The 60948-nt window shown below is 42.4% G+C and overlaps 1 protein-coding gene across 1 annotated transcript; it reads left to right on the top strand.

Moving 5' to 3' along the window:
- The first annotated feature begins 2880 nt into the window (after positions 1 to 2880).
- brip1 (BRCA1 interacting helicase 1) lies at positions 2881 to 45803 on the top strand. Its single transcript, XM_069676620.1, has 19 exons — positions 2881 to 2973; positions 4031 to 4142; positions 4288 to 4506; positions 4678 to 4823; positions 4901 to 5041; positions 10915 to 11187; positions 15012 to 15233; positions 15343 to 15542; positions 15636 to 15768; positions 15889 to 16043; positions 16141 to 16318; positions 16456 to 16596; positions 17805 to 17966; positions 29844 to 30003; positions 30114 to 30235; positions 40909 to 41021; positions 41104 to 41186; positions 41320 to 41640; positions 45047 to 45803. Exons 1-19 carry the CDS (start codon positions 2881 to 2883, stop codon positions 45730 to 45732), a joined length of 3660 nt encoding a protein of 1219 aa, XP_069532721.1. The 3' UTR covers positions 45733 to 45803.
- The last annotated feature ends 15145 nt before the right edge of the window (positions 45804 to 60948 follow it).

Raw genomic sequence — 60948 nt, 5'->3', positions numbered from 1 at the left:
AGGCATGATCATATTAGGATTTTCAAAGCAGGAAAAATGCAGTGTTTAAGAAGCTACTTTTAAAGCAAAGCAGCTAATACTGGAAGAAGTTGAGCTTAGCAAATCTCCCCTCAGCAGAAATCCAGTAAAGCTAGTCACAAAAAGTAGGTCAAGCTCCTTTGTTACAAAATATTTACTTGACATTGTACATGTGATTCAAATATAAAACTAAATAAAAAAACAAAAAACGTCACACACGGCAGCAAAAATACCACCAAATTGAGTTTAAAGCTTGTTCATTGTTCAAGTATCAACACTGTTATTCTGTCTTGTTTATCCATGGTGACGCTGTTGCAGTGTGAGCTTGCAGAAAAGCCCTTTTGCACAAGCGCTGCACAAAGGTCAAGTGTGTGTTGGCTGTAGAGATGTTTCGGTCCTGAACGATTCGTTCAAAAAGAACGAATCTTTTCAGTGAACGGAATGATCCGTTCACTTTCAAGCATCAAAGTCGTTCCTTTCGTTCACTTGGCTCCCCACTTCTTCTTTTAGGAAACCAGACTGATTGATGTTAGCACGAGCCAATTGCGTTTCAGAGGAGGGCTGTTTGTATCACATCTAATGTATCAAATCACCGTCATTGGTTAGGAGAACGACTGAACGTATCATCGTTCATGAACGAGTGACAGTGACTGAACGTATCGCTTGACCGAATGTCTCTCTCTCTCTCTCTCTCTCTCTCTCTCTCTCGTTCACTGAACGAAGCGACCTGATTAGGTGCATCTGTACATACAAGTCAATTCACAGACTCAGACTCTGATTAAATATATTACATCATCAGGCCCTGTGAATATATAAGGAGCCTCATTCACCTCCGTTAAACTTTAAAAACAACATATCATAAAAACGGTGATGCAGACTCGCAGCGCTGAGAGGGAGAGAGCATCTGCACAGAGGGAGGGGGGGAGCGGGTCATCGCGGACTGAAGTGATGACGAGATATAAAAGTTTGATCATAAAGCCTGATCATCTACAGCTCTGTGTAAAATATATGTAGTACACAGCGGACTGCAGTCTCTGTTGACAGACAGATCTGAACACAGGTCCACGTTATTAAACGTCTGTGTTCTCCCCGCGCTGCGTTATAAACTATGATGAACTGATCGCACAATGAAGTTGTAGTCTTCGTATTTTATTTTATGTATTGTGTTTTGTACAGATATGGACGTATGTGTCTGAAATAAAGAAATAAAGTAAAGTACAATACTAGAAACGATATTACAACGGCTCAAAAATAAACTGATACAACAACAAGATGAGATAACACATGAATGTTTATTTTTATATAAATATAATATTTTCTTTTTAATATAGTTGGGCCAAGTAACTGTTATTTTGTGATGATTGAACAAGAAGACCAGTAATGCAATGGGAGCCGTATTGTTCGTGAACGAGTGAGAGTGAGTTACGGGTAAACCGGAAATGTCACTGAACGACCTGGTGAACGAATGTAATGAACGAATCGTTCAGCTGAACGAGATCCGAAGATCCGGGTCACTGAAGTGAACGAGAGTTGACATCTCTAGTTGGCTGCATGATGAGCGCTTTGCCTGGGCATGTCTTCACAGTCATGATGAAAAAAAAAGGGGGCAGGGCTTGTCCAAGGGGTTAGTTACAGTTGAAAAGCAATGGCAGAATATAATAAAGAATTCCTTTATGGCCCAAAATTGTTTTAGATTTAGTATGTCAATACACAGATTAACTATTTTAATCACTTTGCAAATATAAATGTACCACTATCAACAAAACCTTCAACCAAAAAATTAAACACATTCCTACAATTACCTGGTCTACCAAAAAGTAAAAGTAATGGTTAGTTATTGATTGATATTTCCTCTCTTAAATTGAACAAATACAACCATGCGCTATGTTATTTTTGGAAATAAATACCATTTAATATACTTGTTCCTTTATTATCTTTACTTCTTCCCAAAAATGAAACATCTTGGTATAATTTGAACTAATCTGTGAAAACACTGGAAATAAGACCGGGATGTGTGCAATGTTTACCAACGTAACTTCCGGTTTCGTCAATATCAAGTTGCAACCATCAGGACGCACATAGCATTCAAAATAATAGCATACAAAAAACAGTTGTCAAAAGAAGTATTAACATAACGTACACAAAGTAAACTCGCAGATGTTGACTATATTGGCAAGATATAACCATATATATTACTATTATATAAGAGTTTTAGCAGGAAAATACGACATATTTGCTTTTACTCCAAACACATTTCATCATGTTTATAATTGAGGCTTTTATTTTGAAAGCAGTTATAGGAAACCCTACTATGTAATATGGCTAACTTCCTGTCTAGTGCTCAAACGTGATTTCTGTTAGAGCGGGAAGAGTTATGGGGATAGTAACGTGAACATTTACAGCTTGCGGTCACCAGATGTGTTAGTTATACTGTCTTATCGTGTTAACAGTTAAAATATGCAATAAGAACGTTGTATTAAATTAGTAACGGTTGTAAACTTAGCATTAGCGTTAGCTCTTGCTATGTGACTTTGTCAGTTACAGCTAACTAGTGACTCTCTGTAAAGTCGCAGGTAAGTTAAGTCAGTGACAACTTCAAACATGTTTTACACAGGCAGGAAATATTTTAAAAGTAACGTTAATTCATCTGTTGGGTTAATTAGCTAGTTGCATGTTACAGTCATAATAACGTCACATCCATAGTTATAGTACATTAGCTTATCCGTTAATAGTTGCTAACTTACAGGGGCTTTTCTCACATTAACTAAACTGAGCACGCGCCCGAATAAATGTACACATTAGTACAGTCAGACATATTTCTTGTTATTAATAAACATTTCCTTGAAACAGGGACACAGAAACATGGCTACATCCCCAGTGGAGTACACCATTGGAGGGGTGAAGATCAACTTCCCCTGCAAGGCTTACCCATCACAGCTGGCCATGATGAACTCAGTGAGTTACACCTTCATCACTTGATTAGCTAATCCTGTATAGCATGTGGCCCGATGTAATGTATAGGCAAGTATTGGACTGCCTGTCACACAATTAGTAATGAGATATTAAGACAATATTCTGTCTGAAAAAGAGCTATGAAGTACTGAAGTAAAGGGTTTGGATGTCTTGTACGGTGTATTTGCTAAAAGGCCCATTTGTTGTCATTTTAACCATAAACAAACCAGCCAATACTTATGTTGTCTATCAATCATTTTATCCACTATCTATCTATAATGGCTGGTCGCTCGAGTTGTGCCAGTTCCCTTCCTGGCCACTGTCGAGGTGCCCTTGAGCAAGGCACAGAACCCCCAACTGCTCGGGGCGCAATCCATGTGCATGTGCAGCTACCCTCACTCTCTCCAAAGGCCTTTTTCACAAAGACCTTTGAGCATATCACAGTAGGAAAAGAGCAGGTGTTTAAAGTAGCATTAATGATGGCTGTATTCCAGCTATATTATTAGCTGCTTCAATTTCATGGCCCTGCTTGTGTGCATGCTGACTGCCTGTCATGGCTTTCTCAGATACCTGAATAGAACAGAACCATTGTTAAAGTAATTATTAACACCTGTGCTTTTCCACCTGTTAGAAGTCAAAATGTCCGCTGTGGAGCATGTACATAGAGTCCTGTTTGTGTATGTGTGTGTATTTCAGGCCAATGTTTGTGTAGCATGTTTGAAGTAACAGAGTGAAAACATTGAAGTTCCCCTCAGGGATTAATAAAGTATATCTTCTACCTACTAATAATGTGCAAAGGTGTGTAGAGCGGGCTGCACCTGACCTGCATTGGGTCAGATGTGGGGTTAATCATAGGCAGGCCACCAGTCTATCACAGGGCAGAAAAACAAACAAACAAACAACTCAATACAACGAGTACTAGAAATGTAATACAATATATGGATTTGCTATTTCCTGACCGTGTAACCGTTCATAGTTAATGACATTGTTTTGTTTACTTTTGAGGTAACTACAAAGGCAGGTAGCTGACAGTGTAAATGTGTCTGTTATTTGTCCACAGATTGTCAGAGGGCTGAACTATGGGCAGCACTGTTTGCTGGAGAGTCCTACGGGAAGTGGAAAGAGCTTGGCCTTGCTCTGCTCGGCCGTTGGCTGGCAGCGTGCACAGATTGGTGAGTCGCTCTGACGCAGACCAACGAAACAGAGAATCCCCAAACCTTAGAACAGTAGTCATGATATAATATCTACCCAGTGTGTGTACCAACTGAGAGTTAATGTTGCTGATAGTTATTTCTGTGTTACCATGTGTGATTACAGCTAAACTGCAACAAGGAGGAACCCCTGCAAACGACAAGAGTCAGGCAGATAAAAGCTTTGGAGACTTTAAGAAGCCAGATGTCTCCCCCTGTCAGTGTGCGTGTCACAGCCAAGCCAAGAGGACCCCAGCTACACCTGCAGCCAAACCTCCTGTTGTGGACCTCACTGAGTCACCCTGCAAAAAGACGGCACAGCCAGCATCTCCAGCGCCTGGACAAAGTGAGTTTCTTTCTGTCTTTAATTTCATTTCTGGAAGCACAAAGAGACGTAAATATTAACCTGATCTGCACAAAATTAACAAGTAAATAAAGATGCATATAGTATTTCAAAAGTGGATTAATCTTCATTCTGTATTTCAAGTTAAGTTTGATCACACTTGATGTGTTTCAGGCTCGGCACCAGAGGATTCACAGCCCAGGAGACAGTCCTTATCCTCCCGCCTGTCAGAGAAGTTCCAGTCCTTCCTCAGCTCTGACCGCGAGAAAGACGACGACTTCCAGCCCGACAGGAAACGCATTCGGGCCGCCGAGCCAAAGGTAGTCATAGACCCTTTGTACATACTGCTGCACACACAGCTCAGTGATTCTGTAACTTTTCTGTGTTTGTTCCTCAGAGCCGTAAGAGGCAGCGTCTGGAGAAGGGAGTGATTTTCATAGATGATGATGAGCTGGAGCTGGAGAGCGAGCCGTCAGGTTATCAGAGCTGGATCACAGAGCCAAACAGCCAGGCAGCTGGTTTGTCCTCCTCGTGCTGTGTGAGTAGAGCCCTCCTTACTGTTATCAGTTCAATTTAAATTGTTTTGCAATGCAATGTTTGAACGTCTGTGGTGAAAAAGGTCTTTTAGTGTCATAAACAACCCACAGAAACACAGTGGTTTCTTATAGACTAGATAATAGCTCCACTGAATGGTTCACTATCACCACTAGGTGGCGATGTACTCCACCAAATAGACCCAGGCTGGGTTAAAGTTTTAAACATGGGTGGCTTAAAATAAGACGCATTTGAACATTGCAGATAAACTAGTCTTTACAAAATTGTGTGTTTATTTTAACAGTGTACTAAATAACATCCACACATGAAAGCAGACCACAGATGTTTGTGTGCCTTTTTTTTACCCACATAGGTGATCGTGTACCCACTTATTTTAAGGTTTTATAAAGGTAAGAACCCCATTGATGTCAGTGAGGGTTGACATGATATCAAAACACCTGTCAGTCAAACAAAATATAAAGATTATCAATTCACTCCTGAAAGGTTAAAGCAAGAATCAAAAACGGTTACCTCATGGGGACGAACTGAAGAACCTTTTATGGTTCTACTTAGCACTTAAAAAGCTTGGGAGCATTAAGATGACATTTTTTAAACTTATTATTTGAATTAAACTCACAAGAGTGTGAAAAAATATTGTTGTATTTATATATATATATAGTTTGTAGAGAGAGGTGTGTTAGAAGACGGGGAAGGCGGTGCCAGGGTGAGGTGCCCTGTCCGGGCCTCGCACTCACCCCCGCCGGACCGGGCTGTTCGCTCTACCTCCCCCTAAGGAAGGAAGGAAGGAAGATGCTCTATTAGGAAAAAAATGAAATTTTTGTCACTCAAATGTTGATTCTTTGGCAGCCAAGAACATTTATGATGAATCATTATTTTGCTGTTAGATGGAAGTTGAAGGTTTGGGGTCTTGTGTAGCATCTAGTTTGAACTCATTGTCTCAGTTAGATGCATACAAACCAGGTGCATCAAACATCTCCATGTTCTTAAAGGTATCTAGATGATCTCTGAGTTATCCATGTTCCTGAGTCCTCCCTCAAATTTCCCAAACACTAACGCGTTTGTCATAATCATTAGACATGCTCAGCCACAGAGTGCTTTTGTAGAGCTCACAGGAATGGTTGACCTCCCTAAAACTGCGTCTTAACCTGCCACAGGTGTGTGACTTGGATTTAGAGCTGCGGATGGTGGGAGGTGGAAAAAGAGGAGGAGGGAAAGTGAAGTCGAAAAAGCGCGTCGGGCTCTGGTTTCCCTGCAGCTACATGACCCGGGCTCTTTTGTCCCGCGAGCGCTGACTGACGGCCTGAATGGGCTCCTTTGAAGCAAGCTCCAGTTTTAATTAAGAGGGTTTGCCTCGCCTGGGCCGCTGATCTGTGAAAGCCACGGGGATAAATATTGAATGGGGTTCACCCGCTGGTTACTGCGCCCGAGGGATAAACAGGTGCTTCGGAGGGCAGATATTTGCCAGGACCTCTACCTGCACAGTGTGGTCATATCAGGAGGAGGGGGTGTTCGGTGTCATGTCTTCCCAGGTATTGGCTATTGAAGCCCACCCTTATTGGAGTGAATTCCAAGCCCTCCAAAGCTGTGGAATGAGGAGCAAATTGGCGTCCAGTGAGAGGCGCCAGTGATACCTAAGTGATCCGCTGCCTGCGGCCCCTCGCTGCCCTCCGACTGGCCCCCTGGAGTGTGAGATTTCCATCTCTCAGGTGTTGGCAGGGAGCAGAGCAACAGAAGCCTACCTGTGAATATTCTGAGGTGTTCAGTAACACCACTGACCTCTGTTCTGTCAATTCAAGAGAGCTTTAGCCGCTGCATACACTTACACCTTGGCAGTGTGGGTGTACAAAGGAAACTTGGTATACCTCTATGTCGTAAACTAATATACCTGAAGAAATTCAGTAAACCTTGAGAAACGTAATATACCTGTTTGAAGTTAACTTAATAAACCTAAAGAAAAGAAACTTATTTTCTATATTGAAGGATATTTGTCATGATATGATTTCAGTTCAAGGAGTCTCCTGATGATGAAAGAAGCTAGAAGAGGACGGTTCATTAGTTTAATTTAAGATTATAGTTTGTTAATGTGCTTAAGCTGTCGATCACGTTGTATGTTTTTTTTTTATATACTAATATTTAAAACAGACACAGGACGTCAGGAAGGGCTGCTACCTGAGCTGCCGCTAACAACGCTAGCTCAGTATTTATGTTAGGATTTTGTTCTGTTTAATCTATCGAGACACAAATACCCGCTGAAGTCTCCCCCTTTCCAAAACAAACAGACCCCACGATTAAAACCAGTCAAAAAAAAACCCATCAGTTTCACATTAAAAACAAGTGTTTTTTTTTTTACGCTCTTTGGCGACGCTACAGGGACTGAAAGCTGAGCTGCAGCTAACTAGCTCACTTGCTGACTTCTATACAGTTTAAATTGACAATCTAAAAAGACTTTACAGGAAGAAATACGATGGTTGAAAATGTTCAGCATTCGAGCAAAATGCTGCAGACTTTCTGGCTGTTGTTGGACCTTCTATCTGTCTATGATGCTGCCATATTGAGCTCAATTAATCAGCAAGCCTGACAAACTGAGGGCATTCTCATTGGTAACAGCACCCAAGTAGCAACACCAGAGGAATTGTTGTGCGCTGAAAGAACCGGTATGTTCTTGTTGCGAGCAGAGCTGGCGTCCCGTTTGCCCCTTTCGCCAGTTATCTACATTCCTTTCCAGGGGGTGTCTGCTCTGGGCTGAGGGGCCAGGCTTGAAACCTTGTTGTCCTGGCATCTCAGGGAGGCAGGCGCGTAAAAGGATACTCTTGTGTCAGCTGTTTCCTGCTGCAGCTTTTGACAAGGGCCTCTATTCATCAGCGAGCCCTTCTACACTGCCCCAGCCCACCCCCCTCCTCCCCCCACCTGCCAATGAATAAGTAATTATTGGCCATCTTGGGGCAGGATATTTGGATGGCTCTGTTTAATGTGGCAGCAGCAGGTAAGGTGATCGGGCTCAGGGCCCAGGCTGTGGAGCGTAACTGTTCCAGAGGAGAAAGGTAACCTGAACTGGTGTTGGGGCCCTGCAGCACCTCTGTTTGTTTTTCACATGGGCTCAGGGCTCGTTATCCCTCTTAACTCTGAGAGGCGGCTCTCTAAGGGCTCCCTTTGGCCTACACTCCATCACACATTGTAATATTTGATGGGCAAACATGCTCGGAAAATCTGAGCCCCCGGGAAACTCGAGCAGCTCGTCTGTCATCAGAAGTGCTACCTTCTGATCCCCATCATAGGTTGCCATGCGTGACAACACATACCACTCATTCCTACCTGGAGTCATGCAGGTAATTCGTTCAGGATTTAGAGTTAAGACATGTTTGTAAAGCGTCCGAGAAATGGTTATTCAAAATGGACACGTATATTATAATCTCTAGAAAACATGGCCAGATACTTTTGACAAAAGTCTAAAGATAACACGATGAAGTGGACGAGGTGTGCATGTCAATGTTGATACCATTCGCTGTTTAACAAGTGCCAGCATATATCTCTTTTAAGATGCAAATGTAATACTCACTTGGCGGAGGTCCATTTATTGGCCCTTTCTTGCCTTTATTGAGACAGAGGACAGCAGATAGGATCAGAAACAGGGGAAGAAAGAGTGGGGCATGACACGCGGCAAAGGGCCGAGGGTGGGAGTCGAACCCGGGGCCGCCGCCTTGAGCAGTCCCAAGATTCAACTTTTATAATAAACAATTAACACACACACACACACACACACACACACAGAGTCGATCAACGTAAAATAAGCTCTGATTTTAGCTGAAACATTTCTCAAACACTTATTCAATGGAATTTCTAAGGAAGCAGGCAGACGACTTTATGGCTGTATTTAAATGGCAACGAGGACAAAAGATATGAAAAACTCTCCCTGCTAATGAAGACACAGCACTCTGTGCCTTTTCGGGCTGGCCATCATCCAGCATAGCGCCTGAATGTTTTCTCTTCAGGTGCATCGCACTGGTATGCGTGCAAAACTTTGTACAGGGTACAAACCATCTTTTTGTTTTGTGATAATTTGAAGTACAAGTCTGAGGAAGAGCGTGTTGACTCGAAACGTCACTTTGTGCTGAATGAAACCCTCTCCGGGAGCTTCCTGGTGTGCGCATCTTTATATATTTTTTTGATATAATTTGTATCAAAGTACTCCCATACTTTCGAAGCCTTGGGCCTTTGGAAACTTTCACTCTGAACCGAGTCGGACACTGCGGCAACAACGGACGTCATGACGCAGAAGAAAAACCTTGAAAAACCTCACGTCTGTTTGAAATATTGATGTCGACGCATTTTTAGCATCAGCGTTATCGAGTACGCCGGCCACTCACGGCAGCCATAATTATAATGATTACAAATCTTGCTATCCGGATGGAAGTAAACCTCATTGCATCATCACGATTTTTAACTTTTTATTCAGTGAAAGCAAAAATGGTAATGCAAAAAGAACATTCAGCTAATCCTGAATATCGCTATCTGATGTTTTTTTTGCTATCTTGTGCAGACTTAACCAACACCTTTTTGCAACAAATTTTTAGGAGCTTCAAAAGTGATGATTAATTACATTCATTTAATGATTAGTGTCATAGCCTCAGCTTTACATGGGGTGCACGCTCTACCAGGTGAGCCACCAGGGCAAACCAAGGAGAAACAAAAACTTTTTAGCAGACATTGTTTTACTTAAATTTGAATTTTTATAATATCCAGCAAGGTCTGACAGCTTCCCTTTGATTTGTAAGTTGTGAACCTGTGCGCCCTCTCTCACTCTCTAGACGCACACTCGGACATAAAAACCTGTTAATTAGGTGACATCATTTCCGGTGCACAGAGAGTGCGATCAAGGCACACCCGAGCCTTTAATACACGTACCTCTAGTTTTATAATGAGGACATCAGATTGTTTTTTTAGACACAATTGAATTAAAAAACAAATATCTGTTATCTGTCAATATATATATGTTGCCTTTTACTTATTGATATATAGACAAGTATTAGAGTACCTCTAGACCTACGACTGCAACTACTACTATAAATATCAGTCCACTTCCAATACCGTATTTTTGAGCCTGTGATTGGTTGGTGTTTGTGAGCCATTGAATGGTCAAAGAGTCGACCACTTAAAAGAGCTCAACACATAAGCAGGATCAGTTTCATAAGCGTTGTCGGCTACACTTCACCTGTGAAGGTGGAGAAAGAAAGAATCCACCACGTCACCGGACGGCCAATTATGAAGCAGCTAGATTTTCTCAGCCGCCACAAAGGTGGCCGATCATCTTTCAGCCTCTAAAGGTCACCTGGTGCTGAGTGACAGGACACCTTATGTATGGATGCTAATTCTGTATGCTTCTCCAAAGAGCATACAAGACAGTGTGTCAGAGAGGCAGCAGATGATCATGATAAGTCGCTACCTTTTTGTATCGTACTACACTGAAGAGCTTAATGCTGTTTAACGTGATCTGTGTGTACCTGAGACGTGTTTATGGATTAAACATTAATGTGAGACTGTGAAACAGGCTCATAGAAATCCAGCATTAACATAAAAAGAAAGATAAAGTTTCAGAATATGCAGAATATAAGACATTTATTATCAGTTCAGCATGTAAGATCAAATTTTCAGCTCCACTAAAACCAACGTGACATTTTGTTTTGTATATTTATCTTAACAAGTGGACTTCGTAGTCGCCTGTGAAGGACTGTATCATCAGCATAAAGAGTATAGCTGCTGGTGTAATGCAATTTATGGAACAAGATCTGGGACTGAACGACAGACGTTCGCTGACATGTTGAACTTCCTCTCAGTATGTGTTTCTGTTTCTCCCTCCAGTCCCCTGAACCCTGCTCCCGCTGCTCCTGTGCTTCCACCAAAGACAAAGTGAAAGACAAAGACCAAGAAAGCAGGAAGAAGATTCGTAAGATCTTCTTTGGCACTCGCACACACAAACAGATAACCCAGATCGCCCACGAGCTGAAGCGCACCGTCTACTCCGGTACGCCCATGACCATCTTATCCAGCAGAGATCACACCTGTGTCAACCCGGAGGTGGCGCCTCACGCCAACCGTAATGAACGCTGCAAAGACCTGCTGGAGGCCAAAGATGTGAGGATGAACACTTACAAACACACATTCACATACTGAAGATAAAATTTGCATCAAGACAAAACCATAAAGAGGCAAATCTCGGTCACATCATTCTCACCATTCTGCTTTTATAACGGACAGCAAACTGAATTATTAATTTAACTCTTCAGCTAAATAATTTCTCTGTCTTAAACATGATAATGAAGTCTTTTTGTTTGTTTGTACATTTAATAAAAGCACAAAAGATGTTTGCTAAGTAAAGCTATGGCCTGGAGCGAGGGCAAATAAATTGGCTTAACTTTCCAGCTGTTAGGTCTGCGGCTGGCCCGAATGCTTGAAGCTTCCATCGTTGCCATGGTAATCGACCGCAAAGATCATTATTCGATTTTTTCTTTTCCTTTTTAACCCCTCCAAAATAATTGAAAATAATTAGCTTATTGAAATAATAACCCAACTTCAATCATTGTAGTGACTTCTAAACAAACTAATATATCTAAATAACGCACTGAGGTGTGGACGTGTGAACAAGTTTCGGACGTGTGTTTTGGGATTGAAATAAATCCATGTCCATTTCTTTGTCGACATTCAAACAAGTTCATCAAAGGCAGATTTCAATGTCCCTTATATATTGCATCGATGTTTCCATTCATCAAACATAAAGCAAGCTGAACCGACCAGGCACGACGCCCTGACGGTAACAGAAGACTCGGTCAAAAGCTGTTTGCCTCTGCATACACACACCTGCTCCTCATCAAGGAGGGATTACCTATTCGCACTCCTAACATGATGCTCCACCTGGTGTTCGGTATCGGAGCAGCATGATAACACACAGTCACCGTGTTAAACATAAAACAAACAAAAAACTACATCATGGCTCCAACAGAAGGAGACTGAAACTGACCAAGAGCGAGACATGGAGCTCCTCCTGTCCATGGATGAGGATGGAGACGCATCCGACGGAGAAGCGACTGTCACTACAAAGAGTGGTGGAGGCGAAATGTGGACCGTTATCTGCAGCTGGCAACTGTAGCCAAGCTCTTGCTCTGCATCTCTGCAACTCCAACCCCTTCGGAGCGCATTTTTTTCGCAAACCCCTTTAAATACAATCAATTTTCTGCTGCTGAAGCTTTGACACCCAAATCAGGGTATTTGGGACAGCCCGAATAAAGTCCATAATTTTCTTGATAAATTAATCAATTTTTTGATGAAAAAAAATGTCAGAAAATGGTGATATTTTATACCTGAAGCCTGAGATGACGTCCTCAAATTCTTGTTTGTCCACAGCCCAAATTGGAAAGTGTTGAAACCCCCCCCCCCACTGAAAATGGCTTGTATCAACAAATCTGACCTTTTCTTTCTGAGAAAATTATTCAAACCGATGAATTATTTACCAAAATGTTGGCGACTAATTTTGAAGTACACAAATATAAAAAGAATGAACCATTTTGACTCAAAATGAACTCTTCCTGACCTGAACTGGACTCCTTTGAACAGGATTCACCACCGTCCAGCGGTGACAAACCAAAACCTTCTGACACACACAGAAAACATTTATCCACAGATTACGCTAACGACAGAAAGAAATCATGAAACAGACCCAAACTTTTATCACAACTTTTTGATCCCAGTAAATTTAGCTTCCTTAAGTTTTTCAGTCACCCTGTGAAACAAACCCTAAACAGACGAGACAAAACTCCTTCGACAAAGTCGCCTCAGAGCAGCAATTATCCTGCTACAATATCCACAATTGGTCCAGCAGGCTCTTTTTGACACACTGAAATGTCAAGAGCCATTGAGGGAGCCTTTATTTAGAGACATGAGACATTTGCAACCCCCCATACTGTCCTCAAGTTGAGGCGCCTACTGTAATGAGGACAATTACGCTGTCATTGGAGGTGTTTGCCTCCCATGGCAATTGTCTCACTTTGTCATATGGCCGAGTCATAACCCCTCTTTGGAGTGGGTGTTACTGATGCTTTGTGTCTTCATCACCTTAGGGTCTAGTCTAGCCAGTGTCAGGTTACTGTGCTGTATGGACACAGTGATTTATGTAAAGAAAGGAACATCATTCAGTCTGAACCACAGACTGTATAGATTATGGACGTAGCCACCACGACGTCACCAATTGGTTTGCCTCTTTGAAGCCTCGAGTTCAGCAATGTCACCATCAGCATGTTGGTTTTCTGGAGCCAGAAGTGACCATATGAGGAGCTAGCAACGCCAACTTGCTACAGTCGATATAGCGTCTGATTTATTTGCTCGTGTTTCCCACAAAATAAGATTCTATTTATGACGATAGCTGACTGGTGGTGTGAATCTATCAGACTGAAGAAGCTGTAAACATGTTTATTTCTGCTGTAAAGTTTAACATGGGGCTCTATGGGGACCGACTCACTTTTGGAGCAAGCCTCAAGTGGACACTGGAGGAACTGCAGTTTTTGGCACCTCCACGTTGACTTTCCAGCCCTGGAGGTCGCTGCTTGGTCGAAACACCTGCTTCATTTAATCTGCGCTGTAACCTGTCCTTTCCTAACTGTGGCTGCACTGCTTTAATCCCCCCACCCCCATTTTCCCTGAGCAGACAGGGTTCAGTGTCTAAGTGTCTAAGCTTAGCATACCATTGTCTGGAGGTTACTGAGTCCACCCGTGTACAGTCTTCATGTGCGACAGTGTCACCTCCAGCTGTTGGACTCATAAAGAACAGGGTGGGTCATCTAAAGCAGACACCTGTTTGACAGAGTAATTGGGGCTCGGTACATGAGATGCTGCTTCGTGACACGTCTTTTACGTTCAGTGTATGAGTGTCAGGACATGTTAAACATTACAATAGCTGCAACACCTGATCACAGGCAGCCTCTGTAATACTGTATGTCTCCTCTGGTTCAACTGGAAACCAGAGTGAGGACAGTTAAACAGCCCAGTAATAGAAGAAAAATAGGTGATTCTGAACTTACTGTCAGTATTAATTTAGCCAAATAAATAGGAAGTAAGAACTAAGATTTTGAAGGCGGGTATTAAACCAAATCTGCTGTTAGTTTATAGATTTTATTGATTTTCAACGCGCTTTCGTACAATTTCTATATATATATGTATTTTTATTTTTCACGTTTTTGATTCCACAAACATTAACAAAGAATATAAAACATGTTGCGTTACCAAAAATTAACCCCCCTTTGCGACTCATTCCACGTGTGTGTTTTATCATCAGGACGGCGTGTCGCCTGCTGTACGTCTACCTTTGAATGTATCGACTCTGACGTCATTGCAGAGCCTCGTTTACGGCCCATAATCTGTAACTCTGCAGCCTGATAACAGGACTGACAGACGCAGTATAACCTTTACATTTCTTTATGATGCTAACAGTCTGACAGTGAACTGAGCAGAGGCAGACAGTATTAGGCACAGCTGTTTCCATGACAACAATACAACACAGGCTCTTAGTCCCACCAGTGTTGTGGAGCTGTGTTTAGCTCATTATATCCGCTACATGCATTTTGCAGCGACAAAATTTCTATGATGTGTCGTTGCAATTAAACAACTCTGCAGAGATGTGTGCTCCAAATGAACAGTCGTTCGCCCGCTCTCCTCGTTGAGGAAGAGCACTGAAACTGTGACAGGAGTCACAGGACATCAATCACACGTGAAGTCGTCACAGCTACTCCTTACAAAATTAAATTATTCCGGATTACCTTGTAACCTGTTTGTAATGTGGGTTGTCTGTTTTCCGGACATCAACTTTTAACTTTGTCACTTTGGGCTTTTTAAAAATGTAAGCAGCATTTTTACTATTTTCTGCATATATCAGCAGTGTTATTATTCTTTTAAAAATGTGTATATTTCAGGGCAGGTCATGCCGCTTCTACCACGGTGTGCAGAGGATGCGGGACCAGTCCATCCTACAGCGGGTCCACGGACTCCATCACGCCTGGGACATCGAGGACCTGGTCACACTGGGCAAACGGCTCCGCTCGTGCTCCTACTATGCTGCCCGTGAACTCATGGAGGACGCCTTAATCATCTTCTGCCCATATAACTACCTGCTGGACCCGATGATCAGACAGAGTGTGAGTCGAGTTTGGAGAAGAAGGTGGAGGAATTGTGGACGATTTCAGTCGAGTTTAAAGATTATTCTCCGCCTCTCCTCTTCCTCTCTTGCTTCTTCATTTTCACCAGATGGAAATCGACCTGGCCGGCCAGATCTTGGTGCTGGACGAGGCCCACAACATCGAGGACTGTGCGAGGGAGAGCGCCAGCTACACTTTAGACAACAAAAGTTTGCAGACGTCCAGGGACGAGCTGGACGGGATGGTCAGCAACAACATCAGACGCTCCAAACACGAGCCGCTCAGGAACTTCTGCTACAGCCTCATCAAGTAAGAGATTCAGTGACTTTATATTTGTTATCTGTTGTGCTCATAATGTGAGCAGATATGTACTCAGATAGCTTTTCTTTGTTTATGGTGAAGCTGGATCCAGGAGAGCCAAAGCCTGATGTCAGAACGGGGATATGAGAGCGCCTGTAAAGTCTGGAGTGGGAAGGATATAGTGGGAATCTTTCACAGCCTCGGCATCACTCCTGATACCTTCGACATTCTGAAGGTACAACAAATGTCTTTACAATCGTGTTGACTGAGAATCCCAGAGTTCTTGTGTGGTGATATTTAGACGTCCTGTAAGAGTCTGTTTCTCACATACAGTATGTTTGCTTCTGTGTGACAGCAAAACTTAGCTGCCGTGTTGGAGAAAGAGGAGCGTGTTGGTGTGATTAATGGTAAAGAGGATATGGTTCAAGTCCCAACCATCAGCTCAGCTACCTCCACCGTCCTCAAAAGCCTCTTTGTGGTGCTCGACTTCCTCTTCAGAGACAACTGCAGGTTAGAAATGCTACAAAGTCCTGCCACTTCTTCAGATCGACCATCGTACATTGTATGAAACTGACTGGCCACTGATTTGTTCCCTGTGTGTCTGCAGGTTTGCTGAAGATTACCGCGTGGCTCTGCAGAGGAGCTACGCCTGGACGAACCAGGTCGCGCCTGATGTCCCTGATGCGCAGGGCTTTTTCGTTCGGCCTCGCCAAAGACAACGGCAGAGCATGCGAGTGAAGGCAGAAGTCCTGACGCTCAGCTTCTGGTGCCTTAACCCCGCTGTGGTGAGAGGTTAGACGTGGCAGAGGCAGCCATGTAGGCCACACTGATCTACTGTATAACTAAAGTCTGAGACTCTGTCAAACCCCTTATATGAGATATTTTAATTAGATATTAATTATCCCTGTGTCTGTGTCTGCAGGCCTTCTCTGACCTGAGTGGGTCGGTGCACAGCATTGTGCTGACATCAGGCACTCTGTCACCCATGGGCTCCTTCTCCTCTGAACTGGGGGTTAAATTCTCCATCCAGCTGGAGGCAAACCACGTCATCAACAAGTCCCAGGTCAGTAGGTTTACCCAAGCAGCTGTTGCTCTTTCTGACATGTGCATTACTCTGCAGTTGGATTAATAGTGACATATGACACAAAGTTCCCATGAAATGTCCGGCAGAGTGCTGTTTGATTCCACATGTTGACATGTTTCCTTTCAAAACATAATGCTGGGGAGGAATTGCATGTAATTTTAAAATACACAATCACAAATAGAAGTATATATTTTAAATATTTGTACAGAGGATGTGCAGAATTTGAAATAACATCAGTGAGGCGAACAGTGTGGAGAGTGGGAGCATACTCAAAGGGGTTGGTGAGCATGGGATGCTAGCTCATTGGTCCTTTGCTTTGGTTGGTACAGGTAGAGTTTATCGCCACGGCAGAGGGACTTAAAAATGATAGGCACAGTTTTATTGGATGCAGAAAACACCGTAAGTGCGGAACTAGTTCTAAACATTTATGCATATACTTTAAGTTTTTCTGGAAATACCAAACTCTGAAACAGAATAAAATATACATACAAAACCATGTTTAGTCATTGTTGGGTCATATAGTGGCCTATAGGTGACTATCAATGGAACATATATGGGTCTCATTTCAACCCCAAAGTGTTCTGAAAGCTTCATCTCAGAAAAAGATGTATGATTATCGGCATCAGTCTTCAGAGGTTAATCTGTGTTGGGAAATCGAGCTGCTTCTGTGTCAGAGGGTAGAAGTCTGTTATCTATACTAAAGGTGAATCTTCTTCTGGAAATCTGAGACTGAATCTGTCTCAGTGCCACTTCTGTCCAGCAGATGTCACAGTCTGACCGTGTGATTGCAGTGAAACTCAGCTAAAGCAAATGTGGTGTTTTTACTTTGCTAGACTCAGAAGGGAAGTGAGGAGGGATACTAGAATAATTCAAAGGATTTATAATCTGGGTTTTACAGTCTCGGTACAGGAAATCTTTTGCAACAATCATGGTGGTAATATAACTTGAAATTATAATTTGTTAGAGATATAATTAAGAATGTTTCAGATTAGGTCACAGATTATATGAAGACTGTAGAAGCCGGACAAACAACCCTTCACAGTTTAGATTCTGAATTCATCCAGCAGAGCACATGAGAGCTAAATACTGGTTTTAAAATGCTCATGCTCATGGTTGGATCTTTGATGATTATATATTAAATTAATTATATTGTTGATATGCACTTACATGTCTTCTCCCTTCCTCAGGTTTGGGTGGGCACTATTGGTGCAGGACCCCAAGGCAGAAAACTCTGTGCCACTTTCCAACACGCTGAAACGTACGCCTTCCAGGACGAGGTGGGCGCCCTCCTGCTCCACGTCTGCCAGGTCGTGGCTAAAGGGGTGCTCTGCTTCCTGCCTTCTTACAAGGTAAATACATGACTACAGCATAGTCTACTGAAACATACAGAAGCCCTAACTGGACCCTGGACATGCATCCATACATTTTATTTACTTCAATTTTCCATGATAACAAGTAACTTCTGGTTGTTTTCTTGAGCTCTCGACTGATTTATCCCGTTATCTCGAGTTTTTCTTTTCCTATATTTAAGTGTGTGTTTTGCTGAGTGGAAGTGGCTACGGCGGCTCCACCTGCCGATCTCTAATGTGCAGCTCTGGCTCCAAAAGACATCACCAGTGCAAGATGGCAGTGCCCGTCACAGGGGCTATTTTGGCTTCAGTTTTGTACAATGAGTGTAGACGGAGACGCGTCGTCCATCTTTATATACAGTCACTGGTCTCTGCCTGCACGCCACATGCAAACTAAAAAGCTTGACCCAGGAGGAGCACAGAGAGAGACAATTATTGAAGATGAATTCAGTGTAAACATGTCCCATTAATGTTGATCTTTTACTTTTAAAGAAAGAATAACCGAGAGAGGATCGAGATGGAATAACAAAAATCATACGAGACACAGAATAAATAAAAATAAATGTAAGTGAGTCATTATGAAATAGAAACGTACATGATTAAACATGAAAAAGAAGTATCCCAAAATTAACATTTGAAGGTATAAAGTGGTAATATATATTGGAGGGGTTTTGTTCTGCACCACCTGAATAAGTAGTTTTATTAACTTTGGTGATTGCATCATGGATATAAAATAATTAGATGCTTAATTCTTGGTTTTGCATTTAAATTTAAACTTCAAACACTGAAGAGATGGTGGATTGTTTGTGGTCTGAACATTAACTTTTCACCACTTGGAGGCGCTGGACACCACAACATAAACTGGAGTCATGTCTTCGCTTTAGTTCTTTAAAGGTATTTCTTTAAACTTGTACTCTGCAAAACCGGTTTTCAAAGCTTCGTCTGGATTCCAGCAGATCGCACTGCTAAGAGGCAGCTGTCGGCGGTGTCGTATGTTACAATAGATCAGGACTAATCAATAGAGGTACTTGTCAAGTACTTGTTAAATGGCGTCATCCTCACAGAACTGTATCCTCTTTCAGTTAATGAGGGCGCCTCTGAGAGCGCACTCATAGACACTTTGTCCCCCTTTGTTTGTTATGCGTTTTTGTTCATGAATAATTAATGTCCACCGGAGCTCAGTTGTCACTTTAGCTTACTGAGGGTCAAGTGGATTTTCATTTATCATTGTGTGTTTGTCCACATTGCACATGTTACTTCAATTAGCAATTTTGGTCGGTGGACATACTTACTGTGGGAAAAGGAGCAGATGTAAGTTTAAATTAAAAAGCACTTTGTTTATTTACTAGTAGTGTTTAAAGAATCAAAGGAACACATACGTGTTATGGCAAACATAACAGTCCACGGAAAGCAAGAAAACATCCAACCTCACAAAATCTTACTGCCATGGAAGACCAGTTTTGCACGTGTAAAAATTGCATACCTTAAATTTAGTTTGAGCACTATCAATCAATTAATCAATGTTGTTTTTAATCTATATGACGCCAAATCAGAACAGAACTTATCTCATCATTTATGGAGCAAGTCTAAACCTTACTCTTTGTGATACTCCAATATAATGTGGTGGTTATAATGACTGTTGTTCACCACCTTCATCAGTTGCAATGTGCATGGATTTTGATTAAGATAGCTTTCAAAGGTCACATTTTCCTTTATTCACCGGAAAAAAGGGAAGAGAAATGTGTGAAAATGTTTTAATGGACCAGACATAGTGTTTTCTGCTTCCCAATATCATTTATAATCTCAGAACCCTTCAGATTAATCGTATGTCCTCTCTGGGGTCGTCTACATCCCATCATGTACACATCATAAACAGTAAAAAATTAGAATGTTACGTATTCTTTTCCCCAAATGGTCACCTTTACAGAGAAGATTGCTCCTCAAACATCCCATAATTGTCAGGCTGTAATCATGACTTTTTAACTTCTGAATCACCTCTCTGGCCGTTTCATTCAACTCTCTCCTGCTGTTTCAACTAGAAATATATAATGTCATGGAGGCCAGCAACCACTGACATACTGCGTCTTACTGCGATGAGTAATATCTTGTTAAGAGCACACATTGTATTCTTACAAACATTGGACATTCACGGTTGTGTTTTGCCCTTGGCAAATTTTGTTTTTGCCTTTGGGGTATTTACGTGGTTCGTGTTCAACTTGTATTTCAGCGTGTCACATGCAGTGATCATCGGTTTGATTCTATGCAGTCCTTGTTCGCTTGCTATCCAGTTGCCTCCTCAAGCAGCTGATGACACTGTGAGGAGAAGCTAAGACCCTGGGCCTCGTTGTTTTCTCATTTTACCTTCCTTTTTGTCAGCCTGCGCCGCCAGCCGAGGAGCGACTGTAAGCTGTGGGATGTTTTTTTATTATTGATAGCCATGTAGGAGTCTTCTATCTCTCTCTCTACGCTCAAGCATTAATATTTAATCTGCAGTCAGCTCTTAAAGATGAGGAGATGAGGGGATATGAAGGGCTGGGGTATTAATTGGAGCCCGTGGAGGCCTCGTTGGTGCCGCTGAGTCCCGTCTGCCCTGTGATGTGTGTGTGTTTGTGTGTGTGCGGGCAACACAGGGAGGATAGGTCATCTGCAGACGTCCCTGTTCACTGTGTCTAGTGATGACTATCAGCCCCTCATACAATTGGCTCTGTGATAAAGAGAGAGCAGTGAGGCAAACAGGTCTGCAGGTTCTAGGAGGTGTACCTCAAGGCTCTGTTTTCGGCCCACACATAAACACACACGGTTACGATTTTGGTTGTCAAAGGTTACTGTGAGAACAGTTTAACTCACTTAAATGTCTAATAGGATAGAAATGAAGAAGTACATTTTGCACCCAAAAGGTCAAAGGTCAACTTCACTTTCAAATCACAGTTTCCTGCTAAGACACATTTTCGACCTGTATTCCCATCCCATTCCTTTAAACGAGATATCTCAAGATCACCGGGAAGAAATATCTTGAAAATTGGCTCGAACATCCGCTTGGATTCACGGATGAACTGACAAGATTTTTGTGGTTAAATGTCATTGTCACCTCACATCAGGATGCGCATGCGCTGGCAACACCTGGCTGGAAATGTATTACATCAGGTTCATCTTTATTTAACTGATCGTGGATGGAGTCGATAATGGGCGCCATCCATGAAGGATTAGTGGACGTTCTCCCCTCACCTTGCGTACCTGTTCGTCCCGCTGCTGCGAGAAGGTTTGATTACTCTTTCAGTCGTAATCCGACGTGTCAAAATTAGCTCTGTATATTTCTATCACGAGGCTTTGATTTCCCAGCATTGCTTTGGTGCACTGCAGTTGAATGAGTGCAAACAAAACTGAAGAGCATGTTGGGCACCAGCACACCGCTCAATAAATGTCTTTTTTAAGATACACGGACACACAAAGCACGCCTGTAATCATGGTCTCACACACACATTTTCCCAGAGAGCCTCACTGTGGTTTTGTAGCACTTTAGCCTCAACAGCCCCCCAGTTAATGCCCATTAAAACCACAGAGGGCCCTGCCGTCTGGTCCCAGCTGCCAAAGAGAAGGACCAAAGCTGCAGTGAAGAGAGGGCGACTGATGGTTTATGAAAAAAAGGAGGGTTTTGCAGAGGTGAAAAGATGGCGGGGAATACAAGATGCTTTTAAAGGAGATTGAGATAAGGGCCATTAGGTGATGTCGCCTCGCTGTCTGTGTGAAGACACACCCAGCGCTGGCGCCTGTGCTCCGCAGAGCATGTGTCAAATCAAAGTCAAAGCGGACTGCAGGGTGAACACCCACCAGCACGCACCGTCCTCGGCTGCAGCTCAGGGGCATCTGAGGCACCAATCACACAGCTCCAGGACTGCTGGAGTGAGACTCTCTCTGTCTGTGTTTGGAAGAATATTACATTCATGGGTCAATTTGCCCAGTGTAGCATATCCCTCCCGATTATCTTAAGAGCTGAGGTGATGTTTTATATGAGCTTTTACAGTGGAAACTTCGGGGTTACTGCTGTTTCACTAAGCTGGGGCTTTTTTTGGGAGGCTTAGAGTTTCGGACTGAAGGAAAACAGGTCAGATGTAGCTGCAGCGTTCGGCTTGTTCTGTTTCAGTACACTGCAGCACCAATATGTGGCTGCTAGTGTGTTAGAAATACAATTAAACAAAAGCATATATTAAATCTAAAAACCTCCAGAGTCCAAAATGATTTCTTGATGATAGCTTTTTTGTCCGATCAGCACGAGTCCAAAGCCCAGTTTAGTAAACAATGACACAAAACAGAGATACATGTGATTTTGCCACCCTGTCTATCAGTCATCAGAACATTTCAGACACAATACAACCTTTTTTTTGTATTTGTCTTTTCATGAAATTTCTCGAAAATAAGAAAAATATAGTATCTGACCAGCAGTGTCCTTTAAACTCTTAGGTTTTTCCGATTTAGCGCTGACCAATAAATATTTTTTTCATACTAATAAAAACAAATATAATACACACTTTGCAAAAGACTTCCTGAAACTTGATGTGTAAGATAAATTATTTTATTTGTGCTGACCTTGCGTTTACACACAGCATGCAATAGGGGTGGGAACCACAGGGTAACTCACAATACGATTCGATACGCGATACGTGGCCCGCAATAACGATATCATGATACAGCAATTCTGTGATAATCGCTATATTGCAAGACAATCATATAATGATACAGCATGATATCTGATTAACTGAAGGCAAAGTGCAGGATTCATGTTTGTTTTTTTTACTGCAATTCGGCTCATACTGAGATGAAACAATGTTTTCAGTCTGTAAATTAAATTCACAGAACTATAGATCAAATTAGTATTGAGATTTGAAAGTGTCGTCTCTTAACCGCTGCCTGAAATTATCCCACTGTCGTCTTCTTCTTTTATCCTGCTGTCAATTTCTTCTTCTGCCAATTAATTTCCGTTCACATTAAGCCACCGCGAGGAGTCATGAAGTAGTGAAGCGGTGAGTCAGAATCGCAGGGAAAATCAGTTTAGAGCGCCGCATATGTGCAAATTAAAATATCGATATTTGGTGCAGACTATTGATAACTGTATTGCAGGAGTCAGGACGATGATATATTGCTGTATTTGGTCCCCTAGCATGCAAAACATTGACCTATCAGATGGATCACTGGATAAATGGACCATGCATTCACTACATTTTAACAATCAAATAAAGCCCCAGCAAGCTGTCGGCTAACAACAAATTAGTTGTGCCTGCGAGGTTAGCTGGCCGAGGAAGCAGAGAAGAGAAATTGAGGACAATTATTTTGGATTCAACAAAAACATTTGATTTTCTTATATCTTCTGTCCAACACTAACATCAACAGTTTAATGCATTTAATTCACATTTTATTGCATTTTGCCGAGAGATGTAACAATTATCACCCGCTATAATATCCGCTCTAGAGAAGTGATACTTGTATTCACACATACTGTATCTTTGCACATAGTGTAGAGAGTGAAATATTGTGATAAATAAATAATAATATTCTGATAGGTGTGAGATGTGTTAATGTCTCAAAGTATACATCTTACTGTGTATTTTAGTGAAAATTAGAAGAGTTGTATCAGTGGCCGTCTTCGTCTCTGGGCAGCAGCAGTGTTTCTGCAGCGCTCCGTTGTCACCGGCGGTGTGGCTGGGATGTGTAGAGCAGACGACAGGGGAAGGGTGGCAGGCCAGAGGTGGCAGGTGGCTTCTTGCCACCAGTCTTGGCGTGATGGTTGCTGTGATATTTTGGGGCTGAATAATTTACACCGCAACAACACGTCTCCCCTCGCCACTGCGAAATGTGGCTCCTGGCTGCATGTTTCATTAATGCCGTCGCCTCCAGACCCCTTCCATAATTCAGCAGGCACTAGAGAAGCTGCGATGTGTCGCCACACAGCTCACTGACACCGGGGACACGGGGAAGGAGATAGAGAGAGAGAGGCCGGATGCAGAGGAGGTGAAAGATGGGGAGATAGTACGGGGGAAAGAGAGGGGAAGTGTAAAAGTGCGAGAAAGACTACAGTTCACTGCTTCTAGCTACTTGTTTCACCACCCTGTCCCAATTGGCAGAAAGGCCTGGCCCACTTTACCGTGTTGCTGGCAGAGGCTGAACATTGCACCTACCATGCCTAGAAAGGGCAATAAATTATTCACACTTTGTTGTGCCCTCTTATGTGCTAAATACTGCTCATTCCCATTTATGATGCCCAGGATCCCTAACTGTGCTCCTTCAGGATGTCTTGTTAAAGTCTGAAAGTGGTGGGCAACAAATATATTTACTTTGACTTCACAACTTCCCTGTCTTTTGAGGACAAGTAGGATAATAGTTTAGAAGTACAAGGAAACCCTATAGCGTAAAGGTAACATTAAAGGAGAGGACAACTGGGCTTTGCTGCATGTGCCACAAATACAACAGCCTCAAACAGCGTAGGTTATAGTCTATATAGTCCTATTTAATCTATTGAAAGAAATAATGGACAAAATATAAGTAACATTTAAGAGTCTTAATACGTTGGTAATATAGATATATTTTAGATTAACAAAAATTAAACTTAAGTTTTAGCTGCAACTAACATTATTTCCATTTTCATTCCATCTGCCAATTATTTTTATGATTATTTAAGTTTCAGTATCATTAAACATTTTGTCTTTAAATTGACCATAAATGTTCATCACAAATTCCCAGACCTCAAAGTTGCATCTTCAAATTTCTTCTTTTGTCCAACATACCGTCCAAAACACAAAGACTTTTCATTTAGTAACATTTTTGACAAAGAAAAGCAGCAAATTCTCACATATAAGAAGCTGGAAACAACAAATGTTTGACATTGATGCTTGAAAATGACTGAAACGATTGATTATCAGAATTGTTGTTTAATTAATGCAGCTCTTTTTCTAACATGTAATTTGTTGTGCTTTAAGTATCTTGCATTAATAAAAACACGTACTTACTAATTGTAATGCTGTTCGTCATGCAGTGAAATAACTGCATTTTCTTGGCCTGTTTTCTGTGTTTTTTCCTTTAAATTATACAAACAGATGTGTGAATTGAGCCTTCAGATGGAAACTTCTTAGCCCGGCCCAGTCTGCCCACTAAACAGCAGGTCTCTGTCAGATGTTGTACCTAAATAATTCATGAAGGTGCTCATGTATGTAACATTTGTGTCTGTAATTTCTGTGCTGAGTGTCTAACACTCGCATGGCTGAAAGCCTTTGCTGAAGGTGCTAAAGATCCGTTTGACTGCACAGTGAAACGCTTCACACCTGCATCCTCGCCGTTTGAATCAGACCAGACCTGTGACTTACGTGGTCTACATCTACATCTACAACAGTCTGAAGCAATAAAAGTAACACCTGTAATGGGATGCAAATTACTATTACAGTTTACTCATGATTTGTTCCTGTGTTGTTGCTGGTGCACTTATACTACGCCCTCTGCCCATAAGTCTGTTGTTTAAGATTGTGGACTTCAGACAAATTATACTGTCTAAGGCTTTAAGTGGCCATGATGTGGAAAACCAGGAAGACCAGTGTGTGAACAATCAGTTGTCTGCACAGTGACAGACATTAATCCCACATCGGGGCTTCTGCTGAACAAAGCAAGTTACTTGATCGGAGTCTGTAACCTTCCTCCTACTCTCGGTTGAGGTCTCTAAATATGAATGTATGAATGGGTCTAATATAGAAGTGTTAGGCCAACTGATGATGCCATTGTCCAGCGCAGATTGCTGATAGGCATCAACTTAGTTTTACAATCAAACCTTGTGATTTCAAACCTGATAGGGCGTTAGGGTACAACTTCCTACCCTTTCAGCAATGTTGTGTTAGGTTACTTTTAAAAGTAACTCGTTAGTTTACTGCATTACCTCCTGAGAAAAGTAACGGGTTAGATTACTTTTGCGTGACCAAAAATGAAAGCCCCTTTGCGTCTCTTTCCACATGTGTGTTATATCTTCAGGACGGCGTGTCGCCTGCTGTACGTCTACCTTTGAATGTATCGACTCTTCGTCATTGCATCGCCTCGTTTACGGCCCATAATCTGTAACTCTGCAGCCTGATAACAGGACTGACAGACGCAGTATAACCTTTACAGCTCTTTATGATGCTAACAGTCTGACAGTGAACTGGGCAGAGACAGACAGTATTAGGCACAGCTGTTTCCATGACAACAATACAACACAGGCTCTCAGTCCCACCAGTGTTGTGGAGCTGTGTTTAGCTGCAGATGCTTCTTCACGTTTGAAGTCGAGCTCTTCACAGCTGACGAGCACTTCTCCTCCAGACACAGCTTACATTTCACCGTCATGTTGTTCTCGTCCCTTTCACCCAAACATTCAGAATAATGTGTCCACAAAGTAAACGCTGTCCTCTCTGACAGCTCGCTAGCTGAATTAGCTAGCTAAACCTGCGCACTGACACAGCTGTGTTTACCTTCTGCTGGTACGCAGACCTTCTTCTTGTGGCGACAAAAGGAAAAGAGAAATATGGTGATTTTTTTTCCAGTAATAGATTACATTTGAGAAAGTAACAAAACAGATTGCTTGACTTGCAGAACTAAAGCGTTACTCGTTACAGCAAGAAAAGTAATGCGAGTATATCCGAACGGATAACTTTGAAAAGCGTTCCCAACTCCGCCTGTAAGAGCCTAACTGATGCTTTGGTGTTGGAAATCTTTGCTTATCATGTTCTGCTCACAATGAAGACCCTCCAGGCCATCAAAGATGAAAAACTTGTGTCAGATTTGCAGCAGTAGGTTTCAGGTTGATAGACAGGTAGACCAATCATTTGATTAACAGGTGGTAACCAAGTTAACGCAAACATATAGCAAGGATGAACTGGCAACCTCTTGCAAGCGTCCAATTCTGCAGGTCCTCCAACTCCTTTCTGTGGAGGAGTTTTGCCTACTCGTCAGGCAGATAGTTGAGAGCGTAGATGGATATCTACAACGGATATAACACATACATCTTTAACACTGCTGCTGCTTTATGAGGCTGAATGATCTTTTGAATAAGTTAGTGTTGGGCACAAGACGATGGCTGACAGTCATCAGCAATCCTAACATGATTCGATAGCTGTAGCCGTCTGTGCACGGCTTTGCACCTTTTTTATTCAGTTCAGCGCCAAACAAAACTCCTATATCAGGCATACTGAGTCTTATAATTTACTTGACTCCTTTTTAATACCTTTGTTTGCCATTCGTGTTGTGAGAACATCCGATTTCCACACTGTCCATGTAAGAAACTGGGCGTCCTGCTCTCTTTAGGCTACCTAAAACACACAGCAAAAGAGATCTGTGGTTGGTTTGTGTAGTCTGCCTTTCTACTATACTGATGCAACCCTGTCTCAATTATTTTCGTCAGTGAGGGCATTTCGCTCCATAATCTTGTCCTCGTGGAATCGGCTCCTTTCCAAGTGCAGCCTGGCAGATAATGGCTGTTTTGTTTAGTGGTAGATCTGCCTAAAGTACATAACATGAATTATTCATCCTGCGCTAAGGATTGCACTGGAAAGCAATTGAAGGACAAACAGTTTTCTGAGTTGAAGATGCACGTAAGGGGGGTCCTTGTCGATGTAACACTGCATATTCAGTGAATGTGCCATGTTTTATTGATGCACGCGTCCTGCCCTCACTTGCTTTAGGAGGCAACGACCTGACGAAATCTTCCCCATGCTTCATTTCACCGCCGTCACACTGGCATGCAAGAAACTATCAACGCTCTCAAACTGTCTCAGTTCCCTGTCTGCTTTTGATGTTTTCCTCTGTTCTGCACAAAACCCGCTGAGAACGTTTCTGTTTGGGAAACTTGAGTTTGCTTTTCACGCAGGTGAGCAGAACCGGTGCACTATTAAGGACAAGATGTTGTTAAATACTACCCACCTTTCTCCATCTGGTGGCACCATCTGCGTTCGGCTCAGGCTTTACGAGTCGACACAATATCACCATGTTGGGAAGTTTTCTGCTGACTCCGAGAAGAACTTCTACTTGACCCTTCTAACACGTTTCCAATCCAGTGAAGCTGCTCTTTGATTGTGAAGCCATGCTTATTCAAGGATATAATCTGCACGGCACAGACAGTGGAGCCATGCTAGGATGAGGGCTTTTAGATCAATGTGCCTCCCCCGAGAGCTGCTGACTTTTTGCACCAACAATAGTGCAGGAACAGTGATTTTATTACAGAGGGGGTTTAAAGCCATCAGCTTTCTGCACAGTGCAAGTAAAGAAAAGAAATCCAAGCTGTTTCAGGACACGGGGGCAGACGTCGGGTAGCTAAATACTTCCTGTTCTTTGTTGTAAGCTTTGTGTTTCATACTGGCTCATAATGTGTTTCAATGCTGTTCCCCACAGTTACTTGGCATACAGTTTTTACACACAGCTACATCCTTGAACAGCATTTCCCTGGATGTATTGTTTTTTTCCTAAGGCCTGTTAGCATGTAATACTTGATTCACAATCCTCCCAAACATCACAGAAATCCATCACAGCAGCTTTCAATTGATACAAATTCAAAATAAGCAAGGACGGGAGCCAAATATGAAATAAAAAATACTCTCGGGTCCATCTAAACGTTTAGCACAGCGTTCTTGAGGCTAAGATGAAGTCTTTCCGAATATATTTGTATTTTAAAAACTGTAAAATGTTTCATGAAGTGGGTTTATAAATAAATGATCCATCCACACTTGTGACAACTTCTTAAGCCAACGGTTGAGTGCAACAGTAAATTTTAAAAATAGAAAGATTAAAGCTTTATTTATTTATTCATGGTAAATGACCTCTTGTGGTCCACCTGCATTACATTCAGGGCCCGCCAGAGGGTCACGGCACACACTGTGGTAACGAGTGGCTTTGGGTAATTAAGAAATGGTAAATAGAGCTGCAACATACGACTATTTCGATAGTCTATGGTCATCGATTATTGAAACGATCAGCTTTAAATGTAGTTGGAGGTTCTTTTAAGTGTGTTCTAACAAATAATAAAGATGATAAATATGAGTTCTTCATTCAAAAATATGTTTTTTAATAAACTTTGCTGCTGCTAGAGATACAAAAAAGAAAAATCCAACGTCAAGTTTTTGTCCGTTTAAAACCAACGACCAAGTGCTGAAAGACTAAATACATAAGTCCAACGTGTCTTCTCTCCAAGCGCTCGCACGACATGCTCCCATGATAAACAAGGTCCCCTTTACAGATCCTGCAAGCGATCCTTTTCTCTGCAGCGCTGAGGCTTTACAAGTTTTAGGACATGATGGTGTTGCATCGGACGCCGCCATTTTGCTACGTTTTGTTTACCTGTTGCTTCCTGGTCGCTGATTTGCATGTGCAGCTCTCAGCAGAGATGGTAAAGATGCGAGATGGCTCACCCCTCAGCAACTCAGCCAAACAGAACGAAGTTATGTCCGCGCAGCATGAAAAACATGCACGATGATGTAACCAGCTAATTATCAACAGTTAAATTCGTTTCAAATTTTTCCTCAATTTTTGCCAACAATGACGACTAATCTTTTCAGCCCCAACTGTTAATAATCTTTAATAAAGTTTGCTCTTAAAAGTTGCTACATTGCTTTGGACCCACTTCACATAAGTTGTTGATCAAAGTTCTCAGAAAGGAAAGCTTTAGTTTGAAGATGTTTTCATTTTAAACCTTCATTCAGCTCCTTTTGTAGCACCTTTGATGAGAGCCTTCTGTAATAGAGAACAATCCTATAGAAGCTGCTTTTTCTCCGCCATGTTGTAGAGTCACTCCCAGGACTCTGATTCTATGTGATCAACTGTTTCCAATAAAAACACAGCACACATCTGTATTTATCATGGTGCCTCCTGTGATCTGATCAGATGCTGGACAAGCTGCGGGACCGATGGATCAACACGGGTCTCTGGGACAAGCTGGAGCTGAAGAAAACTGTGATCACAGAGCCTCGCGGAGGAGCCAAGGGAGACTTTGACGAGCTGCTTCATACGTACTACGATGCCATCAAGTACTGTGAGGAAAGAGGTGAGACTGGTTAACCTTATATGATCTAGTCTAGCCCTTACCCATAGAGTGATGATGGTGCTCCTGCTTCTGGGTTAATATATATACTGCATGTGTTTGCTTTGTTGTAGATGGTGCACTGCTGATTGCTGTCTGCAGGGGTAAGGTCAGTGAAGGCCTAGACTTCACAGATGACAATGCCAGAGCCGTGATCACCATTGGAATTCCTTTCCCAAACATCAAAGATCTCCAGGTAAGTGAAATGTCTCCAGTCCATCCACACAGAGTGAACTAACCGCTGAGCTGCAGAGTCTGTAGCCGCTTTCCCACTGGTCAAAAAACCCACTAAGACCCACGAACATCCGGCTTTTTTGCTTAGTGGGAAAGGCAACAATCAGACCTGGGTAGGATGACTGCAGCAGACCCGGGTAATTATCGCTTCGGCTCCGATCGGCATTGATGAGAACACAAAACCCGTGTCGACACGCTAATCTTCGCCCCCTTTCCGGCGCGATGCTATGCTCCGTCGGTAACTTCTGCGACTCCTCGTCTTCTCAGCTACAAACTCCGCCCATCTCCGTCCGAGCAGCGCTCGAACATCGTTTCAAATTTGTCGGCGCCAAGTTTGATGACCAGACTGAATGAGTAATAGATAGAATAAAGACCTAACCACCATAACATCTTCACTGGTTACTAACCCTGTCTCCGGCGGGTTTGTGACGTCAGACGGTGATGCAGCAGAAGGAGAATGACAGGAGGATACTTCACTGGCAATGGGAAAAGAGACAACGGGCATCTATAAGCGGGTTGTCCAGGGTGGAAAGGGGTATGTGTGTCACCTGCCTCAGACTGTAAATAAACGCGACTGCTGCTGCTGCTGCTGCTGTCGCACACAATGTCAGCTGGATGATCAAGGCTTTCAGTTAAGTGAGGGGCTTTTCCGTGAGTGTAGTCCTGTTATCAGCGGCACTCCTCCCGGTGCTGCATAACGCTGTGGCCACATAAACAGACCGTTAACGGAGCAGTCTGCCGCGGGGTGTTTACTTTAAGCAGCTACATGTGCAGCGCACACACGCCGTGAGGTTGTGTGTGCCAACAGGAAGTAGGAGACGGTGAGTTACTGTTACTGCGCATGTCATGCTGATTAACACCGTTATTGATTATATGATATGATAGATGACACACCACATAAGTAACACAACTGCAGCCCACAAGTCTATTGTGGTGTTTATATTTTATTAAGAAACGTGTCGCTCCACCTGAACTCTTTTTCATGCGGGTGTCGCTGAAACAATTAAAGTGTTTTGCTGTTTTTAGATTCAAGCTGCTGCCTGTGAAAAAAAAAAGTTCCTTCATTACTTGAAACGCTTTCCTGTTGTTGATAAAAACTGGTATCATGCTAAAAATCATTGTCTGTGAAATGTCCATGTGTTCATTGTTTTTGGCCGAAAGCCAAATTGTGGATCCCATGAAAACAAAAATATACCTCACAGATATACTCCTGCACGCGCACACACACACACACACACACCCAAATAAGAGCGTCTCTTTTTGGTGATCCGTAAAAAAAAATCCCAGAGCGATGTTGCTGTGTCTGCCCCGTCCTTAGCAGATAAAGTTGACCTTTAAGTTTGACTCTCTCCCCGCCTCCCTCCTCTCCTCCCCTTTACTCCTCCACGTCCTGCTGTCAGGGCACGACGGAGCTTTCACTAACCTGATCTGTCAGTGTGGGCAGACGTGTGGGTGATTGAAGCTTCCCAGACCCTTTCACCTTAGCCGAAGCTGTCAGCTCTACCACTGTCAGCTCGCAGGACTTTGCTTCCTCTTCTCCATCAGATGTGTTCTTTCATTTTCTGCTTTGTTTCAGCACCGATGTTGTAGGATATGTTTGTTACCTTCTTTTAACATTTAGCTTCTGACAGCTTTAACGATCAAAGTGCGTTCACAGTCCACGTAAGATCGTGCCTATCTAATGGAATCCACCAGTATTCTCTGTGTTTAAGTGATGACTCTGAAAAACACTGGTCAGCTGTTCTGGGAAATAACTGAGACATGATTCATATGAGAGGTCTTCAAGCTCTGCATGTTTAGAGACAGAGCAACACGTATTTGTTTTGTTTTTTTATTGCGGGATATGCTTTCCAATTTCAGGTTCATTTTGTTTCAGTAAAATTCCCGGAGCACAAAAGTAATCCTGCCGCTGAAAGTAGTCCCAACACATGCACTGTTTGCTCCTGTTAGAGGTGCGTTTGTTGAGGGCAGCTGTTTTAGAAATTGAAAAACACATTGTTGGTTTGATTTATTGATTTTTTAACACTGCCTTTAATTAGTTTGTTGTTTTGGTTATAGCACTGGATAGCCTGGCATCGCTGGGCCAATTCTCAATGTTAATCATTCTTGGACCTCTCACTGCACTTTTGATTTCGGAGGGGCGTGAACTACAGATGCAAACTAAAATGCCTCTGGACTCTCCAACAGATCAGAGCGATGAAACATTTCACGTAGCTAGCATTAGGCTGCTAGGCTAGGTACAGATGCACAGATGTTTGGCATGTCATGTTTAAGTAGCCAATACTCAATACAATGTGTGCGTTATTTAAAATTTCATCCAGCTAGATTAATGCTGATGCAATAGCTGTTCCACATCAACGGTAGCCGGTGTTTACGTAAATGCATCAATGGTGCTGTCATTGGGTAGTCACTGCAGTATAGCTCATAACTGAGTCAAACTATAAAATCAAAATACACGTCAAATACATTTTTCTCAAACATGGTTTCTGTCATTATAGTTAGTTCTTATCATGCTGATTTATGTCCAAGTGTTCATTTTTCTCACAAGTTTACTTTTAATTAGTTATTTGATGCTACAAAAAGGGGGTGTGGCCTCTTGATTGACAGCTCCGTGGACAAATGGGGCTCCTGCAGCGTTCTGTTCCCGAGTAGCAGAGTAGAGGAGGAACGGCGAGAGGAGACGTAACTAACACTAACACTACAGTCATTGAACTTTCCATCAGCGTGAAGATCTGCTTCAGACCGACACAAGAAGCTGTTCTGCTGTTAAACACGTTGACGTGCCGGATCTTCGGTGTTTTTTTCGGTGTGTTAAATGTGTTTAGGTTTGTGGAAGTGGCTGCAGCGGCTCCACTCGCCGATCTCTACTGCGCAGCTCTGGCTCCAAAAGACGTCACCAGCGCAGGATGGCAGCGCCCCTCACAGGGGGTGTTTTTGCTAGTGTTTTGTATAAAGAGAGTAGACAGAGACACATCGTCCATTTTCATATACAGCTATTGGTCCAAATCATTCTGAATGGGTGACGTATCTGGAGCACCAAGCGTACCTGCAAGAGCTCCCAGATATTTCTGGTTCCCAGGTGAAGCACTGGGAATCTTATCCTTGGATTGAGTCATTTGATATGACGACCAGTCCTATGCTGGAGAAGATATTAAGGAAGAAGTTTATTCTTTTGTTAAGCTGCCAGGTTAATTAAACTGATGCAGCAGCTTACAGTGATAGTTTAACATTAAACGGTGCTATTTCATTCAACTGTTTGTGCTGCATACACGTGGTTCAAGACGGCAAACCGGATATAATTTCAGTAGTTGAGTTCACATAAGGAGAAAACACGGGCAGTCTAAGGAGAAGCCAATTACTTCTGTGATTCAACAACACATCTTACGTCTTACATAAAAGAAAACGATATGTATCCTAATTCCTCCAGTTAAACTCAGTATTCAGTGTCATGAAAGTGATTCTTGGTGTAACTCTGCTGCTTTAAACTTGTAAAATAATGTTCCTGATCTGGAATAAAACAGGAGGCGGGTGGATGGCGCGCAGCACCAGGGGGAGGATTGAGGGAGCCAAAGCTAGTTAGGGAGAAGGTGGAGCTGGCCGAGCGTGAAGAGACTGTGCATTTCTAATGACAGATTCTGAGCTCCACATCAACGGCCTTTGTTTGTTTGCTACAAGTGCTGAGCCCCTCAGAGAGCTCGCCGTCTCCTGCCACATCTTGTCATAATTGTGCAGCAGGATCAGGCGAGGCCGGTGGAGGCGACTGCTGACACTTTCACTTTGTACTTACCTTAAACAATTGTTAAGGTCCTGATTGCCTTAAAGGGCCAGTTCGACGATTTCCAACCTCAGTCCTCTCATGCTGTTATGGGGAGCTAATGCCATTATGGTAGGGACAAAATGCCAGACTGCATAAAACACGCATCAGGCAGAGGCCAGGGAGCTCGCTAAACTGCACCTCCTCAATCTAGGACGCCCGCCTCCGATGTCACGTCTCGTTCAGAATCGTCAGGTTTGAAATGTCGACTGCAGACCTGAAGAGTTTTAAACGATCCACCGGTATGTTCTCGTCGTATTTTGGATTCTGTCCCGCTCGGAGCCGTTGCCTGCAGCTAAACAGTAGTATTGTACTCCAGTAGTATTGTACTCCTGGGCCGTTCCTTTCAGAGGGAGGGGCGCAATGCATGCTGGGTGTTGTAGGAATGTAGAATGGGTGAAACCACGAGTTGTTTGTACAACTGTCTCCCCTATGGCGCCAATTTCAAATATTATTGGTTCTATCGATTATAGAAAAGACCAGCTTTGTCTGACAGCGGCTTTTTCCAGGGGCGAACTGCTCCTTTAAAATACCTGGATGTAACTGACCAACCACATCTAGTCTCCATTCTCTTTATTTTCCATTTTTCTCCCTTTTTTGCATCTTTACCCTCCGCTTTGCCGTTCCTGCTTCCTCTCTCCAGTTGTCTTTCCCTCCCCCTTTATCTCCTCTTCCAGTGGCAGAGGCAGTGTGGCCCCCAGAGAAGCCCTGGGGGCTGCAAAGGTCTTTGAGCTAACCCCATTACACTGCTGAGAGGAGGGGGACACTGACACTAATGACCGCCAAAGCCGTGCAGCTAGCCCTCGTAGCATGCTAAGCTAGTTACATATACTGCTGCAGCACTCCGTCACAGAGACGATCGGGGTCACACAAACACAAATGCACAGGCAATGGCTCATAGATTTTTGGTTCCACAGCTGTATAGTCAGTGCAGTGCAGATTTTAGGATTTAGTGTACCCTCTCTTTGTGTGATACATTATTATTGTGAGTCATGTAGCATTGGTCTAAATGGTTCTATTTCGAAAACATGGTAATCTTGACTTATTTTGTTCTAAATGTGCAGTTTCACCTCCTGGTGCAGCTGCAGAGTGTTGTTCAAATAGCTGCAAAGCAACTTTTTTTTGCAGCTCAATGCAGCTCGGCTCACCTACACTGTACGGTTATTGGAAGCTGGGCCTAGTGTTCAAAAGATCGGCCTTAATTATGCTGTTACGAGTCGTTACGATGCGTTAACCGCCTGCAGGCTCTGTTAAATGGTATTCAACTGTAGGGAAGGTTTGATTTGCATCCCCTAAAAATACATTCCTTGGGTACAGTGGAAGATTTTTGACTCGGTCATTCAGGTCATGGTAATTCGAAGATGAATCCAAAAGGCAGCTGGACTTGGTTCTTGAAGACGCTTCACCTCTCACCTGAAAGGCTTCTTCAGCTCTAAACAGACTGATAGACGGAGCTGGAAATTTCAGCCTCTGTCATCTCTGCCCAAAACAGCTGAAATCTCACTCAGGTTCATGTGAGCCTAACGATCCATCAACACCAGAGGGTACTAATGACGCTCGTTGCCAGCATGTCAACAGCCCAGGTTAATGACTCTCCCCTGATGTCACATCTATTAGCATACTAATGACTTACAGAGGCTTATATCTCAGTTTAGAGCTGAAGAAGCCTTTTGGATGAGAAGTGAACGTCATGTTCAAGAACTCGGATTAAGTTTAGAATTTCAGGATTTCCCTCATAAACATTAAGCTCACAAATCAACCCCATGATTGTTACAGAAGAAGCTCTTTGCTTCTTTGATTCGTCTTCCCCTAACAAGTAAAAACTCAAGTTTCATGCAGACATTGTTTTTTGTCACTTTCTTTCTGCAAAGCATTTTGATTTTGATGAATCAATGTTTATCATTTGCAGAGCTGAAGTAGAATCACAGTTTAATACATGGCTTGTATGAGAAAGAACTTTTTGTCTGCAGATTAAGGATGTATTTAGTTTTCATTTCTTCTGCTTGAAGCTCCTTTCTGTAATTTAAAGCACCAGTAGCTGCATTGCTTCTTATTATAATGGTGTTAATGTGTTGGGTTTATTTCTCCTTTAACACACTGTCACCTGCGTGAAGGCTCCACATTAACACCTGATCATATTTACTCCACATGTCTCACACTGAGGCCGGCTCCCTGGTTCCCACACAGGAGCACAAACACATGCGTGACATGTTCTTACATTGTCACTTCCATGCTCTACTGCTAACATGTGCACATTCTCTTAAGAGCACACATGGACCCAGACATATTAATTCATTCATTCTACGCCGCACTCACACGGCAGCACCCCATTGCTAGGATAAGAGGTGTAAGCCCAGCTTCTCTCCATTTAAACTGCTCCTGCACTTTAGATGCCTGCACGGCCTGCATTCCCAGACAGGCATAACTCTCCGACGCTGCAGCCTAAGCACATAGCATGGCATTTTACTGGCCTGTTGTGTTATTGTGACAAAGATCAAAGGTTGAACTTGAAAAGTCCTCTGCAGAGAAAGCCCTGCCAAAGGTGGAATTACATTCATGTTGAGTTTTTTCCAATGGCATGTTTTACAGTGAGCAGCCACGTCCTGCGTGAGCGAGTCAAACAATAAGCAGCTTTTACAAGCAATAAAAAGACACTTACAACTGATAAGGCATCTCTGTACGTTTAATGACAGGCTCAGCCAACCTCTGGCTGCTGCTCTTTATTAAAGACAACCACGAGAGGAGTTTAATTCAAAGGCCTGCGAGCATGTAAAACGGATGGATAAAGGGATTCTGGAGGAATGTTGGAGAGTTTATGGAAATCGTCAAGAGGGAATGATAGATGCTCCAGGCTCACTCAAGACACTGTACACATGGCTTTATCATCAGCCACTGGAGGAAGGCTGTAACACATGATCCCCACTTGTACTCTCCCTGTCAGCACCACGGGCAGCTTTAGAAAGACGTCTGAGTCGACATTCTTCTTTGTTGATGCTTGTTCAACCCTTCATTTACCCTTTTACGACGCAGGCATTTTCACACCATCCATTCCTGTGGTTTGATAATGTTTTAAACAGCTTTGGTGAAGATTTTAAATGCATATATCCCCCCAAAACATTTACTTCAGTAACTTATTTTTAGAGATTTAAACTAGATTTAAGCGACAAGTGAACAAAACATAGCAAAATGGCGGCGGCCGATGCAACACCGTCGCGTCCTAACACTTGTAAAGTCTGGGAGCATTTCAGCCTCAACGCTGCAGAGAAAAGGTTCGCCTGCAGGATTGTAAAGAGGACCTTGTTTATCACAGGAGCACGTCAGTAATGAGCGAGCATTTGAAGAGAAGACACGTTGGACTTGTGTTGATGTATTTTTTATTTCAGCACTTCAGTCTGTCGTAGGTTTGAAACGGACAAAAACATGTTGGGTGTTTTAATGATCTTTTGAATCAGTAGGAGTCAAATCAAAGTTTATTAAAAGACATTTTTGAATGAAGAACTCTTTGAATTTATCGTCTTAATTGTTAGCTAGCACATGCTTAGAACAACCTCCTACTACATTTTAAGCTGAGAGCTAAATAAGAGACCTTAAAGGGCCAGTTCGCCGATTTTCAACCTCAGTCCTCTCTCGTTCAAAATCGTCAGGTTTGAAATGTCGACTGCAGACCTGAAGAGTTTTTAGACGATCCACCGGTATATTCTCCTCATATTTCAGATTCTGTCCCGCTCTGAGCCGTTGCCTGCAGAGAAACGGTAGTATTTCACTCCAGCGTCTCTTTCTGGGCCGTTCCTTTCAGAGGGAGGGGCGCAATGCATGCTGGGTGTTGTAGGAATGTAGAATTGGTGAAACCACTAGCTGTTTGTACAACTGTCTGCACAGCTATGGCGCCAATTTCAAATATTATTGGTTCTATCGATTACAGAGAACTCCAGCTTTGACTGACAGCGGCTTTTTCCAGTGAATTTCTCCTTTAAGTAATTGTGCATTTCATTATCTGAGTAGTCGATTAATCGTTTCAATAATTGATGACTAGTCGACTATCAAAAAAGACGCAGCCCTAATGCCAAGACGAGAAAAAGGGCGACTTAAAGCAGCTCAGACTGAATTTTATGACGACCTTAAAGCAAATGATTGATGACAGAAACACGGCTCAACTCCAGCAAAACTTTCATGATTTCATTCTAACGTTGTTAAATAGTTTGCAACTGTGAAATCGTTTGAAACAAGCCTGAGATAACAGAAACGTTCTCTCGAGACAGACACCAGACTAAAGGAAGACTCAAGTTTTTGCAACATTAAGACTCAACTAAACTCTGGCAACTTAAATCTTTGTAATTAATAAACTTCAATCATTTGTGCAACTTTAGACGGCGATTTCAAAACAATAAGTTGTGTTCTGTGTGTAGTTTTGGTGTGAGCTGATCCATGAGCACGTTGGAAAGCAGTGTGATAGTCTGATGCGAGTGTGTGTGCCGCACACACATGGTCACTGTTTTCAAGACAAGCCACTCAGCTGTCAGCTCGGCCTTATGTGGCAGATGAGGCGCTCAGCAATCTCAGTGACAGGCACAAGATGTCCCGGACTGCCAGGGGCGTGCACACTGACACTGACGCGCGCACACACACACACACACACACACACACACACACACCCTGCGTAAAATGTAGCTCAAACAGATGCGCTCAGCTGCGAATCATGCCTACTGGTCAAATATATGTTTTTAGGGATGAACAGGTAGCTGTAGAGGACAAGGCCAAAGCAAGCGAGTGATCTCTTGACATTTTAACTAATCCCTTCTAGCTTGTGGTTTCTTGCACATTTGCGAGACTTGCTAGCAGCCAGAATTGGCTTTTTCACATATGCAACCTGTCATGTTAGATCGGAGGATGACATGGTACGGAGCGGGGACGTGATGGCTCGAACGCTGAAGTGGACTGTGATTGGATTTAGATGACACCGCCGGCTCGGGGCTACTGGCCTTTCTGTTCGAGCTGTGGCTTTAGAAGTAGATTCTTTAACTGCTCTGGTGTCTCATACGTTGGCACACATCTCACCAAGAGGCCAGCAGCGTTAATAAGACTTCCAGTGACATGGTTATATGAGCTGCTTCACACTGACAGCCTGCACGGTTATTGTATTAACGCAGATAAAACCTGCGATTAAACATCTCTCATATAAAGTCCTCCAGTGTCTGTGTGAAGGTTTTCTAAGGTGGCAGGTGTTGTTCGGTTGTTTTCCTGCTTCTTAGGTAAGGTGTTATTAGTCATAGTCCAACTTTGGGGCGACATTTAGGATTTCCTGTGACTCTGCTTGTTTGTTTATGCCCAGACAGGCCACAGTGGCATTGCGTGATGCGCGTGAGGGAGCAGGCTGTACCTGCCACGGCCCCCGTGTTTGGTGGCTCAGGGCGAACACACGGTACCTGTCAAAAGCAGTTAAAGCCCCGTTCAGCAGGCTGCCTTGCATGGCATCCCGTCAGACGCCAGCTGAACTTTTCACTTGTCAATTCTGAAAGGTTAGCGCTAAAATCAGCAGCGACAGATGCAAATGGTTGGATGCTTTCCTGGCATTTTTGTGCAGGGATGCTTCATGTCACCTAGACCACCTTGTCTGCCCCCTCCTACCCCCACCACGCCGCCATTGCCTCTCTTTAGCCCCTCTGTTCCCCCTTCAGAACGCATCCGTCTACAGGGGCGGTTAGATCCGAGCCCTTCAGGTCCTCAGTAGTATTTGTTTGGGGTTAACTTTGTCCTAGATCCGTCATCCTCTTAATTTTTTGAGATTAATCCAACTTGTTCATCATTATTAGACGTGCATGAAACCCTCTTTGTTTAGTAGCCGTTCTGTATCAAGTTATTTCCCATCTTGTGTGGTGCTTGTAAATAAATAGAAAAGTCCATCAAATAAAAGAGCAAAATTAAAATCAGCTTTATTGTCTTAAAGTTTAGTGTTGCCTTGCCCATCTCGGCGTGCTCCCGGTCCGCTAATCTCTAAAGATAATCCTGCTATTTAAATGTTTTCCTCGTATTCATGCTGACTTATGAATCGATGCACTAAAGAAACCTGAAACAAACACAGACGCCAACATCAAGAAGGCGAGATGACTGAAACGTTTGGTGTAACGGCGTTTATATTTATCCTCATACTGGAAGCTTTGGCTGATGCGATGTCACAGCTGCACTCAGATCCAGAGTCATTCATGCAGGCGTCAGCAAAGGACAATTCTCAGACACTTGAACTACTGTTGCAGCAGTTTAACAGACACGCTCCTGCAGAAACTGGCCTCATGTTCTGTTGGTATTTTGATGCTTTCAGGCTTTTAGACTTAACCCCGTCGGCTGACTCTGACCCCTTACACACGACCTGACGGGATCATGTTGTCACGTCAGATCGGAAAAACATACTTGCACATTATTACCATGTTTTTTCTATGTATTTTATAAAATGCACCTGCACATATGCTGCTCAACGTTTAGAAACAAATGTTTTTTTGCAGATATGACGGGTTCAGGAACAATAGTGGGAGAGATGGAGAGCTTGTATGAGGCTGAGGCATGGAGGGTTGTGACTGTGAGAGAATATATGCCCTACAATAAACTTGTGTTTTCAGTTTAATTAACAATAAAAGCCTTTTAAAATGTACTTTTACCACCAAATGTAGGGACTTGGTGATGAGTAGGGCTGGTTCTTGAAAATAGATCTATTACCGATGGTGCACTAGAGTGCAGTTGTGCAACATCTTAAATTGTGATAGATATTGCTGCATCTAAAAACTGCCCCTAAGGAAACTGGATCATATTTTACTGTCCTGTGGTTTCAGGTGGAGCTGAAGATGAAGTACAACGACCAGCACTGTAAGTCCAGAGGTCTCCTCCCAGGCAATCGCTGGTACGAGATTCAGGCCTACAGAGCTCTGAACCAGGCCCTGGGGAGGTAAATCTGTCCTCTGCAGTTAACCAAGTGTTAAGTGTGCTCTCTGTGTTTTATTCTTATAGGTTTAAACTTTATTTTACAGATGCATCCGCCACAGGAACGACTGGGGAGCCCTGATTCTGGTGGATGACCGTTACAGGAATAATCCCAATAAGTACATCACAGGTACTCCGTGATGTTTGTCTGGCTGCACAGCCGCTCAGCCTGAACACTAGATGGCAATAGTTGTCCACTGTTAGACTGTTGTCAGTGTTTGTCTCTGATGTGTGTGTGTCTCTGTGTCTCTGTGTGATGTCAGGTCTGTCTAAGTGGGTCCGCCAGCTCGTCCAGCATCACGACACCTTCAACAATGCCATGCAGTCTCTGGTTGCTTTCTCTCAGGTGCAGCAGAAGACGGAGGTGGCCCCTGCAAACAGTCAGACCCCCAGCTCTGCCGTCCCGCCATCTCCAAATGGTCACATGACTGAACCTGTGGAGGGACAAGGTTTAACCAAGGCCTCAGGACCTCAGACACCAAGCTCATGTGTGAAGCCGCCTGAAGCCCAGCAGGACACAAGCCCCCCTGCCCTCAGTTTTTTTTCTAACACACAGCTGAAAGCTGAACAAAAAGACAAACCAGGTGAGCTAAAGCAGAGTTTCAGTGTTGCAAGGTTAATTTATCTCTCAAGTCTGAACCAAGGCCCCTTGAAGCCGGTCTCTACCTTCCCTGTTACGGCCTATTTAATGACGTCACTGTTAAATTTTGGACGAGAGGTTTTAATTTGCAGCATTAACAATGTCGTATTACCCTGTACTCTTGGATATAACTCGAACAACTCCCTTAAAATGTAAAAACCAACAAAGCGTTATTCTTTCTCTCGATACTTTGACTTAGCTACCCGTCTTTTTCCTTCCTTTTCTGAAGACGTAGATATTGCAGACCTGGTCGTACATGTTTTGTGTCTTTTTTACAAAGTCTTAGTAGTTTCCTTAAAACAGCTGGGTGCTGTAACTTTGAAAAGTCTTTACTCAAACAGGAGAACTAGTGCATCAGTTGGGGACTATTTTCAGCCGCAGTATTTATTGATATTCATGCAGTAGGCGTTAATATACTCATTTTAGCCCTGACCAGGGTTTACGTAAGCCGGTATCACGTGTAATTGTTCGGCAGATAAACATGTAAACAGCCAAAATGTTCGGTGGAAAAATATGCCAAATAAATAAATAATAAAAAAATTTATAATGCTGCATTAAATAGGCTGTTGTGTTAATTAAAAGAATTGTTGCAAAGAGAACTTAAATATAAACTTATATTATACAACCGACTTGTTTTGCCTCCAATGTTTAAACATCAAGAGATGGACAGGCGGAGGCGGACAGCAGCACACTGCGACCCATCATTTACATCTCGGTACTCGGCGAGATGCAGTGCAGATGATGACAGCGCTGCGTGGCTACGGCGAATTCCACACGGCCTGTGAAACTCTTATTTCCGACTGGGCAAAGCTGGCAAAGATTACTAGCACAATTCCTGTGTCGAGTGTGGCTGCAGAGTGTAGATTCTCGCTGCAGAACTACAACTTTGTAAAAGCAGTGGAGCAGTTCTGTTCAATGAAGCTGCAAACTGCACATTTGGACCCTGTTTTTGGTGCCTATTTTTTGTTTCTTTTTTTTGACCTATATTGGCTTCTTCATGTTGCTTATTTTAAAGTTATTTTATTGAACGTTAATGGGATGCAAAGAAACATTTAGATTGACGTCTAATGAATTCATTCATGTCAAAAACATTAATTAATTAGGCATATATTGCTATCCAAAGCATATGTCCGATAGTTGTTCTATAAGGCCGGAATTCTGGAATATTAACGGCCAAACTGGGCATGAAAACAAAGTCTAGACTCTCCCTGACCATGATCTCTTCCTTAAGTGCACCAAGTGCTTTTGGTGCCTAAACATAAGCACACTCTCACAGTTCGGTGGGGTTTGGGTTTGGTTAGGTTCAGGAAGAGATCATGCTTTGGGCTGTAATAATACTTCAATATTGACCTTTGGTTTCACCCACCACCGAGCGGTTTGAAGTGTGAAAGAGAGAGAGCGCCTTCTGGCAGAAAGCCCTGGAGGCTAACTGCAACCCAGACAGTCGTGGAGCTCGTCGAGGCGTGCGGTGCTGCGTCCTGAAAAACTATCCCTGCCCCGGAGAAACAGCATGTTTTTAGGGAGTCTCCAAAAGTGAAAAACACCTTAAACTTGGTAAACAAAAAATGTTTTCTGTCTGCTTTTACACGGTTTTAACTCAAGCACATTCCTAAGGAGGGATAAAACTGCTCTAATATGCTGCTTTTAGTCTCTAATCCATGAAAGACGTGATAAAGATGTCTCTGTTACTCTGAATGAATGAAGCCTTCCAAGCATAACAACAAGATTTTAGCCAATAGGATAACACTGCTTCTTCTCTGTCTGGGACCTATATTCTCTTCTTTCATTAATCATGCCTTTTTTTAACCGCAGTGTTTTTTAAGACGGCGATCTAAAGCGTGCACGTCTTTTTTCTGATGCTGAAGAATGTATGAGGATGACATCACCACGAGGAAATATGCTGGGTGACGTGTTTGCACATCGCGGTGGCGAGCACTCATTGTCTTTGGGGTCACGACAAGGTTGAGCAGTTGAATTTGGTGGTGGAGCAGAGGCAGCACACCCCTTTGCGACCCCACCCCTCATAGTCGGGGGTGGGGGGTGGATGTTGGGGGTGGGGGCCATGGGATCAGTTGAGTGGCTTGCCTCATTACTGTAAGGTCTTTTGCGTGCCTGAGTGGCGTTGGAGCGAGCTGATGAGCAGATGTTGGACTGTTGCTTTTAATTAAATCCACTTGACCTTTGTTTGGGTTATATTGAGCGTAAGCTCGCATTTATATCTTTCTTTGTAAAACAGCCTTGGAAGCGATGCTGCTCTGCACACCAGCATCACTTCAGGATGAGCTTACTTGTGACTTTTAAAGCCTGGAAACCCAAAGACACACTCACCTTCTAACTATGTGATTAAAGGTCGTAGGTACATGATTGTAAGCATCTAGAAAATATTAAGTTTCAAAAGACATACAGACTAAAATAAGTTTCTAAAACAGAATAACACAAATGCACAGTGTTGTTTTTATTGCTCCCCATAAAAAGTCATGATGGCAGCTAAGGTGGGGCACACACTACAATTTATCAGGCACATTTTGGGCCCCTTCAGACAAAAGTAAGCAGAGTCCTGATGTTCTGATGGTTCTAAAGATGATCTCTCCAGATGTTCCTTTGTGTGAGGGATGTTCAGAGTGATTTTACTTCCCCCGATCTGTTCGGAAGAACATCCTAATCCTGTTCAATATTTACGATCTGATATCCTGTTGTGTGTGGGGGGAACCCTGAGGATAGCTGAGCACGCTCTCTGTGGATCGTCACATGTAACCAAACGATAACCAATCAGGAAGCACAACCGCAGCCATGGCAACAAAAGCAAACGTGCAGCATAAAGTAACATGACCAGCCTGTGTTCACGCCGTCTCCACCGCTTCATCCACAGTTCGTTCTTTTTTCTTCCTGAATTTTCACTAAAAAGTCCAAAAACTCTCATCACCAGTTCTTCCTGCCCGTCATCCGCCATGTTTGTTTACTCTAAGGTCTCGTTTGACCACGTGAGATTTAGTGAGATTTCCAGCAGTGAGAGTTGGACTCTGGTTGCTGGTGAATGAATGTGTTAGTGTGTGGTGTGCTGTTTGGGTCAGATCGCTGCTCTCCACACTACAGGAACAAAACTGATCAATCTATCAGTATCGGTCGTCATGTGAGGACTCTCTCACATTTCACACATCTGTTAAAATCTTTTAGTGCGGGCCAGGCTTAAGAGAAACGACTTGTAGCATTGCATTCATCTTGTTAGCATGAACAGGGACCTCACAGGGAACAAATCGTCATATCTCAATCAAAACTTCCTGAGGCTTTAATGTGTTTGCTCTGTTGTAGTCTTAAGCTCCTCTGTAAACTGTTTTGTTTTCTTCATGCAGAGTGTTTGCAGACGATACACAGCCCCGCAGCAGCGCCCACATCTCATCAAAAAAGCAAAGCCCAGCCTCTGTACAGTATTTTCACCTCCAGCCCCATCAGCACCCGCTTCAAGAAGCCGATCTTCAAAGACAAAACACCCAATAACTCCAACCAACACGTGGAAACATCAAATCATTGTGAGCACGGGGAGAAACAGCAGATCTCCGCTCCAGAGAAGCCGACTGAGGCGGCACCAAACTGCTCCAGTGAAATCAAAATCAGCCTCTCTGTCGAGACCCCTCCCAGCTGTGGGAGTGAGCCACACTCAGCAGAAGATGCAGATGAAGATGAGGAGGACCAGACTGCCTTCTTTACGCCTGAACTTTTCGAGGAAGAAGAGAACGAGGGCAGCCCACAGAGAGAGACTAAGTCACCCCCGAGGATGGAGAGCCCTGTGCTGCTGTCAGAGGAACTTTCTGCCTGTGAGCAGACCAAAGAGCGAGGACAGGCCTTGGTTTTTAATGGGCAGAGTGAAAGTTCAGTCAGTAAGGAGAGGGCAGAGCTGTCACAGGGACAGAAGGAAGAAGCAGAGAAGCGAGGTGAGGAGGAACAGAAGGTGGAAAATCAGAGCAGCCAGGCAGAGAGTAGGCTCCGCAGGCTGTCCAGGTCCAGGCAGAAAGCTCCCTCCACTCCTGCAGGTAACTAACGACAGAGACAAGATATAATGTGGACAAAGCAGAATGTCTTATGTGCAAATAAAGTGCAAACATGCAACAAATAAAGTGCAAACAACATGTTCAATGTATATTATGGTGGAAACATTCTTCACATCTTCATCTTTATTTTACATCTGTATTCAAACAGATCCCAGCACAGGCTAAACACTAAATTCAGTTCATAGAGCTACATCCACATTACTATGTTTGGATTTTAACTCAGTTTTTAAAACAAAATAATCTCTGCTGAAAACACACAAAACATGCAGCGGCTCTCTCACCTGGGACAGCACTTCTCCATTGAGGGCTGATTACGGCGCTCGACGTGGGAACCACTGGAATAACAGCTTTAGTAGCTTTATAAAACCTCTGCACATGAGAAGCTAGCATCCGCCACAAGGTCACAGCACCTGTAATTTGTTATGCATGTTGAGGTAGCCGCTGCAAGTCGAGGCTGATGTTTGTTATCTTTGGAAAAGGAACACGTCATGGCTGATAATACACAGAATTCTGGTCTCTGCATCATGGCAAAGCTTTCTCTTCCCAGGCCATCAAACACTGATGCTTTGTCACGGCCCTTTGGAGTCTCCTGACGCCCAAAGTAGTGTTGGTTGTGTGTCATACAGACATGCAACCAACCCTACTTCCTTCCTACTTCCTTCCTTCCTTCACACGTCAATCTGTATTTTGTTCAGGTTAAGGCAAATAAAGCTACATGGTTAAGGTTAGGGAAACCAACATGGGGTAGGTTTAAAAAAGATAAAACAATGTTGGTTGATTCCCTCTCTCCATCTCCCTTTTACTTTGCGGTTCTGCCACAGTGCTGTAACAAAGCTCCGACGCTACGCCGCCTTTGCCATTTTACATTGAACCAAGCAACGCCAGCGTAAGGTCGCCCCAGTGTGTGATCTTACACAGCGTTCCGATGTTGCAGAAGCAAAAGGCACACGCCATGTAAACAAAAAGTGCGAGTTTCACACTATAACACTCCGCTCTCTTGTTTACACTGACCCCGTTTGTCCTCGGTTACTACCTCCGATGTCAGCTCAGACGCAGAACGACTTCGTCCCACCATTCTGCCTCTGTGCGTTTTACATAAAAGTCGAGGCGTAACAGAGATGTAATAATCCCGCTTTAAACTGGCATTTTAAATGACTGAGGTCCTGTGTTGCTCAACCCATCCATCGCCCCCAACCTCCCCCTCAACAGACTTTGATGGTCTCTGTACTGTCGCTTACAGCTGTCTCTCTGAGGGTCTAATATTACAGAGGAAGGCTTTACGTTACTTTTGGTTTAAGCCCCATGCGTCTCTTTTGAATGCTGAAGGATGCCTTAAGTGTCTACATGAGAAGCAGAGAACAGAAACTGGATACTTGACTAAACTAAAACCAGGTCAGCAGTGTTTCCTGAAGTCTAAATTTTAGGGGCTCTAAAACGCAGCACCAGTGTGGACGCACTGTGTAAATGTAGCAACATCATGTCCTTTATAATGAAAATGTGTTCTCATGGACGTAGCCTGTTGTTGAATATCAGTGTATATTACAGCCGCCGCAGACTCTAAACCACGCACACAGATGATGATGAGGCTTCAGTCGTCTCAGCTCAGCTCCTGATGCAGAGTGACGGCTCCTCTCATTAAGGCCGCCCTCAGTTAAAAACACATAACGAACAAACAGTATTAATACTGCAGCGCTGATTGAACGTGCGTTTTAACAAGTCATTAAAATAAAAAGCCACAAACTCGTTTATTTTGTGCAGATGAACCTTTAGTTCTGTTTTAATGATGTGTTTGTAGATTGAGGGATCTGGATGTTTTAGACATGCCTGACTCCACCTTTCAGTTCCACTTGTGTAATTATGCTGCAAACATTAATGCTATTAGTGTGTAGATACACATTTAGTTTCACTACAAGGCTCCATATAAAGTCAAAATAAAGATAAATGTCAGCATTTAATTGATCATTTATTTTGCCCAGCAGTGTTTCATTTTCCTTCCGTCACATTGACATGTTTCTCATGAAGTGGTGGTTAAGATCATTTGACCTCCTTAATATTTGCTTTGTCAGATTAATAACAACTCTTCATGTTTTATAAACTGATGTATTATTTTTATCCGAGTAGAAGACGTAATAGTGTAAATAAATAATACAATAATTCCCTTTCAAATAGCATAAAATGAAATACCCGAGTGAAGTAGACACACCTGAAACTAAAACACAGCACGTGTGTGAAGGACTTCAGCTCAAAAGACAATAAAGACACAGTATTATGAAGGCAGATATTTATGTCTAACTTTTAATGCTTGCATCAACAAGAGTTCCTTTTTTAGCCCAATAAATCACTTTTAAGTTTAAATTGAACTTGCCTACAGTTACGGACAATAAATTAAAACCTGTCTTTACTGCGAACGGAGATAAAATTCAAGTCCGTGTCACCACAACTATAACTTTGAAAATGGCTGTTTTTTTTCAGCTCAGCAGTTAAATTGTGCGGCCCATAAACAGAGGCTACAGTCCTCGCTGCGGTGGGCTATCTACTGTACTCAGTTTAAAAAGAGTTTTTCTTCTTTTATTGATTATATTATTGTTTGTTGGTGAACGCAGCCTAAACATGTCATTAACATTTAGTCCTTTATTTATATCAGTGAGAGTAGACTAAATTATTACGTATAATCATAAGAATGAGAATAATAAGAATAAGTTAGACTTATATAGCGCTTTTACAGAGTAAATAACGAACAGACAACAGAACAAAACAAGCAAACAAATAAGGCTGTAAGAGGTAAATAAAACTAGCACTGAAAACAGGGAAGGGGGTGACTTATAGTCCACAGGCCGCGGTGAACAGACGGGTTTTGAGGGTGTTTTTGAAGATGTCCAGGGAGGCGGCGTTGCGGATCTTTGCAGGCAGAGTTCCAGAGGGTGGGGGCCGCAACACTGAAGGCTCGGTCCCCAACAGTTTGGAGGCGAGAGTGAGGGATGGAGAGCAGGCCTGCATCTGAGGACCGCAGACTCCGGGATGGGGTGAAGGGATGGAGGAGGTCCTTTAGGTACTGGGGGGCGAGGGAATGGAGAGACTCGTAGGCGAGGAGGAGGATTTTATACGTGATGTGGGACTTGACAGGGAGCCAGTGGAGGTGGATGAGAGTGTCAGTAGACCACAATATAATTGAATCTACAGCATCAAAATGAACAGACAGTGAACAAACACCTCCATAAAACAGCGTCAACACAAACTGAACATAATAATGACTATAATAATAACTTGAATTATTTAGCGTTTCCTGCAGGATCGTTGCAGTTTAAGCCAAGTAGACTTTATAAACTGACAGCTGAGGACATTTTCACTTTAAAAAGCTCCACCAGCACTGATATATTCTAACGTGTTCATTTTATTAAGTAACTAGTATATAATTTAATCTTAATGCATAAAACGAAGCCTGTGACGTCATGTTCAGTGTAGTTTTAATTCTTGTAGTCCTTAAATCTTCTTCCACTCGTGTATAATTCACTGACATTTACACCTTAACCTCTTCTTTTGTGTTTTATTCATGTTTGACAACAGGGATTATTTTTGCCCTACGTATGTGCAACACAGTACTTTGTGTAATCAGCAGTTTAATGGCCATATTTGACTGTTGCAGTCTGAGGGGCTGAGGTCATTTAATCAGGCCGATGCTAAATGCACAATCATCAAACAGGCCGAGCTGAGGGGAGACAGAGAAATGAGATTAAACGTGATTACAGCTGATGTGATTTGTCTCATTACAGCTCAAACTTCACCAATGTGTGATTTGCACAGACGAGCAGAGTAGACAAGTGTTCCATTAAAGCCTTTCTTTGCTCATCAGCTGCCTCCCCGAGACCCTTAATCGTGCACGACCACTCGTTAACATCATCAGAACACAGGGCGCGGAGAGGCCAGCCACTGTGTGTTAAAAGCACTTAATAGGGAGCCCACATTACTGAGAGACGCAGTAATGGCTGTGAATGACTGCTGTTCCCCATTAGACTAATCCATGCTTTCCGCCCAAACCCAAATCATTAAAGCTACACTAAGGCAACATTTCTATTCTGAAAAACACACAGAACATCGTCAAAAGTTTAAAAGCACCACATCCATATTTACTGAAATCCCAAATTAAATTCTGGTCTATTTAATTATTAACGGATTTAAAAGTTCGGGTGAAATGCAAACGTTTAACTCTTCTACAACATTTTCTCGACCTTTTGATCACAGTGAGGTAATAACAAGCTAATAGTTTGATAATAAAGAGGTAATAATTAAGTAATACTCTATTATAACCGAAGTTATAACAGGAAATACCTTGGTATTAGAAGTTTATTTGATAAATACTAGATTGACATTTATGTATGTAAATATAACAATTTTCCAGTAGTGTATTATTCTGTTAGCACCCCCTCTTATGCTCTCTTTGTTTTAATGTAATACCATCCAAATGATATATTTGATGCTGAGGCTTGTTACCTTGAACATTTGGTAACCTAGAATCACGGCTGCACAGTGCTAAGCTATCTGTCCTGTTTGATTTCATAGTAATATTAAATTAAACCAAACATCTTATGGCAAGGTTAAAGGTCAAAGAGAGCCGTATAAATCCAAGTTAACGAATTCTACTGGCCTCTTGATGTTTGGTTAAATCAAATATTACCGTTACGTTAATTAGAATTGGGTAGTTCATACATTTGGAGGTTTCCATTCGTTAAGTGTTGCCTCTGAAACAAAGGAGGGACGTTTGGAACTCGGAGGAAGAAGAGTTTCAGAATTATAAAAAGGTTTACGACAGTTAGTTCCGACAATTTTTAATCTGATTGGATAGGAGGCATTCCATGGGGCTGGGACTTTTCACTCTGTGTATCACTCCGCCTCAGCCAGGTGTTCTGAATACTGTTAACATGACAGCGGAGCGTGTATGTCCACATTAATCAAGCTGGTACCTCTGAATCACACAGCAGACTCTGATTTCACTGGTTGATGATAAATAAGACATACAGATAAATGTACATGATAAAGAAAACAGCTGATCTGTGGTCACCTGCAGACACAGTGCAGGAGAAAGTTTCAGTTGCTTGGCAACAAAACTCAATTCAAAGTTGAGGGACTAGTTCAGTTGGTGGAGCAAAAGTAATCTGTTGTTGATTGTTACTGTTTACGACTGTTTGCCGCTTGTATAACTGTTGTATAAAAGCAATATCACATTAGAGGGAGTGATTTTAATATGATCATCAGGTGATATTCAGCACATCACTTCCTCTCATGTCATGTTGCTTAAATCACAATTTTGACTCCAAAGAATATTCATGTGCTATTAAATACATGCAAGACATGTAAGAACGAGCTCTTTTAGTGTATTGGTTGCGTTTGCCTCCGAGGATTACGTTGCACGCTTTGCAGGTGCAGGCTGAAGAAATCTGTGGAAGCAATTCCCAACCTTTTTGTCCCTAATAAACCCAAATGTGGGAAAATAGGCCTCAGGTGTAAAAGAACTGGACTTCTTGTTTGAAGCTGCGCGATACAAAATGTATTGCTTTTTTAGGAGTGTAAAATCCTGTTTTATAGCGTTACAAACAGCCTTGTAGTTGTTATTACCTGACCTGGAGCTTTGATCATATTACATGATCTTCATCTGCAGTTCAAGTTGTCACAGAATTGTAGATTTACATTTCCACTTTGCTTTAAGAACTTGAAATGTTGAGTTGCTGACTCAACATTTCAGCATTTTTGACCAGCTGCTCTGAATTTTATTGTGACATTGTTACTTTGCCGTTTCTGGTCTTCACAGTGACCTTTCAGTGTTTGTGGCTGCCGCTCTGTCACTCAGCCCAATGAAGATTTAAAGAATGAAAATCACAACATTGCTGTTTATTCTAGTTAAATAAAACATAAAGTGTATCTGTGTGCTAATAATAGCTCTGGATGTTAATTGACAGGTGGCGGCTGTGAAGTGAAGAGTGTAGGGAGAGTCAGTCTTCAGCATATTGAGACCAGGAGCAGCCAGAGGAGGAAAGACGAGGCCAGAACAGATCAGGAGGTAAAGGTAAAGATCAGACGATCCAGAGCCAGACCCGTCAGAGTACACAGCCCAAAAAACAAGAACACTTCAGAGGGTCAGGACGATAGCTCCGCTAACCGCAGACAGACAGAATTGAAACCAAGTGAAAATGACAGAACGACAGAGATGGGAAAGTCCTCTGTTGGTGTGAGGGCACACAAAGCTCTTAATAAAAAGCCAGCCACACCTGTTTGTTCCACAAGGAATATTTTTGACATCGTGACTCCCAAACAAGAAGACATAGGGGGCCTGCGAGAAGCTAGAGCAGATGGATGTAGCCCCATGAGTCCAGCAGGGGACGGTCCAGGAAGTCAGCACACCAAAACAAAAGGTAAAGTTGTGTTAATTCTCAAGCTCGACCGATATCTGTCAGCCGATATCAACAGCTTTATATCAATATCAGTTTATAGCGTCATGTCCTGAAAGTTTACTGACAGAACATATAATGCGTTAAGAAATGGTGTCATCATGTAGTTTGTCCTATAGAGGGCGCTCTGGCTCCATAGTTTACAAACCTCCCAGCACTGTCCGCAGCACATTTAGCTGTAAACTTTTTATAGTTATACGAGTGCAAAAAAGGTGCAAAGTCCATATAAAAGGTACATTCCTTAAAAATTCACTATATTGGTCACCATATCAGCCTTTGGTGAGTTTTTAAAAATTGGTATCAGTATTGGTGTCAAAATTTCCATATCAGTCATCCTTCACTACGACTTTATTTACTGGAGTTAAATAACAGATTGACGAAAAGACGGGCTGCTTCCTTTGAAGGACACGATGTAAGAAGGATGAGTCATTCGTAGTCTGCGTAGGCGCTAAAGCCGAACTGAAATGAGACGTCTGGTCCACGGAGGATTTCCTGTTTGCGTCACCAGCTGTTCCCGCCTTTACCCTTGCGTCACAAAGCACCGCTCCTGTCTCCTAGCAACAGGTAGCTAGCTGGCTAACATAACTCACGTCATGTAACTTAACCTATTTTATTATTATCGATTAAGTGGAAACCAAAAACGTTCACATGTAAAGTGTATTCCTCGGCCACTTGAGAGTCTGCCATCTCGTTTGAATTGGCGTGCAATGAACCTCGGGTTACGTTGGGCCTAAAGGATACACCTGATGGATCCTTTGTGGCCCGGGAAAAGGAGGACGCATTTGTCGGCTGCGTCTGAAGGAGCCTTTGAAATGGGACAGCCTTCGAGGCCTTCAAATACTGTACGCCCTTCAGTGGATGCAGCCGCTGGATCGGGACACAGCTAAAGTGTCACATGTAGAAATATTAGCTTAAATACTGTGCACCCTATATTATTTTATATCTTGCATACACTTACTGATGTAAACTAACTTTACCATCATTTGTTTTTACACCAAGCTATAAAGGTACAGAGATCCTGCAGGAGGAAACGCAGGAGATTTGCCAACATCTCTCCAAAAAGAAAGGTCGGTGTAGATTTTAGATCCTACAGTGAAAAGTTTTTTTCTTTCGTTGCAATAATTCATGCAAGTCAAAAGACACAGAACGCATTATAGGGTAAATGAAAGCAGGTGTGCGCCCACACACACCTGCAGTGATGGTTTTTGCATTTAGACACATAAATAAAAACATAGTGGATGATGGTGGTGAGTCACATCACCACATCCTGTTTGAAACACTGTAAGAATCAAAGAGTCTAACAGAGAACTGAGAGGAAAAATCTCTTTGATGTTGACATTACCAGTAAAAGCAGAACACTACACTGAGATCATAACAAAGCTGCATTAAGAGACACTTTCTTAATTTGTGAACATTTTAAAAAGTGCTCTTTAAGGAACATTTATTTTTCTGCTAACAGAGAGTCAGAGACCGGAAGCTGTGCTCTTTGGGACTCTACTGCTCTATGTGTGAGACAGAACTACTTCCTGTGGCGCAGGGTAATTTCTGAGAACCAGGGCAAAGTCATAATAGTCAAACCACAACTCAAAGTGAAGGTGGCACTGATTGTGTATTCACTGTTATGTTCCAGGTGCATTAGGACGCGCTGTGTGTGAGTTTGAACCTCTGGCTCTTTTGACAAAAGACACGTTTAGAGCAACAAGGAGCCGCTGCAGGTGTGAGCCCCGTCAGACGTCAGTGTCGGACAACTCACTGCTGCTGGTCCAAAGTCTCACAACGCTGAAGGCCCTACGGACTGCTCTGCAACCCTACTGTGACGACAGTTTAACCGGTGGGTTGGAACTGGATTGACGTAAACGAATAGTTTAAAGGGGAATTATGGTATGGTATATTCATGCATCTAAATTACCAATAGATGCAACCTTTTTTGGAGTTGCTCCGGTAGGTTGCATCGGCCGGAAGCTGCAAAACCGTCCGTAAAAAGCTGAAACATAATCCTTGGGGGCCACTGACAGAAGTGTCTGACAACATCACAGAAAGGATCCCTACAGAGATAGACCTTTTTGTTACAGAGGAAGATGCTACTTTTGAATCAAGAAACAGCCGTTACATCGCTCTCTTCAAAGCCACCAGACTCCATTGACAAAAACAGTAATTTTACATAACAGATCGCAGACGTTGCTGGTCAACTACTACCTCAATTTGTTAGTTTGTTTGTGTTATTGTGTAGTACGCAAACAATGTGTTAGATCCAAACTAACCATTTAAAGCGTCATGTCAAGCGTAACACATAAAAACACTGCCTCAGATCATGGCAGCAGTCACCTAAGGACACCAGTGTTCTGTGAGGTAAAATTACTGTTTTTGTCAATGGAGTCTGGTGGCTTTGAAGAGAGCGATGTAAGGTCTGTTTGTGTTTAAAAAAATCCTCTTCCTCTGTAACAAAAAGGTCTATCTCTGTAGGGATCCTTTCTGTCATGTTGTCACACACTTAGAATAACAATCTGAGCCTGTCAGTGGAAACAACAAGAACTTTTAGTGGCAAACTTTGATCAGTTGCATTTCACCCCAAGGATTACAGCAATTACAGACCAGTTTGAATTCCAAAACATTTTGAACCTTTTCATCATTTGCACCTCAAAATAAAACATAAGGCCCGGGTTTAAATATACCCAAATTCCCCAGTAATATGAACATAAAAACCTTTCACATAGATCTCTTAATGACACACTTTCCCTCTGATTCTCATTCATGCAGCATATAATGCCATCTGGAGCCCTGAGGAGGGCTCTGTCACCAGATTTCTGCAGTGCAAAGGCTGTTTGTCTCAGAGCCCTGCTCGGTCTGCAGCTTTAGTTGCAGCGGAGATCCAGTATCCTCGAGACCCGGCTCAAGATCAGGTAAACTTTCAGAATGTGAATAAATGTGAAGGTTTGTATGCTTAAAGGTGCAACACTCATTTTCAAGTCTCTTTTAAACTTTCGCACTATTTTGTTAAACACTTTTGGTTCCGTAAACTTTGGACTGCTGTCTTTAAGCTTATACAAATGCTTGTGTTTGGGTTCAAAGGTCGTACTCTAAGCTTGAAAGAAAATGTGGGAATAGTTTGCAATTAAATAATGCTAGTTCAGTTTCCTAACTGTGGACATTATCATGCCTTGTAGCAAGCAGTCGCCATGGCAGGCTTACTTAGAGCTAAATGAGGTAACCTTCATATAAAGCGCCTCGCGTTTTTCTGCTCTGTGCGCCTCGAGTTTTTGAGGAAACGCTCTGAGCGCCTCAAGTTGAAAAAACTTAAAGCAGAAAAGCGCCCGACGTCATGGAGCGTTTTTTCTGATTGTCCATTCGGATGAAAGGAGAGGCGGGCCTTCTGTCAGTTTATAATATAACGGTTAGGTTAATGACAGCTAATGATTCGGTGGTTGCCTTAACAACAGTAGGAAAAAAGGTACAGCGAGCAGCTCTTTTTCTTAACTGTAGGCTTCAACAAAAAAAACAGTGTGGTGCGCCTTGCATTTTGCAGCCTGCAATACGTGCTCTGTCTGATTGGGCCCTAACTCAGCCACAGCACCAGGCATACATTTAATATAAAATGCATCAGGTTTCATGTCCTGAGGTATGAAAAACTTGCCCTCGGACAGGAAGTCATTATTTCCTCTCTTTCAAAGCCATCATCAGTGTGAACCTAATTTTTCTTCTTTTAAAAACATAGAACAAGAATTCAAGATGCTTGTCAGAGAAAAGTTGTTGCACTTGTTGGCTCTTACTTACTTAAGTGTGAATAATATATCCATTATTCCTGACACCGAACACAAAGACTGTGCATGCAGTGTTAAGTATCAGGATTTTAGCTTAGCGTGTAATTTCTTTAAAACATGAAAGACACAGGCAGTTTGTTGACAAAGAATAGTTGGAAAAGTATCTTTAAAACAAACTCCTGTTCACTAATTAATGTTTTCTCCATGGAAAGAAAGATGTGCAACTGTTCACAGCATATTTAACAGATGGCATTTATATTTCTGTGTGCAAAACAGTGTTAAAGCACGAAATGAGTCAAGTATAACGTGCAGATATCACACAGTTTTATCAGCATGTGTTTAACGAAAGACCGTTTTCTTTTGTTGTTTGTCACTTGTACCTCTAACTTCTCATGCACACATGCTGTGCCAGTAGGCCTGCTTCAATCAATAACCACTCCCACCCCTCCATAATCCTATTTACAGTCGACACAGAACAAAGTATCACAGCTTATACGGACGTCTTAGCCAGTTTTTATGGCCTCATTGATTTCTAAATCCTTAAGCGGCTTTTTTTAAATGATTTGGTTTACAGGCAGGAGATGCCTCTGCGCTGCATGGTGTCTGTTAAAGGCCATCAGCTGTTTTTCTCTAAAACGGTGTTTATAATTATAGATAGAAAAACTAATTTGTTCAGTTAAAGTAGGTTTTTAAATAATTAGGTGGTTTGAACTGATTTCAAACCTTTTTTTGCATCTAAAATGGACATATTATAAAGTTTATTAAAGATCCTGGTAGTATAGAGGAGGCTCAGTACATTGTTTACAGAATATTTTTATATCGTGGAAACTGTTTCGTTAATTATGATGGAAAACATAAGAACTGCACTTTCTGATTGGCCATAAAAAAACCTACTTTCTTAATTTTCTAATTCTACGGGGGGAAAAATCAATACTAAACAATTTATTAATAATAATAATTTAGTATTGATTTTCCCCCCGTTGTGTTCTGCTAACCGTCACTTCTCTCGTCTCATTAAGATGTATCGTCTGTACCAGTTCAAACTGCTGCAGGAGCCGGGAGTATCGGCTGGTAACTGTTGAGATTATCACTGTGACCTGTCAGATTAAACAGATTAACCCTGATTGACTGGTTAACTCAGGTTAAACTGTAACTTTCCAAACTCTGTGCTACTTTCAGATCTGAATGATCAAGTAAGCCCGACCTTTTTACACCTTTTCTTTTGAATTTCACAAACATAACTTTATTCATTTTTCAGTATGAAGACGCCCAAATAAAAATATATTTACGGTGTACGTAGATAAAGCAAGTATAGGATTGTAGATGTAGCAGGAAACATTGAACATCTACAGCTCAGAAAAAAATTAAGAGCCTGCTGCAGAAATCTGTTTTTCTCTGGTTCAACTGTTTAAAGGTTTGTGTTTATGTAAAATGAACTTTTGTGTTATTGTAAACAACATTTCTTCTTCCAAATCAAATCTTCTCACTGAGGTCTTTTATTTTCATGAAATGTCGAGTGGTTTAGAAACCAAAAGATGTTTTTAGAGCTCGAATCATCAAAGAAACAAGTTCATGTTGAAACAAGGAAGAGTTCAGAGGTCAGTGTTTGGTGAATAACCTGGTTTTTAATCACAGCTCTCATGCATCTCTGCGTGCTCTCCTCCAGTCTGTCACAGAGCTGCTGGGTGACGTTCGGCCGCTCTTGGAGCAGCTCGGCTTTGTTCGCTGGCTTGTGACCTTCCATCTTCCTCTTGATCACATTCAGGAGGTTTTCAGTGGTTCACATCTGGATTGGGCTGCTCATGACATGAAGAGAGGGATGCTGATTTAAGGAACATTTGGAGCGGGCTCTTAATCTTTTTCACAGCTGTATATTTTGTTAAAATTTTAATCGGCCCCCTGCATATTCATTTTTTATTGATAAGTTGGATGTGCTGACATTTAAGGACATTTTTTAGATTAAATTAGAAATGTCCTGAATAAGTATACGTATATTTACTATGAATCCAGAATGAACCAGTATAGGCTTGTAGATATAGTTGTAGACATTGTCGAAGTTTAATAGTTGAAAATCTACATTTGTGTTCTGTTTACATTAATTTACATTTATTTCATAATTAAATTGTGTTGTAAGGATGGGAGGGGAAGGACTGCCAGATTATAGAGCATAAACTGCCACACAGTTAATAAAAATGGACCACCAGAACACCAAAAATATTCCAATTAAAACTCTAATTCACGACACAAATAACATCCTTTTTAGGCTTTAAAGTTCCTCAAACTTTGCATTTAAGTGCTTTTCAGAAAGAAACTTTGGGACTGAAGCTGTGCGACTTGGCATCCTGCCAGTTCAAATGACCATGAGCCACTTATGTCACTTCAAGCGTCTCTAACACATCAGTGAATCCCTCCTGCCATAGCGGTCTTATTTTCCCTTTTTATGCATGTGACATTTATCGTGCAAAATAACTGTTGTGCTTTAGGTCAAGATCTTGTAAAGAGGAATCTTGGCCTCTTCCATGTTCTGCATCTGACATCATATTCTGTTAAGAACTTGTTTGTGAATCGTCTCCACATTCGTGCCATCTGGATCACAGTGTGAATCTGACTAAGCCCACGGGGCGAACACACGTCTCTGCCCCCCTCTGCCGTGAGGGCTTTAGGACACACTTTGGTCCACCCTTCACTGTTTTCTCGGACGCTCGCATGATGCGCTCGCATGAAGCGTTTCAAGTTCCTGCTGTTCAGCTGTGAATTTGACAGACACCATATTGCATGTAAAGCTGTGGAGTCTGTCTGGGTGCAATCACCAGACACCCAAACTCCAGTCTGCATGCAGCCAGTGAACAGACCGCAACACTCTCTGCGTGGGGCACGACACGCTCACAACAACCTCACAGGCAGCATCCACCCTCGCCGTTTTGAACTGTTAATCTAAATATGTCATTGTTGTCATAATCTCCCCCTCCCCGTCATTTATCACTTTGGTGCCAAGACATGTCACTCCTCATCCCTCCAACACCTGCCTTCCAATCTTTATAACCTGCTGACATAATCGTACGTAGACACTGCAGGAGGCATTACATTAATAATTGCTCATCTTCACGCAGACACCATGTGCTTTGTGAGAGCACAGATTGGAGGCTTGCACGCCCTTTAATAAAAGGCAATGTTCACGCCCCAGCGGGTATTAAAGGTGATTATTTTCATCTGAGCGATTTATTAGTAGCACAAATGAACATTTCAACAGTCCCCCCTGATAGTGAACATTTCTTATTAATGATATTAAGTTGTGTACTTGTGACTTGTGTTTGAACTTGAGATGTTTCACAAATATCTAAGCAATTATTCATCTCCATAAAAGGTACTTAATAATGGATAACTTCTTCAGTTGCATTAAGGGTTATCATGCAAGCTGTGCCTTCTACTTTGTATAGAATACATCCAAATTAATATACACACCAGGAGAAGTTACCTACAAATTTCTTCAATTTCTGGGTTCTTTTTTTGCTTTTTGCAAATAGTATAAAAAGTCTTCAGTCGTGGTTTGATTGAGAGATGTGAATGATGCAGGACTGCAGAAGCTGGGGATCCGTAATGTAAGTCCATAATGATTTATATTTTCATTACGACTGTTTGTGTCAGATGATAAATAATTACAAGTAAGAAAAGAAGCAGATTTTGGAGCATCTGAAAATTACAAAGTGAAAACACGGTCTGAAAGTAAACCCTTTACATATATTTGAATCTTGCGAGATGATCGTGGATGTTTAGAGCTTTATAACTGAACATTTCTGGGTTTTTTAGTGATAAAATTGTCGATATTCCCAACTTATTTCACCAAGTTTTGGTCACTGTAGGGCATTAGGTGAGTAAGTAATGGTATTGATTTCCTTAAGCTTATGTAGCCTGATAAGGATTGCTTGACCGGATCATCTCGTAGTAGAGGATCTTTGGTAATCTGTCTACCGGAGCAGCTGTCAGAACTTGGCTTGAGTCAGAGGTTTGGAGCTCCTTGGATAATAAACCCAGATTTGTTTCAGAGGGTCATTCGAATTAGACACCTAATCTGCCTATGTGGTTTTATAAGTTGACTAATCTTGATATAGACATCCGTTGTTTGGGCTCATCTGAGTGTGCTTACACCATAAGCTGGTTAATGCTATAAGTGTGATTGTGGCAACCGTTTGTCAGCTGAGAGCCTGATGCCTTTTTAGTTGTGCATATTGTAGGACGGTCCCAGCAGGAGAGCATTAAGGACTGGCAATTAGCCATTATGCAACCTTACGCCTCTTTATGGGCGAACACCGACCGAGATAAGAAACTCTGATCCATTAAACTACTTAACTTCTTTGTGCCGTATCATGTTGAAGTTTCGCAGGAGCTGCTGTCGACTTGTACGTGATTTTGGAGGTTAATGTGTTGCTTTATATCATATAGTTGTAGAGAAACTAATTTTGATTTACTTATTCATATATATACTTATAGAAATAATCATCCTGCTCAATTTAGTTTCATACTTCTTACATTGATTTTTGAGGAGCTATGTCATTCTCCTTTTTTCAATCAATACACTTGAACTTGTCTTATTGTAGTGTAATAAGATGTCACCCCGCCACATGGGCAAATCGATAGCATTGATTGATCTGCTCTCACAGAAGTAAGAGTTAAATCAGGCTAAGGTCATTGGGTCATTTGATAACGTACGTCTTGTTTTTTTTGTCATGCTTAAATCACAGCAAAAATCGTTTGGTCCACAACTCTGCTGCAGAATGAAGATCCAGCAAATATCGCGTACATCGTGAAGTTTTGTACAGACACTCATGATTCTTGGAGCGTGAAACATACTTACTTTTTCCCCCAAAAAATATTTTGAACATTTATTAGTGAAACCGAGTAAAAATAGCTTCCAGAAGAAACACTTGTTCTTGATCTTGTACCTCTCCTCAACCTTGACCTTGACCTCCTGCGTGGCCTTGCACTTGGGAGCAGAAGATACTCTTTCTGG

Source organism: Semicossyphus pulcher, unplaced genomic scaffold, assembly GCF_022749685.1.
Source record: "Semicossyphus pulcher isolate SPU_LCO1_2020_fin unplaced genomic scaffold, fSemPul1.0.p SCAF_26, whole genome shotgun sequence".
Taxonomy (NCBI): domain Eukaryota; kingdom Metazoa; phylum Chordata; class Actinopteri; order Labriformes; family Labridae; genus Semicossyphus; species Semicossyphus pulcher.
This window is presented reverse-complemented; position numbering and strand designations above follow the sequence as displayed.

Excerpts from the sequence above, each read along its gene's own strand:
- brip1 (XM_069676620.1), top strand. The coding sequence starts at position 2,881 with ATGGCTACATCCCCAGTGGAGTACACCATTGGAGGGGTGAAGATCAAC. Across the intron at positions 16,319-16,455 it reads GGTGCCTTAACCCCGCTGTG|GCCTTCTCTGACCTGAGTGG; the intron begins GTGAGAGGTTAG and ends CTGTGTCTGCAG. Across the intron at positions 41,022-41,103 it reads CTGAACCAGGCCCTGGGGAG|ATGCATCCGCCACAGGAACG; the intron begins GTAAATCTGTCC and ends TTTATTTTACAG.